This window comes from Pongo pygmaeus, chromosome 23, assembly GCF_028885625.2.
Source record: "Pongo pygmaeus isolate AG05252 chromosome 23, NHGRI_mPonPyg2-v2.0_pri, whole genome shotgun sequence".
Classification (NCBI taxonomy): domain Eukaryota; kingdom Metazoa; phylum Chordata; class Mammalia; order Primates; family Hominidae; genus Pongo; species Pongo pygmaeus.
Window position 1 is genome coordinate 49357908 of NC_085931.1, and position 62148 is coordinate 49420055.

General features: G+C 54.6%; 1 protein-coding gene across 1 annotated transcript; it reads right to left on the bottom strand.

Annotated features, from left to right (window-relative positions):
* Positions 1-23397: 23397 nt before the first annotated feature.
* On the bottom strand, positions 23398-52264 carry KCNJ4 (potassium inwardly rectifying channel subfamily J member 4). Its single transcript, XM_054469541.2, has 2 exons — positions 52044-52264; positions 23398-25240 (listed from the first exon to the last, which is right to left on the bottom strand). Exon 2 carries the CDS (start codon positions 25199-25201, stop codon positions 23864-23866), a length of 1338 nt encoding a protein of 445 aa, XP_054325516.1. The 5' UTR covers positions 25202-25240; positions 52044-52264; the 3' UTR covers positions 23398-23863.
* Between the last annotated feature and the right edge of the window lie 9884 nt (positions 52265-62148).

Genomic DNA, 62148 nt, shown 5'->3' on the forward strand with positions numbered 1-62148 from the left:
TGGGTGTGAAATGCCTCCTTCCATAAGGGTCGGAAGGATTAAATTAGAGTTTTATTTAATTATTTATTTATTTATTTATTTATTTATTTATTTATTTTAATGTCATAGCACTGGACCCAGCAGCAGGTACTTAGTAAGCCTGGCGGGCGGTGAGAATGTCCTCCCCTTCCCCTTCTGGCTGAAGCAGTTAGGAAGGCTGCCTGGAGGAGGCAGGCCTTGAAGGTAAGGGCTGATTCAGAGAGACTCAGAATGAGCACGGGAGAGACTGCCGGGCTCCCCCACCCCCTGGGGCCCCTGAACACAGGCCAAGGGCTGTGGACCTTCTGCTGTTGTCACAGGTGCCCACCCAGGCCCCACAGCACTGGAACCATAGCCAGAGAGAGAGAGCTCTGCCTGAGAGTGGGACAAGAAAACAAGCCCAGCCTGGCGCAGTGGCTCACGCCTGTAATCCCAGCACTTTGGGAGGTCAAGGCGGGCGGATTACGAGGTCAAGAGATCAAGACCATCCTGGCCAACATGGTGAAACCCCGTCTCTACTAAAAATACAAAAATTAGCTGGGCGTGGTGGTGCCTGCCTATAGTCCCAGCTACTCGGGAGGCTGAGGCAGGAGAATTGCTTGAACCTGGGAGGCGGAGGTTGCAGTGAGCTGAGATCACACCACTGCACTCCAGCCTGGGTGAAAAAAAAAAGAAAAGAAAGAAGGAAGGAAGGAAAGAAAGAGAGAGAGAGAGAAAGAAAGAGAGAGAGAGAGAAATAGAGAGAGAGAAATAGAGAGAGAGAGAGAAATAGAGAAAGAAAGAAAGAAGAAAGAAAGAAAAGAAAAGAAAAGAGAGAGAGAAGAAGCCCTGATTGCCACCAGCAGCTCATACCAATTGGCCCCAAGCCTGGCCAGCGAATGTTCAGAAAGCCTCCCTGACCCCGTTGCATCTGCTCTAGGCAAAGTCTTATTTTCTGGGAGGAAACCAGCATTTATTAAAGACACTGCTCTGCTCTCACGCTTGCATGAAACTCTTGCCCATGACGTTGCTGCCCTGAGATGCAAGTACCATTACTATCCTCGGGGAAAGAGAGGTCTTGCCGAACCCAGCATCTTGACCGCAGAGCTGGGGCTCTAACCACTGGGCTACTGCCTTTTGTAAATGAATGGCTCCCCATCTCCTGCGAGCTCCTGAGGGCAGAGCGGAGTCTCCCCTGTGCCTGGCATGGGCCCTGCATTCAGCAGCCTCCTCAGGAATTTTGAGTAAGTGAATAAAGACATGTAACGGTGACAGTTCAGTTTCAGAGTGACCCAGAGGCATCGCCCTAAGATGCAAAGAGGCAGTAGATCTGAACAGTCGGCGGCTGAATCACCTGGGAATGTATAGAGTAGCTTCCAGAAGGACACACAAAGGGCCAGGCACGGGGGCTCACACCTGTAATCCCAGCACTTTGGGAGGCCAAGGCGGGCAGATCACCTGAAGTCAGGAGTTGGAGACCAGCCTGGCCAACATGGTGAAACCTGTCTCTACTAAAAATACAAAAAATAGCTGGGCGTGGTGGTGCGCGCCTGTTAGCCCATTTACTCAGGAGGCTGAGGCAGGAGAATTGTTTGAACCTGGGAGGCGGAGGCTGCAGAGAGCCAAGATCATGCCACTGCACTCCAGCCTGAGCAACAGAGTGAGACTCTGTCTCAAAAAAAAAAAAAGGACACACAAGGAATTGGCACCGGGGGTTGTGTCTGGGAATGGGGGTGGGAGGGAGACATACTTTTCTGCTTGAATGTCTGTGTTATATATTATAATGTGGTATCATTATAATGCGTCACCACGCGCAGGTCCATGAATGAATGCGGAAGTCAGTCGTCATCCGGGAGCTCCCTGGGCATGTGGACTCCTGGGCTGCGGCCCCAAAGAGAGGAAGCAGCAGGGCTGTGGGTGGCAGGGGCCAGGATGAGCTCCTGGGTGATTTTGTCACAGGTGGCCCTGGACCACACTTAGGAACAAAATCGCCAGCTGGGTCCTCTTCCCACCGGCCACCCAGCCAGGCTCATTTGCATGATCTTTTGCATATATTTGCATGACTTCCCTGGTTCCAAATAAAGCTTGTTAGTCCTTATCCTCACTTCTGCTGGGTGCTGAGCAAAGCTTCTTCCCTCCCGCCCTCCCCTAGCACTGCCCCCGCCCAGACCTGGCTGGCCTGGACTAACCCCATCCTCCTCACCTCTTAGCCCCAGTCAAATATGTCATCCTTTGACCCCATCTCCACTTTCTCCTAGTCCACCAAGGCCTGGCACACACACGTCACCTCCCCCACCCCAGAGCCGAAAGCCTGTTCTCAGTCCCACGCTCGTTTTTTTTTTGTTTGTTTTGCTTTGTTTTTGAGACAGGGTCTCACTCTGTTGCACAGGCTGCAGTGTAGTGGTGTGATCTCAGTTCACTGTAACCTCCGCCTCCAGGGCTCAAGCGATCCTCCCACCTCAGCCTCCCGGGTAGCTGGGACCACAGGCCCTCGCCACCACACCTGGCTAATTTTTGTATTTTTTGTAGAAACAAGGTTTCGCTATGTTGCTGAGGCTGGTCTCAAACTCCTGGACTCAAGTGATCTGCCTGCCTTGGCCTCCCAAAGTGCTGGATTACAGGAGTGAGATACCATGCCCAGCCCAGTCTCACAATCTTTAGCCCCCTCCTCTGAACTCCCAAAACACTGGTCCCCTCTTTTTTTTTTTTTTTTTTTTGAGATGGAGTTTCACTCTTGTTGCCCAGGCTGGAGTGCAGTAGTGCAGTCTCAGCTCACTGCAACCTCCACCTCCCGGGTTCAAAGGATCCTCCTGCCTCAGCCTCCAGAGTATCTGGGATTACAAGCACGCGCCACCACGCCTGGCTAATTCGTATTTTTAGTAGCCACGGGGTTTCACCATGTTGACCAGGCTGGTCTCGAACTCCTGAACTCAGGTGATCCACCTGCCTTGGCCTCCCAAAGTGTTGGGATTACAGGCATGAGCCACTGCATCTGGCCCGGTTCCCCTCTTTTCAGTGCTTCTGTGTCCTCCTAAACATCCACTGAGCACCCAGGGCTAAGGCATGCCCCTTGCCCATCTCATTCTCCCTAGTCCTCCAGGGACTCTGTGAGACAGGACTCCACTGGGCCCATTTTACAGGTGAAGAAACTGAGCCTCAGGAAGCTCCCATCACTTGCCAGAAAGTGGCGGCGCTTTCCATCCCACCAGCCTGCCTCTGAAAATGTCCCCGTGGCATTTTCGCTCATCTCAAGTGAATATTATTTGGGTTTTGTTTTGCTTCACTTGCTGTAATTAGGTCTTTGAAATTATGCAAGTCATACGCACTTACTGTAAAAACATTAAAACCGCTGGGTGCGGTGGCTCACGCCTGTAATCCCAGCACTCTGGGAGGCCGAGGCGGGTGGATCACGAGGTCAGGAGATCGAGACCATACTGGCTAACACGGTGAAACCCCGTCTCTACTAAAAATACAAAAAATTAGCCGGGCGTGGTGGCAGTCACCTGTAGTCCCAGCTACTCGGGAGGCTGAGGCAGGAGAATGGCGTGAACCCAGGAGGTGGAGCTTGCAGTGAGCCGAGATCCCGCTACTGCACTCCAGCCTGGGTGACAAAGCTAGATTCTGTCTATTAAAAAAACAAACAAACAAACAAAAACACATACACACACACACACACACATTAAAACCATCCAGGAATATTTGGGTAAAATATAAGTCTCCTCCTTGAATGCACCTGTCCCCCAATAACACTTTCTTTTTTTTTTTTTTTTTTGAGACAGAGTCTTGTTCTGTGGCCCAGGCTGGAGTGCAATGGCACGACGATCTCAGCTCTCTGCAACCTCCGCCTCCTGGGTTCAAACAATTCTCCTGTCTCAGCCTCCTGAGTAGCTGGGATTACAGGCGCCCGCCACCACGCCTGGCTAATTTTTGTATTTTAGTAGAGATGGGGTTTCACCATGTTGCTCAGGCTGGTCTCGAACTCCTGATCTCATGATCCGCCCACCTTGGCCTTCCTAAGTGCTGGGATTACAGGCATGAACCACCGTGCCCGGCCTCCCAATAACACTTTCTAGGAAGAGCCACTGTGAACAGTCTGGGGTCTCCTTCCAGACCTATTGACCTACAGACATGATATATACAAATATATAAACAGAATTTTTATTGTAAGATATACATGCAAAAGAGATACAATTAAAAAAAAATAGAGATACCATGTACTCACCACCCATAAAAACTGCTAACACCTGAATTATACCCCTGTACGTCTCTATGCCTGCACCTCCTCCTTTCTCTATTTATTTTTGAGACAGAATTTCACTCTTGTTGCCCAGACTGGAGTGCAATGGCGTGATCTCAGCTCACTGCAACCTCCGCCTGCCGGGTTCAAGCGATTCTCCTGCCTCAGCCTCCCAAGTAGCTGGGAATACAGGTGCCTGCCACCACGCTTGGCTAATTTTTTGTATTTTTAGTAGAGATAGGGTTTCACCATGTTGGTCAGGCTGGTCTCCAACTCCTGATCTCAGGTGATCCACCCGCCTCAGCCTCCCAAAGTGCTGGGATTACAGGTGTGAGCCACCACGCCCAGCTGTATTTCACTTTTTTCTTACTATTGGCCACATATATGTTCCTTAAATAATAAGTGTAAGATGAGAATTGCTCAATTATTGTGTGTGCAACATGTTCAACTTTATTAGGCAAGGCTAAAACTATTTTGCAGGAGATTGAACCAGTTCATACTCCCGCCCAAAGCAGATGAGAGTCCTCACTGATTCATTTCCTTGCCAAATCTGAAACCGTTCAATTTCCTAATATCTGCCAAGCCAGTGAGAGTAAAATCCCAACCCACTGTGGCTTTAATTTACATTTCCCTTATTACTAATGATATTGAATATCCGTCTTGTTTATATCTTCTTTTTTTTCTTTTTTTGATGGAGTTTCGCTCTTGTTGCCCAGGCTGGAGTGCAATGGTGTGATCTCAGCTCACCACAACCTCCACAACCTCCGCCTCCCGGGTTCAAACTATTCTCCTACCTCAGCCTCCCAAGTAGCTGGGATTATAGGCATGCACCACCATGCTGGTTAATTTTGTATTTTTAGTAGAGACAGGGTTTCTCCATGTTGGCCAGGCTGGTCTTGAACTCCCCACCTCACGTGATCCGCATGCCTCAGCCTCCCAAAGTGTTAGGATTACAGGCGTGAGTCACCACACCTGGACCCTGTTTATATCTTCTATATCCTTAGTGATTCTTTCATCTTTTTGATGTGTCAGACACTGAATGTTTGTCATAAAATCTCTAATTATATTGGCACCAGCATTATCAAAAGAAAGGAAAAAAAACTCTGTTTAGAATAATGGATTTGTTAGCTTCTCCTTGATTTGCTTTATATAATTTGAGGTTGTGTTATCAGGTGCATAAGAGTTCAGAATTGTTTTATCTTCCTGGAGTTATATACTCCTTCTTTGTTTCTAGTAATACTTTTGCCTTGAAGCCTAGTTTGTCTGTTATTAATACAATGTAAAATCTTTTGATTTTAATCTTTTTTTTTTTTTTTTTTTTTTTTTTCTGAGACGGAGTTTCGCTCTTGTTGCCTGGGCTGGAGTGCAGTGGTGCGATCTCAGCTCACCACAACCTCCACCTCCCGGGTTCAAGCGATTCTCCTGCCTCAGCCTCCCAAGTAGCTGGGATTACAGGCATGTGCCACCACACCCAGCTAATTTTGTATTATTTTAGTAGAGATGGGGTTTCTCTGTGTTGGTCATGCTGGTCTCAAACTCCTGACTTCAGGTGATCTGCCTGCCTCAGCCTCCCAAAGTGCTGGGATTACAGGCGTGAGCCACTATGCCTGGCCCTCGCCTCGGCCTTTCAAAGGGCTGGGATTACAAACGTGAGCCACCGTGCCCGGCCTCAATGTCTCTTAAATTTCATTCAATCTATAGGTTCCTACTCTATCTCTTTTATTTTCCTTGCAATTTGTTAGTTGGGGAAACCAGGTCATTTGTCCTTTACATAAAAATATTTTGTTTAATGAAATTATATAGATAATGATCTTTAGAAATACATCTTGGATGTAACAAGTGTTGGAGAGGACGTGAAGAAAAGGGAATCCTTGCATATGGTTGGTGGGAATGTAAATTAGTATAGCCATTATGGAAAACAGTATGGAGGTTCCTCAAAAACAAAATAAAAATAGAACTACCATATGATCCAGCAATCCCACTACTGGGTGTGTATCCAAAGGAAATGAAATCAGTATGTCAAAAAGACATCTGCACCCCATGCTCATTGCAGTTTTATTCACAATAGCCAAGCTGTGGAAACAACTGAAAATGTCCATCGGTGGATGAATGGATCAAGGAAATGTGGTATATATACACCATGGAATACTATTCAGCCTAAAAAAAGAGACAGTCCTGTCACTGTCAGTGCCGTGAACGAACCTGGAGGACATTATGTTAAGTGCAATAACACAGGCACAGAAAGACAAGTACGCGTGATTTCACTTAAACTATGGAATCTAAAGAAGTTGAACTCAGCTGGGCGCGGTGGCTCTCTCCTGTAATCCCAGCACTTTGGGAGGCCGAGGCAGGCAGATCACCTGAGGTCGGGAGTTTGAGACCAGCCTGACCAACATGGAGAAACCCCGTCTCTACTAAAAATACAAAAAATTAGCTGGGTGTGGTGGTGCACGCCTGTAATCCCAGCTACTTGGGAGGCTGAGGCAGGAGAATCACTTGAACCCGGGAGGCAGAGGTTGCAGTGAGCCGAGATGGCGCCATTGCACTCCAGCCTGGGTAACAAGAGCGAAACTCCGTCTCAAAAAAAAAAAGTTGAACTCACAGAAGCAGAGAGGAGAATGGTGGTTGTGCGGAGGCTGGCAGAGGGAGTGGGGGTGTTGGGAGATGTTGATCAAAGGATACAAAATTTCAGTTAGATGGGAGGAATAAGTACAAGAGATCTATTTTACATGGTGACCACAGTTAATAACAATGTATTGTATTCTTGAAAATTGCTGAGAGTACATTTTAAGTGTTCTCACCATAAAACAATAAGTATGTGGTGACACCTACATTACTTAGCTCGATTTAGCCATTCCACAATGCATACATAATTCAAAACAACATGTTGTGTACAATAACTACAATTTTTATGTCAATTTTTAAAATAAAAATTTTTAATGATTTTAAAAATAAGTATATAAAATATATTTTATTATTATACAATATATATTAATTTCCTTGTATATATATAGCTCTCAAACTCTGGAGCTCAAGCAGTCCTCCTCCTCAATCTCCTAAAGTACTGGGATTACAGGCCTGAGCCACTGCACCTGGCCTACAGTTATTATTTTTTAAAATGTCTTCTCGGCCAAGCACAGTGACTCAAGTCTGTAATCCCAGCACTTTGGGAGGCCGAGACAAGTGGATTGCTTGAGCCTCAGGAGTTTGAGACCAGCCTGGGCAACATAGCAAGACTCTGTCTCTACAAAAAAATACAAAAATTAACTGTGTGTGGTGGTGTGTGCCAGCAGTCCCAGCTATTCTGGAGGCTGAGGTGGGAGAATCATCTGAGCCCAGGGAGGTTGAGGCTGCAGTGAGCCATGATTGGACAACTGCACTCTGGTCTGGGTGACAGAGTGAGACCCTGCCTCAGAAAAAAAAAAAAAAAAAAAAAAGTCTTCTCTCCCTTACTTACCTACTATGAGTATTAGATGAGACAATTCACTTGACAAATATTTAATGAGCACCCCACTATGTGCCGGGCCCCATGCCAGATCCTGAGAAATATAATGGTGAACAGGCCCGACATATTCCTGGAGCTTCCATCTGAGATTTGGTAGTTTGCAGAATCCTTGAAGAGAACTTATTAAAATGCAGGTCCCAGGACCCATCTCACACAGGATGTCAGGGGTGTGAGGTGGGGACCAGGAGTGGGCGCCTTTTGCCAATTGAGTCTAGCCCTGTCCTACAATATGTAAGCCACAAAGTGATCCACATCACATCAATTTAAATTTTCCAGCAACTACATTAAAAAGTAAAAAGAAGGCCGGGCACGCCTGTAATCCCAGCACTTTGGGAGGCCGAGGCGGGCGGATCACCTGAGGTCGGGAGTTCGAGACCAGCCTGATCAACATGGAGAAACCCCGTCCCTACTAAAAATACAAAAATTAGCCGGGTGTGGTGGCGCATGCCTGTAATCCCAGCTACTCGGGAGGCTGAGGCAGGAGACTCGCTTGAACCCGGGAGGCAGATGTTGCAGTGAGCGCTATTGCACTCCAGCCTGGGCAATAAGAGAGAAACTCCGTCTCAAAAAAAAAAAAAAAAAAAAAAAGTAAAAAGAAGGCCAGACACGGAGGCTCACGCCTGTAATCCCAGCACTTCAGGAGGTCAAGGCAGGAGGATCGCTTGAGGCCAGGAGTTGGAGACTAGCCTGGCCAACATGGTGAAACTCGTCTCTACTAAAAATACAAAAAATTAGCCGGGCGTGGTGGTGCGTGCCTGTAATCCCAGCTACTCGGGAGGCTGAGGGAGGAGGATGTCTTGAATCTGGGAGGCCAAGGTTGCAGTGAGCAGAGATCGCGCCATTGCACTCCAGCCTGGGTTAGACTGAGACTTCATCTCAAAAAAAAAAAAAAAAAAAAAAGTAACCAATAATTTAAAGATAGTTTGCAATCTTTCTTACTACTAAGTCTTTGAAATCCGGTGTGTATCTTACATTCACAGCACACCTCAGTTACACCAGCCACATTTCAAGTGCGCAGTGTGAGTCGGGGCTACTGTGTTGGACAGCGCAGCCGGGAGGCTGATCCGGGTAGCCTGGGGGCCACGCTGGGAGCAGCGCAGGGCTGGATCGTGTCTGTGAAACTCACTTTGCAGACTTCGGTGCTCCAAACAAAACGAGGGAACAAAGGCATACCTGGACTCCAATTCCGCCTCCCACTCCTCGCTGTCTGCCCCAAGGCCCTTCCGCCCCGTCCTGGCCACGTGACCTTGGGAGTCTCTTCGCCTCCGGAGCCTTGACCTGTACACCTGAGAAATGGGCGTGTTGAGTCCTGCTGGCGGCAGCGGTGGTCCGCGTGGGGAGACGCGTGCGGGGAGTCAGGCGCCCCCGGGTGCTCGCGGCAGGTAGGCGTGAAGCCTGCGGGCGGGTGTGGGGGCAAGAACTGAAGCCGGGGGAACCAGACAGGCTCCGGGTGCTGGGGCTCCGCTGGGGCCACGCCAGTCCGCCTGCAGCAGCCGGCAGCTCCGGAGGAGGCCACCGGGCGGCGCTGTGGAGCAGGGACCCCCGGGGCCCGCAGGGGCCCGCGGAGAAGCGAGAATAATTAGTAACCGCCCCTGTCTGGGGTGCACTTCCCGGGGGAGGGGAGAATGAGGTCACTCTGGTCCCTCTGTGACAGGAGGGAAAACAGGCGAAGAAGCCCATCCCCCCACCCAAGCCCCCTAATTCAAGTCGGCCAACACTGCGGCCATGCGAGGATCCGGGTTTGGAGTCGGGGGTTCTGGGTGAGGTCCTGATTCTGACCTCTGAGGGACCTCGGGCTGCTCGGCCTGGCCTCCCACCTGTAGACGGGGACACCTGTGCCTCCCTGCAGATGCCGGCTGCAAAGGGGCGTTGCCAACTGTCTGGTGCCGAGCCAGAGTCAGTGCGTGCCTGGGATTGAGAGGCGAACTTTGAGAGATGAGGATAAAAATAACAGCTGCCAGTGCTGAGCTAAATGCCTACTGTTCTTTGCACTCTCTTAACAGCCGGTGAGGTTGGTATGACTGTTGCCCCCATCTGACAGATGGGGTAGCTGGGCCTCCAAGGTCTGATGCGGCCTTACCTGGCCCAGCAGAGTGGAACCCTGATTCCAGGGTTCTGTGCTGCCTCCTGACCAGACCTTGGCTTAGACGGGTTCGGATGAACCTTCTCCTGCACACCCCCCCACCCGTGGCTTTTTCCTCCCTCCGCTCCTGGGCTCTCAGACCCTCTGGGCTTCCCTCCCCTCCCCAGAGGCTGCCAGGGCCCACAGCCAGGACCCCCAGTCTCCCCATTAAAGATCAGAAGCCTTTCCATGCCCACAGCTCAGGCCTAGCCAGTCAGAGTAGTCCTCTGGCCGTAACAGTGGTTTCGAGACAGGCATGGGACTCAAGCCTGGCCAGTGTGGCTGGATGCTGGGACTCTGGCGCCTAGAGCAGTTGGGAAACCTGCCTGGAGGCCTAGGGGCTGGGAGCCTGGAGCCCGGAGGCCTTGGGAGATTTGCTTGAGTCTTGTCTTCACCTTCTATTTTGTATTTTTCTAGAGAGTCAGGGTCTCACTATGTTGTCCAGGTTGGCGGGCAGTGGCTACTCACAGGGGCAATCAGACTCGAACTCCTGGTTCAAGCCATCCTTCCACCTCAGCCTCCTGAGGATCTGGGACTACAGGTGTGCACCACTGTGCCCCACTTGGCTTCCCCTTTAATGGAGGAGCTGCTGACTGTGGTCTTGTGCTCTGGAATGCAGCCAAAGCACCTCCAGCCTTCCACCTGCCCGCAACCCCAGTTCTGTGCGCACAGTCTGCCTCCCGCCCTCCCGTCCATCTGCACCCCTTCCCCACATTGACTCACCAAATCTAGAATCTGACCATTGAAGGGTCCCTCACAACCCCTTGCCTCCTCCAGAAAGGAAGGCTTGGCTCCACTCTCTTTTTTTTTGAGACGGAGTCTCACTCTGTCTCCCAGGCTGGAGTGCAGTGGCGCGATCTCAGCTCACTGCAGGCTCCGCCTCCCAGGTTCACGCCATTCTCCTGCCTCAGCCTCCCGAGTAGCTGGGACTACAGGCACCTGCCACCACGCCCGGCTAATTTTTTGTATTTTTAGTAGAGACGGGGTTTCACCGTGTTAGCCAGGATGGTCTCGATCTCCTGACCTTGTGATCTGCCTGCCTCGGCCTCCCAAAGTGCTGGGATTACAGGCCTGAGCCACCGTGCCCGGCCTGCCTTTGTTTTTTATCTGTAAAATGTGGCAAAGGGCTGAAAGCCCCCTAGCTCCTCTGGAAGCCAGAAACACCCTGCCCGATGATGGCAGCCCCCTTTTTAATTTATTTATTTTGAGATGGTGTCTCATTCTGTCGCCCAGGCTGGAGTGCAATGGCGTAATCTCAGCTCACTTCAACCTCCGCCTGTTGGATTCAAGCGATTCTTGTGCCTCAGCCTTCTGAGTAACTGGGATTACGGGTGCCTGCCACCATGCCCGGCTAAGTTTTGTATTTTTAGTAGAGACAGTGTTTGAGGCCAGGCTGGTCTCCAACACCTGACGTTAGGTAATCCGCTTGCCTTGGCCTTCCAAAGTGCTATGGGATTACAGGCGTGAGCCACCTTGCCCGGCCCAGCCCCCTCTTTTATAAGGGGACTTTGTATATGCCATCCCTCTGCTTGGCTGTCCTTCCTTAGTGTCCCTAGAGGGGGTAAGAGCATGACTGGACCCAGGCAGTCTGCAATCCAGTCCCAGCTGGAGATGATGAAGGGCGCTCTGGGCTAGGAGAACTGCAGGTGCGAGGCCTCTGGTGTGGGAAGGCATGGGTAGCTCAGGGGGAAGGTTCTGTGGGGCTGGACGAATACATTTTATGGCTCAAGTTGTAATTCAGCAGTCCTGTCTCCCTCCTTCTGCCCCTGGGAGAACTTCTGCTTTCCCTGGAATGGGGCTGTGGAAGGATGGACTGGCCCATGGGTCCGGGTGACCTAATTTGAATAACACGAAGGGGGATGCTGAGATTCTGATATGCTCGATGGTCTTGGGGCCTATGGGTCGGGGGGAATGAAGACCCTGGATTGGAATTGGAATTGGAACCCAACCAGGAGGAACAGGCAGCTCAGGGTTTGGTGGAGGGTTTTGGGTGACAGGGACGTTACCAGGAGGCAGGAGAGGCCCAAGCACACCACTTGGCAGTGCCTGGTGGAGTGGGGCAGGGCGTGGGAGGGCGGGTGACGGTGGCTGGTGCAGGTTTCAGCAGTGAACACCCTCCCGCTGCACTCTGGGCCTCCCCATGGAGGAGATGGAAGCTAAAATAGGACTCTATTTTGGGGGCCTGAGGCAAACTAGAGTCACTTCCCTGCCAGAAGTGAGAAGTTGCTTCAGCCTCTACAAGGGCAGGCCCTCCCCTATGCCAGAGTGGCGGGGGGTGGGCCCTGTGAGTGCGGCCTGAGGCAGAGGGTGCGGGCCAAGGAGTGGGAGAGGACCGTGGCTGCTGAGGGGCTGGGGGCCTGGCCCACCGACATCATCCCCCTCCGTCCTCAGGGCAGCTGTGTGAGGTGGGAGCTGGGGCTTCCCCATCTTACAGATGAGGCTCAGAGAGGCCAAGTCACCTCTCCAAGGTCAGTCAGTAGCAAGGGGCAGAGCCAGGATTCGGCCAGGTCTGGATGACGCCTGAGATGTGCCCCTAACCCCAGCAGTGGGCATGAGTGGGACCTCAACAGGCAGAAGGAGCAGCTGTTTCCTGACCACCTGCTGGGTGCCTGGCCCTCTGCACGCACGACAGCTCAGTGAGGCCCTGCGTCCCACCCCACAGGAGGCTGCAGCCTCCCCCTTCTCACAGACAGGCCTGAAGCCAAGAAGGCAGGCCTGGGAAGCTCCAGCCTCAGGTGGGCGTCTGAGTTACTGCCCAAACGCAGGCAAACCCCTTTCTTCTCTGGGCCTCAGTGTCCCCATCCATACTTCCAGGAGATCGGGCCACAGTCCCAAAAGGCCCATCCAACTCTTTTTTTTTTTTTTTTTTTTTTTTGAGATGGGGCCGCTCGCTGTGTCGCCCAGGCTGGAGCACAGTGGCGCGATCTTGGCTCACTGCAACCTCTGCCTCCCAGGCTCAAGTGATTCTCTTGCCTCAGTCTCCCAAGTGGCTGGGATTACAGGCGCCCACCACCATGCTCAGCTAATTTTTGTATTTTTAGTAGAGACAGGATTTCACCATGTTGGCCAGGCTGGTCTCAAACTCCTGACCTAAGGTGATTCACCCGCCTCGGCGGCCCAAAGTGCTGGGATTACAGGCATGAGTGAGCCACCGTGCCTGGCCAAGGCCCATCCAACTCTGATGTTTATAACATGTCCCACGGGGAGGCTGGCGGAGAGCTGGGCTGGGAGGCAGCTGCAATGACCCGGGGCTTTCGAAGCCTGTCTTCCCCAGGAAACCCATTCTCCAGGTCTCTCAGTGAGGCCCACCTGCGGCCAGGGGAAGAGGAGGAGTGTCTTTCCTGATGCAGACCCCGCTCCATGCTGCGGTGGATCCATGTGCACGATGCCAGGTAGTTGCAGGTTATCACCTCTGTGAGAGAGGGACTGTTGTTATCACCCTGTTTTTATAGTTGAAGCCCAGGGCCAGGAAGTCACTGAGCCCAGGACCACCAGAGAAGGAGGTCATGGTTGGGCCCCTCACCCAGGCTGTGGGCTCCAGGCCCTGCCCTTCTGCCGCCACCTTCGTGACACAACAAAGCCGAAGTCTGACTTCATTATCCCTGACCCCCAAGCTGGTCTTCGGCTGCCAGGAGGTGGCAAGGCCATTTGCGGCCCCCTCTGCACGCAGTCCTTCCCTGCAGTGACTGGGCTGTGAATAGCCTGGCCCATCCTCTCCGCGGCCCCACCTTTGCCGTCCCCATGCTCAATTGCCCATATCCTCCCTCCTCTCACCTGCCATTTCCCAGTCATTCATCTGTCTCGTGCTTTCCTGCCCACTGAGGTGCCTCCGGCAGCTTCCCAGGTCCTCCCTGACTGGTTTCGGAACCCCAAATTGGCCCCTCTTATTCCTGCTGCCCCATTCAATGTCCCACAGCAGCCCCAGACACCTGGAGACTGGCAGAGGCTGCGAGAAGGCTGGCCCTGTCCAGGCTGCCACTCTGCCTACCCAGGCCTGCTGGCTTCCCGTCCCTGCCCAGCCCCTGCTCCAGGCCACTCAGCTGCCACGTGCAGCTCCTGAATGCCACCTCCGTCACCCACTCCTCTGCTCCCAGGCTGCCCAGAGCTCCCCACCGCCTACAGGAAAAGGTCCCAGGTCATTAGTGTGTCGTCCTCAACTGCTCACCTGGCGCAGCCCCCAGTGCGGCCCCACCCATGCCATGCATTCCCCTTCAGCCTCACTCGCCTTCCAGCCAACCTCTGCCAGGGTGCAGAGGCTGAAGAGTCGTCAACCTTAAGGACAGAAAGCCTTGGGCAAGATGTGTCACCCCTCAGAGCCTCCTCATCTGTACAATGGTGGAATCACAGAACCCCCTTCATAGGGCAGATGGGGGGTGTCAAATGAGAAATCAGAGAGTAAGGGGCTCCGTCACCTGGAAAGTGCACCATTCACTGTGACCCTTACCATAGGGGATTGCTCAGATTCCCCTCCAGTGGTGATGAGAGACTGGGGGTGGGCCTGACAGGGTAGGAGTCAGGGGCAGTGGAGGAGATCTCACAGCAGGGACAGAGTCGCCGCCTGCTCCAGCCCACAGGGCAGACATCAGGGTCCCTATCTGCAGAGAAGAAGAGAGGAGGCTCGGGGCACACAGCTGCCAAGCGGAACAGGCATTGGCGACAGGCCTGTCCTTTGCCCCCAACATGCACGCAGCGGGGCTTCTTTGTCCCCCCTCCAGCCTCTGGATTTTCTTCATCTCCTTTTTTTTTTTTTTTTTTTTTGAGATGGAGTCTCACTCTGTTGCCCAGGCTGGAGTGTGATGGCACCATCTCGGCTCACTGCCACTGCCACCTCCGCCTCCCAAGTTCAAGCAATTCTCCTGCCTTAGCCTCCCAAGCAGCTGGAATTAGAGCCACCACACCTGGCTATTTTTTTGTATTTTTAGTACAGACGGGGTTTCACCATGTTGGCCAGGCTGGTTTCAAACTCCTGACCTCAGGTGATCCACCCACCTCGGCCTCCCAAAGTGCTGGCTGGGATTACAGGCGTGAGCCACCATGACTGGCCTTCATCTCCCTGATTTGGGTTCCAGCTGCTGCTGTAGTTGCTGGGCTGTCTTGGTCTCTGCATCTCCTTAGCCTCCTCTGGCTTTTCCGTGCAGCTCCCCCACCACTCAGCGCTCCCCGGAATTCTCCCGGGACCATCCCTTCTTCGGCGCCAGCTCCTTTTCTCTAATGCCCACGTTCCTCTCTGCCTGGCTGCATGCGGGCCTAGGGTTTTGCCATCCTGGGGTCCCTGAGCACCCAGCCGCTTCCCCACAGACGTGACAGGCCTTGTAGTGGGTGGGAGGCCGTCATTTCCCCTCCGTCTGTGCCCCGGCACCTGTTGCTGTCCACCTGTGACTCAGTGTGGTGTCTCCAGACCCACAAGCCGGTGCCTCCTCTGCTGGAGCTCCGCTTGATCTGTTTTGCGTTCTCTTCTGCCTCCCTCGGGCTCACTCTTGGCCCCTGGGCCTCAGTAGGCCTCCCTCTCTCAGCCCTTGTCTCTCTGTCATTCTTTGTCTCTGACTCTCTCAGTGTCTCTTTCTGTGTTTCTCCTCTCTCTCCCCATCTCTGTCACAACCTATCTCTGTCACCTCCTCCCACATCAGTGTATAATATCCCTTCCATCCTCACAGCTCTGTCGCTTCTCCCTGAACCCTTCCCGCCTGTGCGCACTCACCCTTAGGCCCTGCACCAGGTGTAGACAAAGGCCCCAGGGGAAGGTGAGGCAGGAGGGGCTCAGACAGGCCTCGGGGAGGTTCCAGGGATGGCAAGGGGAGGACAGTGAGCTGAGCCTCTGCCCTGCTTAGCAGGAGCCCCAGGAGGCCGGAGGGGCAGGTGCTGGCCTCCAGACCCTCCTCCCAAGGGGCCACATCCCAGAAGATAACCCTGGTGACAGGCGGAGGGTCAGGAGCCTGGCTCTGGATAGGGCTCTGTGGCTGTTCCTCTGTGTGATGTCTCTAATTCCCCCACCCTCCCCTCTCTTCCTCTGAACTGGGGACAACCAAGGGTCTCTTTTTGGCCTCCTTCTCACGGTGGGCACTGTGAGAGCTGAAAGCAACCTTCACCCAGCAGGGGCTCTGGCTTACTTGCCCCATTATCAAAGCCCCTGCAACCACAGTGGACGGTTCCAGCCACCATGACCAAGGAGCCCTGGCTGCTGTCCCAAGCCTGAGCAGGTAGTGGCAGGGGTTTGCCCATGGTCCCACCTGGTGTCGGTGGCAGGGCCCAGGCCAGAGGCCGGCTTCAGGACTCTCAGCCCAGGGCTAAAGGGTGGGGTCCCAGCTACATCTTTGTCGGTTTGGTTCAGTGCTAAATGCTTTCTGCTAAAACAGGCCTTCCTTACTCACAGAAGGCTCAAAAGGTTTTCATTGCGTCACCCTGAGACGCCCTTTAGAATCTGTAGTGGGTGGGGCCGGCGTGTGAGCTGAGGGCCAGGATCCAGGCACTTGCTTCTGGCTGTGGGATTCCCATAAGGCTGTGTGGGAAGGTCCTGCCAGCTTCTGAAGGCCACAGGAACAAAATTCTAGGTGGTCAGGCACATCAGGACCCTGGAGGTCATCAGGTTCCAGCTCCTTTTTTTTTTTTTTTTTTTTTTTTTTTTGAGACCGAGTCTCACTCTGTTGCCCAGGCTGGAGTGCAGTGGCGTGATCTCAGCTCACTGCAACCTCTGCCTCCCGGGTTCAAGTGATTCTCGTGTCTCAGCCTCCCGAGTAGCTGGGACTACAGGCGTTCACCACCACACCTGGCTAATTTTTGTATTTTTAGTAGAGACGGGGTTTCACCATGTTGGTCAGGCTGGTCTCGAACTCCTGACCTCAGGTGATCCACCCACCTTGAGATCAAAGTGCTGGGATTACAGGTGTGAGCCACTGCACCCGGCCTAGCTCCTAACTTTGAAGATGGGGAAAATGCGGCCCAGGAAAGAGAAGAGAACACCCAAGATCACACAGTGGTCAAACCCAAGCTCTCTCTCTAGCCTTCCAGTTTTCATAGACTGAGAGCGAATTAACCGTCAGGTGTCCTTTTTCCATGGCTGCCAGGTAGCTCAGAGGTCCATTTTCAAATTGTGTGTCTTATATTGTAAGCCAATCCAAATCCCTTCCAGAGGGCAATTCGTATTTATTTAGGTCCAGTAATGTACCTGACACCATGCCATGCCTGGTCACATATGGGATCTCATTTAACGCACACAGCAAGCACGTAAGATAGATATGAATGGCTCTTTTTTACAGATAAGGAAACAGGCCCAGAGACATCAATTAACTTGCCCAAAGTTGCACAGCTAGTAAGTGGCAAAGGCAGGATTCAAATCTAGGACCCTCTGACTCTGATGCCCGTGATCTTTCTTCTCTGTGAATAGGCACATAGAGGCCAGTGCTCTCAGCCCCGTGCCCTGGTCCCATTATTGTGCCCATTGCCTGCCATTCTTCCTCATCTGCACTCACTCTCTTGACTAGGAGCCCCTTGCGTGGCTGTGAAGGGGAATATTGGTTATTTATTTATGTATTTATTTTTGAGACAGAATCTCACTCTATCACACAGGCTGGAGTGCAGTGGCGTGATCTCAGCTCATTGCAACCTCTGCCTCCCAGGTTCAAGCAATTCTCTGCCTCAGCCTCCCGAGTAGCTGGGATTACAGGCCCACGCCACCACGCCCGGCTAATTTTTGTATTTTCAGTAGAGAAAGGATTTCGCTATGTTGGCCAGGCTGGTCTTGAACTCCTGACCTCGTGATTCACACACCTCGGCCTCCCAAAGTGCTGGGATTACAGGCATGAGCCACTGTGCCTGGCGAGGATATTGGATTGAAACCTCTTTCACTTTCCAATTCCTGGGACCCAGGTCTACATCGTCCTTGTAGGAAGATTCAAAGGCTGAAGGGTGCATTTCTACAGCCTGCCAAACAGAGCCCAGAATTCTGTTAGCTTTTGAACCTTGTACTCAGCTTATGCAAACAAGCACAAGAAGAAAAAATAGTGAACAAAGATGTTCATCACTGCGTTGCTCCAGGTCTCAGTTTCTCTATCTGTAAATGAGGGGTTGCCTTGATGATCCATAATGGTGTATAATTTTTGATCCTCTATAATTTGATGAACATTCTATAGTCTTTAAAAATTGAAGGCCAGGCGCAGTGGCTCACGTCTGTAATCCCAGCACTTTGGGAGGCCGAGGGCAGATCACAAGGTCAGGAGTTCCATACTGGCCTGGCCAACATAACCCCGTCTCTACTAAAAATACAAAAAATTATCCAGGCATGGTGGTACGTGCCTGTAATCCCAACTACTCGGGAGGCTGAGGCAGGAGAATCTCTCTTTTTTTTTTTTTTGAGACGGTGTTTCACTCTTGTTGCCCAGGCTGGAGTACAATGGCGCGATCTCGGCTCACTTCAACTTCCGCCACCCCGGGTTCAAGCGATTCTCCTGCCTCAGCCTCCCAAGTAGCTGAGATTACAGGCATGTGCCACCACGCCCGGCTAATTTTATATTTTTAGTAGAGACAGGGTTTTTCCATGTTGGTCAGGCTGGTCTCGAACTCCCGACCTCAGGTGATCTGCTCGCCTCGGCCTCCCAAAGTGCTGGGATTACAGGTGTGAGCCACCGTGCCCGGCCAGGAGAATCTCTTGAACCCAGGAGGCAGAGGTTGTGGTGAGCCGAGATTGCGCCATTGCACTCCAGCCTGGGCAACACAGTGAGACTCCATCTCAAAAAAAAAAAAAAAAAAATTGAAAAGCTGTAGAATCCATCAATACCCAGAAAAGTCAATACCTGGAAAAAACTGCAATGAGAAAAGCTAGACGCAGGAAGCAGTCCTCTGATCGCAGCCATGGGATCTAACAAAGACGGGTGAACGCAATGAGGTGAAATAGCTGAGTCGGATGCCTCCTAAGTTCTTTTCTATTCTTCTGTGAGCTATTTGAGTTCATAAGGAAGATAAATCTTCCAGAAGCTGGTGGGAAGGAAGCCATGGTGAATCTACAAGGATTAGGCCTGAACTGTGGAACTCCAGGCAGGCAGGCAGGTGTGGCCAGGTGAGGGCGGGGTTTTCTGCTCCCATTAGATCCGCCCTCTTCCCCCCTCCCCGTCTTCCTCCCTTTTTTCCTCTTCCTCCCTCCCTGTCTTCCTCCCTTTTTTCTCTTCCTCCCTCCCTGTCTTCCTCCGTCTTCCTCCCTTTTTTCCTCTTCCTCCCTCTCTGTCTTCCTCCGTCTTCCTCCCTTTTTTCCTCTTCCTCCCTCTCTGTCTTCCTCCGTCTTCCTCCCTTTTTTCCTCTTCCCCCCCGTCTTCCTCCCTTTCTTCCTCTTCGTCCCTCCTTGTCTTCCTCCGTCTTCCTCCCTTTCTTCCTCTTCCTCCCTCTCTGTCTTCCTCCTTTTCTTCCGCATGCATGATACCCTCTTCATTCTCTCCATCCCACCCACCACTCCTGCTCCCCCAGAGGCTGTGACCGAAATGAGGAAGAGAGGGCAGGGCAGGGCAGAGGGGGTCTCCCTACCCTGGCTCTGCAGGGAAGCTGGTGTGGCATGAGGAGGGCTTGGCAACACTTTAAGTCCCCTTCAGCCTGCCCGTTGGCACAATTCCAAGCTCCGTGACATCTAAGGTTCTTACACCCCCAGACGCAGCAATCCCCCCACCCCGTCAGCGCCGCAGGAGCCGGAGTGGAGTGAGGGATCAGAGGAGCGGCACGAGGAGGGAGGCAGGTGGGAGGGCTGTGAAAGGGGAACAGGTGGGAGAGGGAAGGTGAGTCAGCCCCGAGCAGAGCTGAGCCAGCAGGAGTTTGCAGCGCAGCCAGGCCTGGGAGCCTCCCTGCAGCTGCGGGCTCTCAGCACCGCGTGGCCCCCTCCCCCACTGCCCACACTGGCACTGCCCTTTGGCACTCCATAAGTCCTGGCTTTTGGCTTTCTCTTGCCTCTTCTGTGTGACTCTGCCACAGGTCACCTTACATGTGACCAGAGAGACCAGGCCTCTCCCAAAAGAGCAAGTACCACAAGCATATGAGTAAGCCGCAAGCTGGTGAAGGGCCTGGAGGGACCTTAGAACGCCCCATGTTGCTCTGGATGGTGGATGATGGGCCCTCTTGGGGGTAACCCCACATGTACCCCTTCCCCAGTCTGCATCCAGGCCTCTCGCACATCTTAGAGGAGGGTAGACATCCTCTAAGACGTGCTCTAGGTGGAGGCTTCTGAGTCTGGGAGCGCCTGAGCCTGAGTCCTCTTCAGTTACTGCTCGTAGCCCAGGAAGCCGTGGCATCCTGGGGATGTGGTGGGAGGAGTGGGGAGACCTGGCGAGACCCACCCAGGGCCTGCAGGGCTGGATAGAGGGACATCTCTCATGAGCCTCCAGGGTCAGGATTGAGACCCTGGGTTACTCACCTGACAGAAGGGGACCAGGGGTCCTTCCAGAATGTGGGCAGATGCGCCACTGAATTTCTTTCTTGCTGAGCGGCCCCCACAGGCTCCTCGGGGGGGGGGGGGCACAGGCCACAGGTGCACTCTGGGAAATCTGGGAGGGCGCAGAGGAGGAAAGGAAGCAGCCCCTCCTCCTCGTTGAGCCCCCACCTGGGAGAGGATGGAGTGAAGGAGAAGCAGGCTCCCGGGCCTCTGACCGTCCTCACTTTGTTTCCAGCCAGCCCCCTGGTTCTCTGGGCCTCTATTTATTTCCTCATCAGTAAAAGGAGGCCATAATCCTTGTCCTGGCTTCCTCTTGGAGTTTTGTAAGAGTTCAGTGAACCCAAGGACGTGAAAGGTGTTATGCAAATGAGAGACATTATGAGTTTTCTATTGGGAGGCTTGGATCCCGAGCTTGGCTCTGTCTCCAGGAAAGATGCCTCAAGTTTCCTTCTGCAGCAGCGCAGCATACGGGGTGCACAGTGATCCACCCAAACAGCAGCTATGCTGCCGGGGCTGGTGAGACGTGGTCATTCACCAGGCAGCTCGCTGTGCTTCACAGCAGGTAAGCTTGCCTGCTGGTTCCCTGTTTCTCGAGGCAGCTGGCACCTTTGTGTGGAAGATCCCTGGGACCCAGAAGGGTGCCTTCTGCTTCCTTATAGCCCGGGGCACACAGTCGGCCTGTAGAGTAGAAGTCGGGTGGGAGGAACCCTCAAACTCCAAGGCTCTGGGATAGATGACCAACTATGGCCACAGCTCCCTCCTGCTCGGCAGGTCCTTGGCAATGTGACTTCGCCTCTTTCCCAAAAGGTGGAGTCTAATTTCCCACCCTTTGAATCTGGGCTGGCCTCGTGACCTGGACTCTGGCAGATAGACTGCAGTGGAAGTGATGTTTTCCAAGTTCAAGGGGCTAGGCCTCCAGAGACCTTGCAGCTTCTACCTTCGCCCTCTTAGGTTGCTGCCCGGAGTCGCCATGAAGGAATGTGATGCAGCCTATTGGAGGAGAACCAAACCCTCCCCCAGAAAGCCATACCAGATGCCGATATGTGCATGGGCTCATCGGAGGTTTTCCAGGCCCACTGACATTCCAGCTGAGCACAGCTGCCGGGTGAACCTGGGAGAAATCAGCTAGGAACCCCAGCCCACCCACAAGACCCTAAGAGAGGATGCATCATTGGTCTCTGTTTTGCGCTGGCTGGTTATATAGCATAGGCTAACTGAAGCCAGAGAAGGGAAGGGACTTACCCAAGGTCCCACAGAGAGCAGAGACCAAGCCCGTCTTGGTCAAGTCTGTGACCAGGTTTCCCGGCCCCTGTGCCCTTCCCATCAGTGTCCTGCCGCCAACTCTACCAGCGGGGTGCGGATCTGCATGTATGTAGGGAGGTGCGGATTGGGTGGGCCCTTCCCACTTTCACCTGAGTTAGGAAGGGTTGGCTGATGTCCACACAGGGCTCTCCTGCCCATCATTGCAGGCGGGAGGGATGGTTAATCCCATTCTGCAGAGGATGAAACTGAGGCCAACAGCTGACAGTCACACAGCTACTAGGTAACAAAGCTCTGACATCAAAGCTTTTGATTCTTTGATGCCAACTCCAGATCCTTCTATTGACTCACAGGAAGGAGAATGGCAGGAGATAAAGTTCCCTCCAAGGGTCAGTCACTCAGAAAGGGCCACATACACAGGCACACACAGGCACACACATAACACACAGGCACACACATGACACACAGGCACACACGACACACAGGCACACACATGACACACAAGGCACAATTACATGTGTGCTTGCTCACTCCCTTTCTCTCCTTCTCACCCCTCCATCTTCAACCAGCCTACCCCTAATGGACCATATACTTTATTAAAAATACATAGTTACGGCTGGGCGCGGTGACTCACACTTGTAATCCCAGCGCTTTGGGAGGCCAACGCGGGTGGATCACCTGAGGTCAGGAGTTCGAGACCAGCCTGGCCAACATGGTGAAACCCCATCTTTACTAAAAATACAAAAATTACCTGAGTATGGTGGCTCATGCCTGTAATCTCAGCTACTCAGGAGGCTGAGGCAGGAGAATCGCTTGAACCCGGGAAGCGGAGATTGCAGTGAGCCGAGATTGCTCCATTGCACTCCAGCCTGGGCAACAAGAGCAAAACTCCATCTCAAGAAAAAATAAATAAATAAATAAATAAAATATATATTTATATATATATTTATATATGTATTTATATATATTTATATATGTATTTATATATTTATATATGTATTTATATATTTATATATGTATTTATATATGTATTTATATATTATATATGTATTTATATATTATATATTTATATATATATTTATATATGTATTTATATATTTATATATTTATATATATTTTTATATATGTATTTATATATTTATATATATTTATATATATTTTTGTATATGTATTTATATATTTATATATATTTATATATATATTTTTATATATGTATTTATATATTTATATATTTATATGTATTTATATATATTTATATATATTTATATATATATTTATATATATATTTATATATATTTTTATATATATTTATATATTTATATATATTTATATATTTACATATATTTATATATTTATATATATTTATATATTTATATATATATTTATATATTTATATATTTTATATATATTTATATATTTTTATATATTTATATATATTTATATATTTATATATATTTATATATTTATATATTTATATATATTTATATATATTTATATATATTTATATATTATATATATTTATATATATTTATATATATAATATATATTTTTATATATTTATATATATTTTTATATATTTTTATATATATTTATATATATATATACAGTTACAAACTCTATTGTCAATCTGGGCTGGGCCTGGGGCCAGAGGGACTACAGGGAGGGAGGGATGGTCCCTCATTCCACCCCTCAGAGTCCCTCCTCTGCACCCAAACCCAACACCATCCAAGGGCCAAGGTGGCTGGCGTTGAGGGCCTCAAGGGGCCAGCCAGCTGGGCAGGGGAAGGCACTAGTCTTGATGGGCCGGGTGGGGAGGGGTGCACAGAGAGGGATTGCATCTCCTTGTCCGGCAGGTAAAAACGGCAGAAAGTGAATTTGGTGTCTCCATCTGTCTCCATTTATAGATATTTACAAAAGAAAATCATGAGCAACAGGCCACAGTCATGCAAAAGAAACGCACCCCCCCTCCCCAAACTAACCCCCTGCCCACCCTGAAACCCCGAGATGTCTCCCGCCCAGCAGTCCAGCCACCTTCCCCAAGGTTCTGAGAGCAAAGAGGGCACGTCCTTGAAGAGTCAGTGGGGGAAGGGTGGTGGATCCGGGGACCCAGAGCCACCAGGAGTAGGCGCTGGGGGAACTCAGGCTGATCGGGCCGAGCTCTTCCCAGGCCTGGGTGCTGCAGTCAGGAGGAAGGGGTCCCCCAGTCTTTGAAACCCCCACCTTCCTCCAGAAGGTCCACGGAGCCAGGGTTGGCTCTGTCCTGAGTGTGGGAGGGGGTGTCCTGGCATCCCACCCCCGGCAGAGGCTCTTGTGGGCAGTGGTGAGGGCCGGGCCTGGAGGTCAGATGGCAGACTCCCTGCGGTAGGAGATGTTGTCCAGCGGGAGGGAAGCCTGCATGCGCTCCAGGTCCAGGTGGCTGCCGAACTCCAGCATCCGGATGATGCCCGCCTCCTCCTTGGAACCCGCCTCCAGGCCCAGGCCTGCGGCCACCGCGGCCGCCGCAGCTGCCTCCTCCTCCATCTCCTCTTCCTCCTGGCTCATAAGGGCCAGCTCGTTCTCGTAGCAGAAGGCACTGGGAGGGGGCGGCGGGGCGGGCAGCACGGTGATCTTACTCTCCTGCAGCTCCCGAGCGGAGCAGCAGGGCGTGCCGGCCACCTCGTAGGTCTTGTGAAAACGCGAGTAGTCCACCTTGTAGTGGCTCTTCTCCTCGAAGACCACAGGCTCAAAGCGGTGGCCCCACAGGATCTCGCTGGCCAGGTAGGAGCTGCGGGCCTGGGTGGTCATGGCCGTGGCCTCCACCATGCCCTCCAGGATGACCACGATCTCAAAGTCCTCCGACTCCAGCTCCTCCTTGCCCATGCCATAAAGCGGGCTGTCCTCGTCGATCTCGTGGACAATGATGATGGGCGACACCAGGAAGATGCGGTCCAGGCCGATGTCATAGCCCACGTTGAGGTCCCGCTGGTCCAGGGGCAGGTACTCGCCCTCCTGGGTCATGTAGGGCTTGATGAGCTGGGCCCGCACGTGGGCCTCCACAATGTGGCTCTTGCGCAGGTTGCCCACGCGCCACATGAGGCAGAGCTTGCCGTCGCGCACTGAAATGACCGCGTGGTGGCTGAACAGCAGCGTCTGCGCCCGCTTCTTGGGCCGCGCCATCTTGGCCATGATGGTGCCAATCATGAAGGAGTCGATGACACAGCCCACGATGGACTGGACCACCACAGCGATGACCGCCAGCGGGCACTCCTCCGTCACGCACCGGAACCCGTAGCCGATGGTCGTCTGCGTCTCCACCGAGAACAGGAAGGCACCCAGGAAGCCGTTCACATGCATGATGCAGGGCTTGGGGGCCACTGGGGCTGCCCCGCCGCCACCCGCCGCCGGGCCCCCCGCCGCAGGCACCCCTGGGCTGGCCTCCAGGTCACCGTGGAAGAAGGCGATACACCAGAAGAGGAGGCCGAAAAAGAGCCAGGAGACAAGGAAGGCCGCGGAGAATATCATGAGCATGTAGCGCCAGCGCGTGTCCACGCAGGTGGTGAAGATGTCCGCCATGTAGCGCTGCGACTTGTTGCTCAGGTTGGCGAAGTACACGTTGCATTGGCCGTTCTTCTTGACGAAGCGGTTGCGGCGTTTCCGCCGGGGCACGTGGGCCTGGCCGTTGCGGCTGTGTCCGTGCATGTCCTGAAGCCGGCGTGGTCACCTGGGAAGACGCAGGGCCTGCGGAGGAGAAGCCAGACAGGTGAGATGCTGGGGAGCGAGGGGCTCCCTCGGGGCCACGCAGACCCAGCCCCAAGACTCTCAGAAGCAGGTGAGCCTGGACCAGGACCTAAGACTTCCTCTGCCCCGGCAGGCGGAGGGTGACAGCAGAGGTGGTTCTGATGACAGGGTCTGAGCCAGTGCCACCCAGTCCGGCCCAGCTTAGAGATTGGGGTTCACAGACCAGGAAGCTAAAGCCACAAGGATCCAGGTCCTAGTCTCTGCCCCTCAACACTGCCCCTCCGGCCCTCCTATGCTCACTGTTCTGGAAGCTTCATGATGCCCATCTTGGTTCCTCCCTGTCCCTCTGTCCTGCTTGTCCTGAACATAGGGAGCCACGGAGGCTCTGAGCCCGCTCCCCTCCCTGGATTCCATCTCTGCACTTTTTGGGCTTCTCGGGGGCTGGACATCCTCCTGTACGATAGCCACTGGCCACCTGTGGCTCTTTACATTTAATTAAAACTAAATAAAATATTAACTGCAGCTCCTTCCTTGCATGAGCCACATTTCAAGTGATCAGGAGCCACATGTGGTCAACGGCCCCACACTGGACAGAGAAGACACAGAAGAGTTCTATCACTGAGAAATTTCTGGCTGGACACAGGGGCACATGCCTGTGATCTCAGCATTTTAGGAGGCCGAGATACAAGGATCATTTGTGCCAGGAGTTTGAGACCAGCCTGGGCAACAGAGTGAGACCCCATCTCTACAAAAAATAAGAAAATTAGCCAGGCATGGTGGTGCATGCCTGTGGTACCAGCTACTCGGGAGGCTAAGGCAGGAGGATCTATTGAGCCCAGGAGGTCAAGGCTGCAGTGAGCTGTGATCATGCCACTGAACTCCAGCCTGGGCCACAGAGCAAGACCCCATGTCAAAAAAAAAAAAAAAAAGAAAGAAAGAGAAAGTTCTACTAGGACCCGCAGCCCCACCTGGGTCTGAGCTCCTTTCTTAGACTCTTCCCTCCCGGTGTTGCTTTGAGTCCTTGAACCCAAATTCCTGCCCAGTGCCCACACTTGTTAGGAGCAGTGGTGAGGGGAGAATCCAATGTGACAGTCAGGGTGGAGGAAGGGGGAGCCCCCAGCTCTGACTCCTCTGTAGACATCGCTATTCCCATGTCCCAGGTGGCTCAGAGATGGAAAGCCACCTTTCAGCCACAAAGCTGGCAATGGATACAAACTTGCGTGGCACCAACATGAATGAGTTGATGGCGGGGAGACAGGGAGTGGGAGGGGAGGACACACCTCGGGCAACTCAGTTCACCTCTCTGAGCCTCCATGTCTTCATCTGTAACATGGGCACCAAAACTCCCTACCTCATAGGACCTACGGGGACAGCAGGCGCTGGGATAAAGCCATCACCCTCCTGCCTTCCTTCCCACACTTCCCAGGAGCTGGTGACAGGCAGGATTTGCCTGTCAAGCATCCCCAGCTGTTGCAGCAGAAGAGGCCCCTCACCCCACTGGGTGGCGGGATGCGCCTCGGGCCCGTAGAGGACAGACCTTCTCTCCACCCCTCTCTGCCATTGCGTCCCCAGGGAAGACATGGTGCTGCCCCGGGCCCCAGCGGCTGGCAGGGCCAGGACTGGGCCTGGGTTCCCAATAACATTTTGGCCCAGAATTACATAAGGCTGGAAGTTTCTATTTTCTGTTCTATTCTTCTTCCTGATCTAATTGTGCATCTGTGGCAATGTTTATACACTTCCCCGGTTCAGGACAACTCGGTTGCCGCAGCAACCGGTACGCGCCAACGCTATAATTTAGAGATCAACAGCCTCAGAGCCTGCCTCTTCCCAAGAGAAACTCCCTCTCCGGGCCCAGGGAGAGTGAGCCCTGCCCCCACCTCCTCCCCCGCGGTCACCCACCCTGACTCCGAGTTCTTCTCCCTATTCCCCTGGTTCTCAAAGAGCTCCCTGGCTCCTACAGTCTTGGGTTGAAGTCCTAGATCCACTGTGTGACTTGGGCGAGCTATTGACTACTCTGAACCTCAGTTTCCTCATTTTGAAAATGGGGCTGACTGGGTGCGGTGACTCACGCCTGTAATCCCAGCACTTTGGGAGGCTGAGGTGGGTGGATCACCTGAGGTTGGGAGTTTGAGAGCAGCCTGACCAACATGGAGAAACCCCGTCTCTACTGAAAATACAAAAATTAGGCCGGGCGTAGTGGCGTGTGCCTGTAATCCCAGCTACTAGGGGGGCTGAGGCAGGAGGATCGCTTGAACCTGGGAGGTGGAGGTTGCAGTGAGCCGAGATCGTGCCACTGCACTCCAGCCTGGGCAACAAAGTGAGACTTCGTCTCAAAAAAAAAAAAAAAAAAAAAAAAAGAAAATGAGAAAATTGGGCCAATGAGATATCATGCTGGAGATCTGACAGGCCATGCAGGTGTGGCCCCTCACGCGATGCTGGCCCTTCAGAGCTGGGAGGCCCAGACCCTCTTTGCCCCCTCCCGCAGCATCCCAGCAGCCAGGGCTCCAGGAGGAAGCCTTAGGGTTCTGGGGCCAGGCACACCTTCTGCTCTATAAATAGAATTTTCAGGGAGGCCTTTCTTTGCTAAACGTATTCCCCCTGTTCTGTCCCACTGCCTGAAATGGCTCCAGGGTCACCGCGGACTGTCAGGACAGGAGGAGCATAGGGTCACCGAGTTCAGGACCCTCATTTTATGTCTGATACCAAGGACATCCAGAGACAGGAAGGGCTTGCTAAGAGTCCCAGAGTGGAGCCAGGTGAGCCAGCCCTGAACAAGGCCTCACCCCCACCCCAGAGCTCCTCATCCACTTCCTCCCTGCAGGGGGCTGGAGTGGGTTTTGGGGCAAGGGAAGAGAAGAAACCAGCCAGTCCAAACTGGACCACCATCCACAGGTGTGCAGGATAGAGGCAGAGGGGACAGGGTGTGGCGGCCCAGGCCTTCAACGGGTGAGGTCACTGAGCTCCAGAGAGGGTGGGGGGCCCTGCCCAAGGCCAAACACAAGCCCAGGGTTCCAGGGGATCCCTGGTTCTCTGCCCGGTGGGATTGGCTTCTGACCTGGCGAGTTCACCTGGTGCTGCAGAGATTTCTTCATGGACTTCCCCACCTCTGGAGGGGCCGTGGGGGTAAGGGAGCCGATCCCCTGACGGCTACAGAGATTGGGCGTCCCCTTGCCAGCAGTGCCCACTCCTCCCCATTAGCGAGTGCCCAGGGTCAACCCTGAGCTTCCACAATCCCCAGCCCCAGCAGCAACACTCACTCCCCAGCCCCACCAGCCCACTGGCCTCCACAGTGCAGCCCGATGGGGACATAGTTTACCCCTCACCCTGGCGCCTCCCCGACAGCCCACAGCAGGTGTCCTGAGCCCTTGCTATGTGCTAGGCCCTGTCTTGGGTTCCCAGTGCCCCCAGCACATCCTGGAGCTTAGCAGGAAAGCTGCTTCCCTGGCACTCCTCAGACCTGGCACCCTTCCCCATGGAGCATGGAGCAGCCTCTGTGACATCCCATCCCCCTGAAAACCCTTGGTCTGCAGTGACTTGCTCAAATAAGAGCTCGCTGCTGCCACCACACACCATTTTAGCAGGAGAGAGAGGTTCAGCTGCTAATTCGAGGCTGACCTGTGCAAGGCCTGGCCAAAAAGTGAAGGGTATGAGCTTGGCATTGTGTTCTCATGTGACAACCACCAGGAGATGGCCAGGTTTTCTCTTCCTTGTCACATGGGGCTTCCTGGGGAAGGCTGACGATGGCAGGAGAGGGTCAAGAGGCCTTGACAATTCAGTACCATCCTCCTCTGACTAGAGATTTTTTTTTTTAAAAAACAGCCCTGCTGGGCAATGTGACTCACGCCTGTAATCCCAACACTTTTGGAGGCTGAGGTGGGCGGATCACAAGGTCAGGAGTTCAAGACCAGCCTGGCCAACTTGGTGAAAGCCTGTCTCTACTAAAAATTCAAAAAAATTAGCTGGGCGTGGTGGCGGGCGCCTGTAATCCCAGCTACTAGGGAGGCTGAGGCAGGAGAATTGCTTGAACCTGGGAGGCAGAGGTTGCAGTGAGCCAAGATTGAGCCACCGCGCTCTAGGCTGGGTGATACAGACAGACTCCATCTCAAAATAAATAAATAAATAAATAAATAAATTAAATTAAATTAAAAAGAGCCCTGGTTGTTTAGGTGTCTGCTTTATCCCTATGATTAAACCACTTTTGTGGATGCAGGGATGCAGGGATGCAGGGATGCAGGGCCTAATTTGCTTGCATGGAACATGCACTGGAAGAATGCAGTTTGAGGCATGTTGTCTGTGATGGAGGCCCCGGGAGGTGGAGAGGCCCTCTGTCACAGCCCTGGTATGTGACCTTGAACAAGTTCTTCCTCTCCCTGGCGTCAGGTCCTCCTTCAATTAAGGGACTACTGATCCTCCCCAGCTTTTCTGAAGGTCACAGAGCTTGACATAGAACTAGAGGGATTGGTGAAGTGGGGCCTGAGGTTTCCGAAACCCCCAGCGCAGGCCACTAGCCCATGGCAAAATGAGCCTAAGAAGGATCAATGGGCCGGGCGCGGTGGCTCACGCCTGTAACCCCAGCACTTTGGAAGGCAGAGGCAGGCGGATCTCTTGAGGCCAGGGGTCCAAGACCAGCCTGAGCAACATGGCAAAACCCCATCTCTACAAAAAATACAAAAAAATTAGCCGGGCATGGTGGCGCACGCCTGTAATCCCAGCTTCTCGGGAGGCTGAGGCATGAGAATCGCTTGAACCCAGCAGGCAGAGGTTGCAGTCAGCCGAGATCACACCACTGCACTCCAGCCTGGGCAACAGAGCAAGACTCCATCTCAAAAACAAGATCAATGGTACTGCTGTCCTTTATATCCTGGGACTCTTTCAGTGGCAAACATTTTTTTAGAAAGTGATGGACATAGGAGATGCTGACTGCTTTTTAAATGTTAACGTCTTTTCTTGGCAAAATGAAGAAGTGACAATGATACACCAGTTACCAGACTTTTCTTTTAATTTAAAAAAATTTATTATTGGCCAGGTGCGGTGGCTCAACACCTGTAATCCCAGCACTTTGGGAGGCCAGGGCAGGCGGATCACCTGAGGTCAGGAGTTTGAGACCAGCCTGACCAACATGGAGAAACCTGTTTCTACTAAAAATACAAAACTAGCCGGGCGTGGTGGCGCATGCCTGTAATCCCAGCTACTCGGGAGGCTGAGGCAGGAGAATCACTTGAACCTGGGAGGCGGAGGTTGCAGTGAGCCGAGATGGTGTCATTGCCCTCCAGCTTGGGCAACAAGAGTGAAACTCCGTCTCAAAAAATAAATAAATAAAAATAAACATAAGAATTGATTATTACTATTTTTTATAGAGATGGGGTCTTACTATGTTTCCTAGGCTGGTCTCAAACTCCTGGTCTGAAGCTATCCTCCTGCCTCGGCCTCCCAAAATGCTAGGATCACAGCCACGAGCCACTGTATCTGGCTTTCTCTTAATTTTACTGTGCTGTAAACATCCAAAATCTGCAAGTCTCTAGTCCAGACTTCATTAGCCAGCTGGGGAAACCGAGGCCAAGAACAGGGCACGGCACCGTGTCCGAGGTGGCACAGTAAGTCAACAGCTGTCGAAGGAAGCTCAGGCCTCACCACTGACACCAGCCATCCTGCCCCATCCTGAGGAATTAGGGAGGGGCTGGAGACTCTGCCTCCTGGGGGTCCAGAGGAGGCAGAAAGACCACCCAAACCATGTCAACTTTTAGGTTTTCCTGACAATTTTAGGACACTAACTTACCTGTCCTTGCCCACAACCCCCTTTGCAAAAGAAAAACTGATCAGCTTGCAGCAGCCTCGGCAGGTCCCAGCTACCTGGAAGGCTTCGAGGGCAAATCTCCTCCTGAGACCCATGCTGCTGACCAGAGACACCGTGGCCGTTGCAGGGGCACCTCCGCCAGGCCCTGCCAGAGCCAGGCAGCAGCTCCAGCCCTGCCTGAAACTCTGCTCCTTTAGACAGGAGTGGGGAGCTCACGCCTAGGGAGCAGTGGCCAGTGCCAGCCTGCCGGGTTGTCATGCATCTCATGTCATCCACCACCAGACTTCGAGGTGACTGTTATTGGGTGAGACAACCAGGGAGGCGATGTGACTTGCCCGAGGTCACAGAGCTCAGCCTTGGGGATCTGAGGAACCAGTCATCCTCTCTCTCCAGCCCCTCTCAGGGAATTTCTGCCAACTCCATGCCAGGCGCTGCCTCCTCTCTCTCACTGAAGCATCACTGTGTCCTTTGTGTATTTAACAAGTATTTATTAAGCACCTACCACAGTAACAAGAAGGGTTGTTATTTCTCCTCCCCAGCTGAAGAATTGCAGGCTACAGAGATGCCGGGGGGTTGAGGGGTGATGCTGAGCTTGGGGGCCACACAGCAGCAGTGACAAAGCTGGAAATCTAACTTGAGTCTGACTGGCTCCAGGTCCTTGGCTCACCCTGATCCCCAGCCTCTGGCTTCGGGACCCCTTCTCCCGCCATATCGTCCTGCGCAACCTGGGACCCCCAGGCTCTCCCCATCCCTCCAGACCTACCCTGAGCCCCTGAGGCTCTCTGACCCTGCTACTCTGAGCCCTCAGGCCTCACTGTCTATCTGCAGCACATGGCCTCTGTTCAATATGAGAAAATGTGCTGGTTAAACCCATATGTTTTGGGTGACAAGACCTGGCTCTCAGTCTCAGCTCTGTCACCTCCCAGCATATCTTCTTTGAACCTCAGTTTTCTCATCTGCAAACTGGAGATGACGATACTGGTACCCTCCTCACCAGGCCGCTGCTGACTGAACATGACAACCACCATGCATTATTACATTGCAAGTAAAGTGCAAAAACTGATGTTGATAATGGTGATGACAAAGACGCAGATGCTGATGACTAAGAATGCTGGACTGGGAGCTGGGGAACCCCTTCCACTCCTGACTCCACCACTGACATGCTCTGGTCAGAAGTTCCTTCCCTCTGTCTACAAGATGGGGAGACCATCATGGCTCCCCGGCAGGAGAGGTGGGAAGATGTACAAAACGAGGCACCCAGACAGAGCTTGGAGTCAGGTGACAGATGGGGGGTGCTCCTGAGTCTCCTTAGCCCCAGCCATCCCTGAGCCCTCCTGGGCCTAGATGGGGAGGCTGACTCTCCAGCAAATGTCCTACCAGAAGGAGCCAGCACAAGGCAGTGGAGGTCAGGGGATGCAGCCCAGGGCACAACTCAGCGCACCCAGGACGGGTCCTGAAGGGTGGAGGATTTCCCTGGAAGAAATAGACAGAATTGGCTGGGCGCGGTGGCTCATACCTGTAATCCTAGCACTTTGGGAGGCCGAGGTGGGTGGATCACCTGAGGTCAGGAGTTCGAGACCAGCCTGGCCAACATGGTGAAACCCTGTCTCTACTGAAAATACAAAAATTAGCCAGGCGTGGTGGCAGGTACCTGTAATCCCAGCTACCTGGGAGGCTGAGGCAGGAGAATCGCTTGAACCCAGGAGGCAGGGGCTACAGTGAGCCGAGATCGTGCCACTGCACTCTAGTCTGGGCAACAGAGCGAGACTCTGTCTCGGGAAAAAAAAAAAAAAGAAATAGACAGAATTAACACCACTGTCCCATTTCCCAGCTCTTGCGGAGCACAGAGTCTGTCCCCACTCCAGCTGAGGCCCTCAGGTCTGATTTGATTGGAGTGGAGGGGCTTTCCACTCCAACAAGTGTAGCTTTGCAGGGAGGAAGAGAACTCAAGAGCCCAGGCCCACGGCTCTTTGAGCTGTACCCCTCAAAGAGTAAGGGGAGCCAAAGACAGACTGAGCCACAGGGGAAACTGTGGCAGGGTCCCCACCTGCCACTGCCCTCTGCAGACCCTGTAGTCCCCTGTCCCTGGGAGGCCTGACTCCCTCCTCTTCATGAGTCTCAGGAACCCCCCGCCTGGTACACCAGCTTCAGCTCTGGAGCCTCTAAACAACTTTGTGCCCATGTGACCTTATGAGAGGCACTTAACCTCTCTAGTCCCTGCATGCCCCATCTTTAGGAGAAGCTAATAATAGAGCAGACTTCCTAGGACTGTAATGAGGACAAATGGGATCATGCACACCACGTGCCCAGCCCAGAGTAAGTGATCGATAAGGTGCATTTTACTCAAGGCTGAACATTGCTCCCTCTTGATTTCCTCCCCGGAATTTCAGATGCAGCATCCCAGAGCCCGCCTGGGCCCCATCCACAGGGCCCTGCCCAGTTTGTCTTCATTCACTGCACTAGGGAGCAAGTGGGCAAGAACAGCAGCCTCGGATCACACAGAACTGGGCTGGAACCAAGCTGAGTCCCACTTGGCTCTAGCAGATCACTGGATTCTCTGAGCCTCGGTATCTCCATTGGTGAAAGGAACATCACAGTGCCTACCTGCAGGGCCTGATGTGGATTGTCCCAAAAGCACATGCCACATGGTGGGTGCTCAAGAAAGCTGTCCCCCTCCCCACCTTCTTCTGGACCATGAAATCCTGTGGCACACCTAGCCCCTCCCTCACCAGGCAACCCTCTGACATCGCAAAAATCCAGGCTGAGCATCTGAGCATTGAGCACGCATTTACTCAGTACTTTACACTGATCGATTCCTATCATCCTCACAATGATCTCAGAGGAAATTATCATTACTCCTGTTTTAGAAGTAAGAAAACCAAGGCACAGAGAGGTTCAGCAACTTGCCCAAGGTCACACAGCTTGTACGTGGTAAAGCCAGGATGCTGGCCTGGGCAATGGGCATCAAAGCACGCTAACAAGGCATGCTACTGTCCTGCCTCGAAGAAATACTGTCACATGCTTGCTTCCACCCGGTACACATCCAGTCCTACTACGTGCCAGGTTCCGTGAAGTCAATCCTATGGGGAAGGAGAAACTGGATCACAGGGAAAGCTGGAGCCGGGACCCAGATTCCTGATTTCAGGTCCAGCCAAACCCTGGAGACCAAGCTTTGGGCTCCACAGGGGCTTGGAGCAGCAGCGGGTGAACCGGCTCATTCCTCCCACCCTGCACCCCGCCAGGCCCTCCCGACCACTTGGCCGGTGAATGCGGGGCGGGTGGAGCAGAGGCTGACAAGCAAGTTCCCCACAATGTCCAGAGGGGCCTTTGGTCGGGGCCAAATCACAGATGCTGGGGGCTGGAGGACCCAGAGGCCACCTGTTTCATTCCACAGGTGTGCCCTTGGCTGAATTGCTGACGCCAGGCCTCTGCCCTCCCTGGAGAGCGTCCCACCCTCCACAAACACCTGTACCCATCTTCCTCACAGGGGTGTGAAGGCCAGTGGATCCCTGAAGCTTCTCTTTTCCAGAACAACCGCAGCTCCCTCAGTGGCGGCCGGTGGGGCTTCAACACCCCGCTGCCTCGCTGGGGCTTCCGCTCGTTACTATGGACTGCACGCTAGCTGTGGGCCAGACACAGGCCTTGGACTCGGCCGGCTTATGGAAGAGCTGGAGAGACACGCTCTGGATGGTAGGCATTTGCCATCACAGGCGGCCGGATGTGTGTGGCGTTAAGCAGTTTGAAGGAAAAGTACAACATGGAGTGAGACAGACGGCGGGGCTCTGGTTTGATGGGCATCTCCAAAGGCCTCTGTGAGAAAATGGCAGAGCCAAGACTTGGGTAGTACGTGGGAGTCTGTCAGGAGAACTGTATATCTTTGTGGAAGTGGGGTATAGAATACTCCAGGAGGTTGGGCGCAGTGGCTCACGCCTGTAATCCTAGCACTTTGGGAGGCCGAAGTGGGCAGATAACTTGAGGTCAGGAGTTCCAGACCAGCCTGGCCAACATGGTGAAACCCTGTCTCTACTAAAAATACAAAAATTAGGCCAGGCATGGTGGCTCACGCCTGTAATCCCAGCACTTTGGGAGGTCGAGGCGGGTGGATCACCTGAGGTCAGGAGTTTGAGACCAGCCTGGCCAACTTGGTGAAACCCTGTCTCTACCAAAAATACAAAAATTAGCTAGGCGTGGTGTCAGGCGCCTGTAGTCCCAGCTACTAGGGAGGCTGAGGCAGGAGAATTGCTTGAACCTGGAAGGGGGAGGCTGCAGTGAGCCGAGATCATGCCATTGCATTCCAGCCCAGGCAACACAGCGATACTCTGTCTCAAAAAAAAAAAAAAAAAAAAAAAAAACTTAGCCAGGTGTGGTGGCTGTAATCCCAGCTACTTGGGAGGCTGAGGCAGGAGAACTGCTTGAACCTGGGAGGCGGAGGTTGAGGTCGTGCCACTGCACTCCAGCCTGCGTGACACAGCAAGACTCTGTCTCAAAAAAAGAAAGAAAGAAAAAGGGCCGGGTGCGATGGCTCACGCCTGTAATTCTAGCACTTTGGGAGGCCGAGGTGGGTGGATCATGAAGTCAGGAGATCGAGACCATCCTGGCTAACATGGTGAAACCCTGTCTCTACTAAAAATACAAAAAATTAGCTGGGCGTGGTGGCAGGCGCCTGTACTCCCAGCTACCCAGGAGGCTGAGGCATGAGAATCGCTTGAACCCGGGAGGCAGAGGTTGCAATGAGCTGAGATTGCGCCACTGCACTCCAGCCTGGCAACAGAGCAAGACTCCGTCTGAAAAAAAAAAAAGAAAGAAAGAAAGAAAGAAAGAATACTCCAAAAGTCTGAGTCTGGTGTTGAGAAGCTGCAAGAAGGCCAGGTTGTGGCCGTGAAGTGAGCCTGGGAGTGAACGGACCAGGATGAGGCCACAGAGGCGGGAGGTGGCAAGGGCTGCAGATGTCACCCTCAGGGCCGGCGGGCTGTCAGGCTTTGCCTGGTCTGGTTTTAAATTTCCATGTGAAATATTTAAGACAAATAGGAATAAGGACTAATACAATAAAGCCTTTAGGCCAGACATGGTGGCTCACACCCATAGTCCCAGCACTTTGGGAGGCAGAGGCAGAAGGATCACGTGAGACCATGAATCCAAGACCATGCTGGGAAACATGGTAAAACCCCATCTCTACAAAAAATTTAAGTTAGCTGAGTGTGGTGGTGCATGCCTATAGTCCCAGCTACTCAGGAAGCTGAGGTGGGAGGATTGCTTGGACCTGTGAGGTGCAATCCCAGCACTTTTGGGAGGCCGAGGCGGATGGATCACGAGGTCAGGAGATCAAGACCAGCCGGGCCAACATGGTGAAATCCCATCTCTACTAAAAATACAAAAACTAGCCAGGCGCGGTGGTGGGCATCTGTAATCTCAGCTACTCAGGAGGCTGAGGCCGGAGAATCACTTAAACCCGGGAGGCGGAGGTTACAGTGAGCCGAGGTCGCACCATTGCACTCTAGCCTGGGCGACAGAGTGAGACTCCGTCTCAAATAAATAAAATAAAATAAAAACTTGTGTATCTACCACCAGGCTTAAGAAATACAACATTCCGGCCGGGCGCAGTGGCTCATGCCTGTAATCCCAGCACTTTGGGAGGCCGAGGCGGGCAGATCACGAGGTCAAGAGATCGAGACCAACCTGGCTAACACGGTGAAACCCCGTCTCTACTAAAAATACAAAAATTAGCGGGGTGTGGTGGCGGACGCCTGTAGTCCCACCTACTCAGGAGGCTGAGGCAGGAGAATGGCGTGAACCCAGGAGACGGAGCTTGCAGTGAGCCGAGACTGTGCCACTGCCCTCCAGCCTGGGCGACAGAGCGAGACTCCGTCTCAAAAAAAAAAAAAAAAGAAATACAACATTCCTAGCCAGGTGTATTGGCTCACGCCTGTAATCCCAGCACTTTGGGAGGCCGAGGCGGGCGGATCACGAGGTCAGGAGATTGAGACCATCTTGGCTAACACGGTGAAACCCCATCTCTACTAAAAAGTACAAAAAATTAGCCGAGCGTGGAGGCAGGCGCCTGTAGTCCCAGCTACTCAGGAGGCTGAGGCAGGAGAATGGCGTGAACCTGGGAGACGGAGCTTGCAGTGAGCCGAGATTGCGCCACTGCACACTGTACTCCAGCCTGGGTGACAGAGCGAGACTCCATCTCAAAAAAAAAAAAAAAAAAAGAAATACAACATTCCCAGCCAGGTGTATTGGCTCATGCCTGTAATTCCAACACTTTGGGAGGCTGAGGCGGGTGGATTGCCTGAGCCCAGGAGTTTCAGATCAGCCTCGGCAACATAGTGAAACTCTTTCCCTAAAACATAAAAAGTAGGCTGGGCATGGTGGCTCACGCCTGTAATCCCAGCACCTTGACAGGCCAACGCGGGCAAATCACCTGAGGTCGGGAGTTTGAGACCAGCCTGGTCAACATGGTAAAACACCGTCTCTACTGAAAATGCAAAAATTAGCCAGGCATGGTTGCGCGGGCCTGTAATCCCAGCTACTCGGGAGGCTAAAGCAGGAGAATCGCTTGAACCCGGGAGGCAGAGGTTGCAGTGAGCCAAGATCTTGCCACTGCACTCCAGCCTGGGCAACAGAATGAGACTCTGTCTCAAAAGATAATAATAAAAAATAAAAATAAAAGATAAACATTCCCAATATAATCCCAGTGGCACCCTGGCCCTTGCCTCAGCTGGCCTTTGAAGCCTGCACTGTCCAGAGCGCAGCGCCAGTCGCTGTGATGAGGTATATTAGGCTGGGGAGAAGACCATAATGGTAGCTTGGAGCTACCAGGATGGTGGCCATGGAGCTCAAAAGGAGACGGATTTGGGACACATGCATTCTGGGTGAAGAGTCTGCAGGGTTTGGGGGTGGAAGGGGGTTGTCGAGAGTGGCCGGTAGTGGTGGGAGACTGAAACGGGGCCAGGTTTCGGGAGCGACGGTTTCTAGTGTGCAGTGGCTTTGAACGTCCAAATGCAGATGTCTACCTGACGTCAGATCCCGAGCCTCCAGAGGGAGAGCGGGCAGAGCTGGGTGCATGAGATGGTGAACGCTGGTGACAGGCTGAGTTGTGAGGGTGGGCGAGACCGGCTGGGCCAAGGGCATGGAAAAGGAGAGGGGGTCTCAGACCTGGCCCCAGCAGCCCCACAGATGGGAGAGAAGCTGCGGAGCAGATGAGGAGGACCAGCCAGAGAGCAGGAGCAGCAGGGGAGGGAGGCGAGCTCACAGCCAGGAGAGGGAGCTCTCAGCAGAGTTGCCCGGTAGGCCCTGCCCAGCCTGGAGCACCTGAAGACTGACCATGGCAGACACAAGTCCCTCCTCCACTTGGCTTTCCTCCCTCCCCAGCCAGAAAAGGGGGAAATCTCCTCATGGGCTGGGCAGAAGGGGAGGTGCTGGGGAGGGGCCGGGAGTTGTGCTGGGAGGGGGTCAGGGAAGTTGCAGCAGAGGTGACCTCGGCACAGCCCATGTCTGATCATCATGTGACCCTCATGCCCGCACTCCAGCATGGGTGGGGCTGGGGGTGGGGGTGAGGTGGTGTTTGCTGCTCCCCCATCCCATTGCCTCATCCTTAGCTGTCGGCAAACAAGACTGCAGGAGTTGGGGCTGCCGGCTGGTGGGGGGTGTCTCCCAGAACCTTGGGGGATGGGCGCTAATGTGCCCGTCTCACACACACACACACAGGATTTCTCTGGGATGCTCGGCTGGGCCCAGCAGGTGCCCCCTAAAGAAGTGGTGTGGGAGCAGGGAGGAGTGAGAACAGTCAGGGCTGAGTTCGAGCCCCACTCCCTCACTTATCCAGTGGAGGCCATTGGGTGGTATCGCCTGTGACGCCTCCTGGGCCCTCCTGGGACTCCAGCCCGAGACTCACACGTGGGGAACGAGCAGCCTTGCCTTCAGCAGCGCCGCTTGGAAGCGACCCAAATGCCCATCCACGAATGGTACAGCACACAGACAGAAAAAGCCAGGAGGGAGCTCTGTGAGGAGCAATGTAGGTCTTCAAGATGTATTTTTAAGCAAAAGAAGGCAACAGTGATGAGCGGTGAGTATAGTAGCTACCATTTGTGTAAAAAAGGAGAGAGAAGAAATTTATAGATACACATATTTGCTTGTCTCTGCTTGTCTGTGGATGGAGACCCAGGAAGCTGGTGACATTGGCTGCTCCAGGGAGGGAAAGCAGGTGGCTGGGGACAGGGTGGGCGGAAGAACTGTCACTGTATTCCCGTTTGTGTCTTTTTAAATTTTAGAACTGTATGAATGTATTACCTGTGGGAAAATGCACATGAAAAGTTTTAAAATTAATGTGTACACATGCATATTTTCCAGAGAAGGCATTCATAAGGTTGTGTGGCCGGGCGTGGTGGCTCACGCCTGTAATCCCAGCACTTTGGGAGGCGGAGGCGGGTGGATCATGAGGTCAGGAGATCGAGACCATCCTGGCTAACACGGTGAAACCCCGTCTCTATTAAAATTCAAAAAATTAGCCAGGCGTGGTGGCGGGCGCCTGTAGTCCCAGCTACTCGGGAGGCTGAGGCAGGAGAATGGTGTGAACCCGGGAGACGGAGCTTGCAGTGAGCTGAGGTTGCACCACTGCACTCCAGCCTGGGCGACAGAGCAAGACTCCGTCAAAAAAAAAAAAAAAAAAAGCACTGTGACCCCGAAAGTCTGAGAACACTTCACCTATGGGCTGCGTGGCTTTGGGAAAATTTCTTAACCTCTCTGAGTCACATCCGTAAGATGGGAAGGAATAAGACCCAGTGTACAGGCATGCTGCCAAGGCGAACAGCGTGGGCAGGGGTTTGTAAACTGTTAAGTACAGAAGCCTTTCTTTCTTTTTTTATTTTTTGAGGCAGGGTCTCGCTCTGTCACCCATGCTGGAGTGCAATGGCACTATCACGGCTCACTGTAGCCTTGACTTCCCAGGCTCAAGCGATCCTCCCACCCCAGCCTCTCAAATAGCTGGGACTTCAGGCGTGTGCCGCCATCCCTGGCTAATTTTTTAATTTTTTGTAGAGACAGGGCCTCCTTATGTTACCCAGGCTGATCTTAAACTCCTGGGCTCAAGTGATCCTCCTGCCTCAGCCTCTCACAGTGTTGGCATGAGCCACCATGCCCGGCCTGCAGCCCTTCTTGAAGGGCATGACTTACTCTCCACTCTTCCTCACCTCTTAAGTCTCCCCTCAGCCCCCTCCAGGGCTCCTCTGTGCCCCCTTCCCTCTCAGCAGCTCTGATGGAGGCTCTGGACTGGCCCTCGTTTTCCTCCTTGAGTCTTCCAGGCCTGAGGGTCCCTCTCCAGGTCGCCCCTCGCTCTCCTGCCTCTGGCCTTTCCATGACCCACACCGTGCAGTGCCCAGCTCCGCCATCCCACCTCCCTTCTCTTCTCCCCAGTCCTCCCTGTGATGTCATCCAGTCCTGTGGCTTAAAATACCACCTAGCCTGCGCCTCCCTCCCAGGCAGCTACAAGCCCACTTGGCTCCTGCTCCCTGTGTCTGCTGGACAGCGAAGAGGCATCGCGAACCCGGCACTGCCAAGCCCAAGCCGTGCCCCCGTCCTCCCCTCTCCTGCCTTCCCCATCTCAGTCTGTGACTCCTCCCAGGAGGTCGCTCAGGCCTGACACCTAGGCATCATCCTCCAGCCCTCCCTAAGCCCAACCGCAATAACAATGGGATAATAACTAACACGCACTTAGTGTTCACTGAGGGCCATGCACTGACTGGTCCACACTTGCAAGGCAGGTGCTGTTACCATCATCCCACAGCGGGCTTGGGAGCTTGCCCAAAGCGGGTGAACCTCAGGGCTCCGGACACGTCCCCTCACCCAGTCATCCACCCCAAAGAGCCATATCACTATTGCAGCCCACAGTCTCCACCCACCTCCCACAGTCCATCTCCACATCACTCCCTGCTCAGAGCTCTCGGTCTCCCCAGGGCACTTGGGATGAACGCCTGGCCTCAGGGAGGTCCTGCCCTCTCTGACCGCACCCACTCCACTCTCCAACCACGGGAAGAGACCTTCCTTCCCGTCCCTTTAATGCACCAAGTTTATTCCTATCTCTGGGCCTTTGCACTGGCTGTTCTTTCTGGTTGAAATTCTCTTCTCCAAGACTCCACCACTTGTGCCTTCCTACCATTCAGGTCTTGATTCAAAGGCTGCCTGTTCCAAGAGGCCCGGAGGCCCCCTCCCTATCCAGCTCTCAGATCTTCCTGGCAGCCCTTAGCAGTCAAACCAGTCTCATTTGCAACATCATTAAGGGCAGGAATCTTGCCTCCCTACTTCACCCCGACTCCCAGAGCCTGGCACAGAGTAGCTGCTTCATAAATATCTAATGACTGACAAACAAGATAACCCAGCCCGTCACAATTCCCGGGAAGGGTCTAACTGGGCCATGTGACACATTGTGACCAAGGAGAAGCTATTTTTGACACGGTAGTCAGGGAGAACTTCCCAGCGGAGGTGGCCTCTGAGCAGTGACCGGGAGACCCTCTATGTCACTGTACACGAGCACAATGGCCATGAGCAGAGGGGAGAGAGGACAGGATGTCAGAGGGCTCAAGCCTCTGCCTCACCCTCCACGGAGCATCGGCTTCTCTTCCCAGGTGTCCCCCAGGTGTCAGGGGCTCGGGGGAGGTGCCACCCAGGGATGGGTGGCAGGGACATGTGTACAGGACCTAGTGGGACAGGGCATGGGAGACAGAGGCCTCAGAAGGACCAGAGACAGTAGGAGGAACAGTCAGCCCCTGCCCATGACTCAATGCTGGGCCACTGCCCCAAGGGACTGTCACTGAGAGAATGCCTGCCATGCGGGGGGCCACGGGCTGCGTACCCCTCTTTACTTCTGACCACCTCCCCACTGGCTCCTCAGGCCAGAGAATCTCCAACTCCTCAGGCCAGAGAATCTCCAACTCCAGCCGACCCCCATCCATCCATTCATTCATTCATCACCCTAAATGTCCCCTGAGCTGGAACAGGATCTGCCTTCCTGCCAGGTGCCAGATGTGTCTCAATACAGCACAGTGCCTTGCCTTGGAGGGCGCTCTGTAAATAATTGAGTGAACATTTATTGAGCACCTACTGTATGCGGAAGGGAAGCAGGTAAGTCACAAACCGGCTTTGCTGAGCTCCGTGCACGCATGTGTGCATGCATGCGTGTGTGTGCGTGTGTGAAAGGGCATAAAGAGAAGATCCTAGGAAGATGAGGGCAAGCAGGAGAGCACAAGGACAGAGCAGGGCTGGGCCTGGGCTGAGCGGAAAGCAGGGAATTTGGCCCGGCCTGGGATCTAGGCCCCGGGGAGAGGTGGTGTCTCTGGAGGATCGTGGGCCCCTGGACCTGGGTGGTCCACGGAGCAAGGGACAGGAGGCTACTTCTGAGGGCAGGACAGCAGCATCCTGGAAGTTGTGGCACTTATGTCTTTAGGAACCAAACATCCAGGGAAATCGGAACCTGTGCGTCAGAGCCTCTATGAGGGCGCCTCCTGGATTTCTATACAGGACAGTAGCTTTCAAGTTTTTTGACCAAAATCCGTAGTAAAAGCAAACATCCTGTTTGTTATTTTAACTTACTTTATATTTATTTTTTAGAGATAGAGTCTTGCTCCAATGCCCAGGTGGAGTGCAGTGATGCGATCACAGCTCAATTGCAACCTCCTGGGCTCCTGCCATCCTCCCGCCTCGGCCTCCCAACGTGCTGGGATTACAGGCGTGAGCCACTGCACCCGGCTATATATTTAAAGCTGAAGTAAGAACATCACAAAATAATATTTACCCTCACTACATGCATAGTATTTTGAAATTTTCTTTTTAATTTCATTTTCGGAAAACAAGTAGTGCAACTCACTAAATCAATTTCCCAACCCACTAACAGGGCAGGACCTGTGTGCAATTTTAAAGCACTGGCCTGAGTGGGGGTTAGGAGCTGTGAAACGGGATCCAGCGTGTGTCCTGAAGCTGTGATGGGCGGTGCTTGGACTCCGGGCTTTGTGACACACAACCATGGGGGGAATTGTTGGATGTTATGGGGGAATACTGGGAAAAGTCTGGTAGACCCCCCCAGCTCACAGGACCGCCACTCTGCGGCCCAAATAACAGGGACTCTTTGGGTTCTGGGTCCAATTTCTTCCCCTGGTCTTGTATTAGAGCCCCCTCCTGCCCTGCTAACAGATGCCATTCAGCAGTTGCTTATACATCTCCCAGGACAGGGTGCTCACCCCCTTCTCAGGTAGCCCACTTGACTGTGAGGAGTAAGCTCTGCTGGGCTGCTGATGCAGCTGCTAAGTGGGGCCCCTCCCGTGGCTGGCTGGCCATTCTCCTCTGTCCTCTAGCCTGTTGTCTCAGGGAGCTGGGACAGCTCTGGCAAGTGGTCCTCTCTGTGCCCCACCCAGTTCTCTCTCTTTGCTGCCCAGCCACTGCCCAGTGTCTGTTGGGGGCAGCCCTGGAGCCCAGCCAGAGAGAGGCCCTTTCCAAGGTCAGGTGGGCTCAGGATCTGCAGCCTTATGGCGGGGCTGGCACTCAGCCAGCCCTGCCCCACCAAAGCAGTTCTGGGGGCCTGGGTGGGGGAGGGCCGGGGGAGGCTCAGCTGTCCAGAGAAGTGGTACCCCAAGGCAGTGGCTGGTGATGGGGGTCTGGAAATCAGGCCCAGCAGTGCCCTTGAGTGGTTGGGCCACAAAGTAGTTCATATCAATGAGCTATGATACATTCATTCACTCACAGGCTCACAGGATCTTCCCAGTCACCCTCAGAAACAGACGCAAAAGGCCAGGTACGGTGGCTCATACCTATAATCCCAGCACTTTGGGAGGCCGAGGTGGATGGATCACATGAGGTCAGGAGTTCGAGACCAGCCTGGCCAACATAGTGAAACCCCGTCTCTACTAAAAATACAAAAATTAACTAGGCGTGGTGGTGCGCACCTGTAGTCCTAGCTACTTGGGAGGCTGAGGCCAGAGAATTGCTTGAACTGGGAGGCGGAGGTTGCAGTAAGCTGAGATCACGCCACTGCTCTCCAGCTTGGGCAACAGAGCGAGACTCCCATCTCAAAAAAAAAAAAAAAGAAAGAAACAGAGGCAAAAGCCCACCCTTACGGGGCAGGGGGTGAAGGCTCAGAGAGGTGAAAAAGCTGCCCCAGATCCCACAGCTGCTCAGGGGTGGAGCTGGACATGAACCCAGATCTTGTGTTTCCCAGTCATGGGCCTCACCTGGGACAACTGAGGCTGGAGGAGCCTTGGGGTAGGGGAGGGGGAGGTGGGCCACTCCTTCTGTCTTGCTGAGGGCAGGCTGGGTCTCTCTGCCCCAGAGGGCAGGGCGAAGGAAAGAGGGAGGCAGGGATCAATTAGCAGAACCTTGCAGACGCGAGTGGGCTTCCCCGGAGATGGGGAGCTCCCCGTGAGGAACAGTGAGGAGGGACTTGGGGCCCATTTGTCAGGATAATTGCAGAAGGGTATCCATGGGCACGAGGTTTGAAGGATGCCCAATGCCCCTCTGCCTGCTCCATTTCACCCCCAGCCAGGGCCCCTCCAGCCTGTACCCACCATCTTCCCTGTATGGCCCCAAGGAGCCCCTAATTGCGGACCCCATCCCATTTGTCTCCCAGGCTGAGTGGTACCTTCACACTCACAGGGCAGAGGGTCCTGGGCTTCTCAGGCCTGTGAGAAGAGGGGAGGCTCCTGGGGGAGTCTAGGGTGGGGGCTGGGAAAGGAGCTGCAGCGGGGTAGGGAAGCTTCACTGAGTTGTCCCAGGGGCCAACTCTGCCACCAACTTGAAGATCGGCACACCCCTCCCCTAGGCCTGAATCTCCCTATCAGTAAAATGGGGTCAGCTCCCCACAGCACATGCACCCTCTGCTGTGGCCCAGCTAAAGAACCCTCCTGTCCGGGTGCAGTGGCTCACCCCTGTAATCCCAGCACTTTGGGAGGCCAAGGCGGGTGGATCACAAGGTCAGGAGTTCAAGACCAGCCTGACCAACATGGTGAAACTTCGTCTCTACTAAAAATACAAAAATTAGCTGGACGTGGTGGCACACGCCTGTAGTCCCAGACTCGGGAGGCTGAGGCAGAAGAATCACTTGAATCTGGGAGGGTGAGGTTGCAGTGAGCCAAGATTGCACCACTGCACTCCAGCCTGAGAGACACAGTGAGACTCCGTCTCAAAAAAAAAAAAAAAAGAAAAAAGAAAAGAAAAGAAAAAAATAGCCGGGCATGGTGGCGCATGCCTATAGTCCCAGCTACTTGGGAGGCTGAGGCAGGAGAATCACTTGAACCCGGGAGGCGGAGGTTGCAGTGAGCCGAGATTGTGCCATTGCACTCCAGCCTGGGCGACAAGAGCAAAACTCTGTCTTAAAAAAAAAAAAAAAAAAAAAAAGAACCCTCCCATCCCTGCAGCCCAGGTCGCTGGCGTGTGAGCTTCTCCCAGGACAGGCAAAACAGGAAAAGGCTGAGCACGCCCCACCATCCCCATGGATGGCCCCCGATACACAGAGGGGCAAAGAGAGGCCCCCAGATGGACAGTGGCCTAGTCAAGGTCATGTGGAGCCAGTGAGGGGCTGAGCTGGGATTCGATCCCAGGCCCCTGACTCAGGCCACCCTTCCTGCTGCTGTGACCAGGGACTGCTGCCCTTCCCCTCGCTCTGATCCAGGGATTTTCTGGGGAGAGGGAGCTTAAAGAGACCCAGACCCTGCTCCCCTCCCACAAACCCCACAGCTCTGGGGAGTGTCAGCGAGAGAGGAGGGGCTGGCAGCCCTGGGGGTCATCAGGACACAGAGGAGTCAGGAGCAGCTCCGGGTTGAGAGGCTCTGCCACCATTGCTGTGTGACCCTGGGCAAACCTTGGTGGTCTCCGGACTCGGTTTCTCCATCTCCCAGGAGAGATAATGGAGAGAAGGCCAATGCAGGGGCAGACAGGAGCTGCTGGGCCGAGCTTGGTGGGGGCTTCTCCTCCATCCCAGTTCCAGGGAGCTCCTCTGCCCAACTGCACCTCCCATGCCCCAGCTCCCCTCTGCCCTGCTGGGGGCCCCCCACTGGGCCTGCCCAGGCCTAGACCAAAGCTACCAGCTGACAGGTCACCATGACAACGCTGACTTCTCCCTCCACAGCTCCTGCTGGGGTCAGGAACACCAAGGACCCCCTTTCCTGGTAGCCCCTAAGGACCTCTTGACCTGCCAGTGTCTCTCTGGGGCACCTCACCCTCCCCTGCCTGCCAAGGCCAGAGGTCCCAGCTGTTGGCACCAGGGCTGGTCAGGGACTGGCCAGCAGCCACAGGGAGGAGTGGCTGAGCTGTTGCAGGGAAGGAAAGGGGAGGCCTAGGCTGGCAGACATGTACCCACCTCCCTTCAGGTGGCCAATGAGGGTCCTGGAGGGGCTGGCACTGGGTGCACAGTAGGACAAAGCATCTGTGGCTGCTTCTACCCAGGAGCCTGGAACCAATCCTTGCCTCTCTCTGAGCCTCAGTATTCTCATCTGAGAAGTGGGGGTGATGGTTCTCCCAGGGTGGTGGAGGATTAAGTGAAATCATGAATATGAAGCCCAGCGCAGAGCCTGGCACTCAGCTTCCCTCCTGCAGCAATACCCTGAGAACACTGCTCTCACCCCAGCCACCCAGCAACGGCACCAGCCATCTGAGCAGCCCTCATGCGTGCGCGTGCGCGTGTGCCTGTGTCTGTGCCTGAGATGCACGCGCAGGCTGAGAGGGGGCTGCGAGCAGGTGGTGCAAAGGGTGCAGCGGGAGGGACAGGGGCTACACCCCCGCACTCCTCCCCACCAGTTTCCCACCCTGTGTGTCCCAACAGAGAACAGTGGTCTTAGAATCAGGCAAAACCCATCCATTCAAATCCAGCCTGTTTCCAGCCAGCCACTTCCCCTTGCTGAGCCTCAGTTTCCCCTTCTGTAAATGAGAATCATCTATGTCCAAAGTCTTCCAGGTTCACGACAGGGACCCCGTGTTGGGCCGCGGGGCCAGGATTGGTCAAGACCTTTGGGAGTGGGGGGCCAAGACCAGAGCAAGCCAGAGCGTGAGCCCACCCCTGCTCCCCATGCTGCACCCCACCCACCACCCCGTGAGCGCCCGTGTGCGCGCCTGCAGGAGCGCGCGTGTGTGACTCAAGGTCTATTCATAGCCGAGCTCCACCAGCTGCAGCGTCACAAGCAGAGGGGCCTCAGCCCATATTATTATTTCAATTACCATCTGAATTAAAAGTTTGAGCAGCGATCAGCCCACGTAGCAAGGGGAAGAGGGAACAGGAGAAAAATAAAGATGAAAAGGAGAAGAAGGGCTGTGCCTGGCGATCCCCCACACCCCAAGGAGGGCTGAGTCCGCAGAGGAGGCTTAAAGGTTACGCCAACCCCCAGGATTCCCGCCTGCCCCTCGCCAGGACCCAGAGTCCTCCCATCGTTGGGAGGAGCGCTTTTCGACAGCAGCCCAACCACAGCTACTCTGTGGAAATAGATCGTTCAGCCCAGGTTCACATGGATGGGTGGACATCACTCGGAGAGGGTGAGGGACTGACCTAAGGTCACACAGAGAGCCACCCAAGGAAGCTGTCTCCAAGACCCTCTCCTGCCAGCCAGGTCCCACTGACCTCACCAGGCTCTGTAGCACGTGTGCCATTTCCCTTCCGCTCCCCTCTCTCTGCGCCCTGAGCTGATAACTTTCCTCCTGCAGCCCTAGCTTGGAGCTAGCCCTCTCTCAGCCCTCTGCATTCCCGACCTCACACCTCATGCCACCACCGTCAGCCCAAAGGCCCCTCCTCACTCACTGGCACAGGGGACAGAGCCCTGGGCCAGGAGACAGGCAGCCTGGCCCTAATCTAACTCTCTGGGCACCTTCGGGCAGGTCATTCCTTGTCTCTGAGCCTCAGTCTTCCCATCTATGAAATGAGTTCTCCCCTAAGATGCATAGTGGTATCTGTCTTCAGAATGGAGCCCCCAGAGGAGCCAGAGGATCCCTGAGGGGGTGTCACGCTGTGGGGGCGTCTAGACCATCTCCTGCCAAGCCCCAGCCCAGGGGAGGAACGTTTTCCACTCTTTCCCCAGGGAAGCCCCAGAGACAGCCCCCGAGAATCAGACTAGTCTGAACTCACACCCAGGCTCCTCTGCTGTCTTACTGTGTGACCTTGGACAAATCACATAGATTCTCTGAGCCGTGGCTCTTCCATCTGTAACACGGGGACATCAAATCAACATTGCCATGGAGAATTAAATGGGAATTTGCAAAAGCTCCTAGCCCAGTGCCTGGCGAGCAAATGTGTTTCCTTGCTGGGAAGCGGGGAAGCGATGGGCACTGCTTCCCAGCTCCTCTTTGGGAAACACCAAAGACTCCTAGGATTTTGGATGTGGGGATGTTATTTGGCCTCACCTGTAAGGCGAGAGTCACCTGGCAGGTGCTCATCTGGCTCTGCTTGAATACCTCTAGGATTGATGAGCTCACTATCTCACAAAACATCCACAGCTGCTCCCTATCTTGCTCCACCTCCAGCTCTGGGAATTTTCTAGAATGAAGCATAAGCTTCCAGCTTAACCCCAAATCCAACCTGTCCTTGCCTGGAACTGCCTGAAACTGGCTTTAAAATGAGACTGAAAGGAGTTCTTCAAAGACACCAATAGAGGGAGGGGGTTAGTGCCCAAGGACAGTGGGGTGAGGGGATCTGGAGAGAAGGGAGGGAGAAAGGAGGTGGCCGAATTCAGAGCTGGGCCCTCAAAGCTCCTGGGTCCTGTCTGGGCTTGCCACAGTGTTACACAGGGACATCTGTCTGTCTGCTTCCAGGTAGGGCTGGGAGCCAGGAGCCCTGGATTCAGGCCCTGGCCCTGCTTCCTCCACCCTCAAACCATCACTGTGACCCTCATGGGTCCACTTCCCCCTCAGGCTTCAGTTTCCACTTTTGTAAAACGAAGGCATCAGACCAGTGATTTAAGCTCCAAACCTTCTGTCTGAATCCAGGCACCCTCCCACTCTACCCTGTCCACCTCCTGCCCAGCATGCTGGATCCACGGGCCCCTGAGTGTCTATGGTTTCAGAGTTAGAGGCCCTATCTCTACCCCTGTCTCCTGCTTTCATAGCTGTTGCCTTTGAGGATTCTGTCATCCCCATTTTACAGGTGGGGAGATGGAGGCATGAGGCATTGAAGCCAATTGCTCAAGGTCACAGAGGGTGATTTGAAATCCAGGGCTCCCTCCTCTGGGCCCAGGAGAGCCGCAGAACTTAAGGGCACCTTCTTTCAGGAGAATCGCCAAGATCTTAAGTGGCCAGCCGTTCTCTATACAGATGTGGACTCCGCATGAGGCAAGGGGCTGCCCAAGGTCACAGAGCAAGGCACTGACAGACCAGGGTCCTGAACCAAGCCTCCCTGCCCCCAGGCTCCACCCAGACAGGGGGCTGGCAACATGACCCGACTTTCTGCCCTGGTCCTGGGATCTCCCCAAGACTGGAGCCCATGTCCTGCCTCTAGCTGCTGCCCCCAGAAGCCCCCCAGCATCTAGGACTGAGATGGGAAGGATGAGCAGGAAGGCAGGGAAGAAAGTTGAGGGCTGGCCACTTGCCCCCGGCCCTCTGGCCCTCCCCTCCTGCTCTCCTCGTGCAGGGGGAGCGGCGGCGGTGGTGATGTAATGCACTCGGCTTTCGTCCCGGTGCCAATCTCAGAAGAGAGACGACAGATTGCGTGAGCCAAATTTGGCATCCTAGGGGGAGAGGCATGAAAAGTGGAGATGTGGAGGAGCAGAGAGGAGCCTGGGGTGGTGCAGGAGGAGCCCCCTGCCCTACAGCCCCGAGGTGCCTCCCCTCCCTCCCCTCAGGGCCCCTATCTCTTCCCCAGCTAGCCTGGCCCTGGGGCCTCCCCTCCTCACTCTGAGGGGCCAGCCTGGCTGCTCCCCGGACCTCTTGAGCCCGGCGCTGCCAGGCCTATCCGCCACCCCCACCCAACACTGCTCCAGCTCTGTTTCCCACCGCCGCTAGTTTCCTGGTTACCATGTTGCTGGTTGTCATGTCGCTTACATGTCCTCGTGACTCAGTGGTCCCCGCAGAGGGGCCCCCTCCTCCTCACACCCCCCTTAGCACTCGCCCCCGCCTCCCCCAGATCCACATTAAGAACCAGCCCGCCCTGTAAGCCTACACTGTTCCTCCTCCCCTTCCTTCTTATCCTAAGCTAAGACATCTTCTCACAGCATCTCCCAGAGCTACTTCATTCTCTCTTTCGCAAATGTCTACGAACCTACTATGCTCCAGGCTGGCGCACGCGGCTTTCACAGACCTGACACAGTCTGGAAACTGCTCAACACCCTGATGAAGTCAGTATCATCATCCCTATTCTCCAGTTGAAGAAACTGAGGTTCAGAGAGGTCAAGCCACCCACCCAAGGTCACCCAGCAGAAACTCAACCAGCTCTGCCTGGTCACAGCCACTCCAGAGGATTTTCTGAGAGAAGAGCTTTCTTTTCAAGGATAACCCAAAGGGCCATGAGAAATAGTACCCCAGATTCCCCCTCTAATCCTGGACACTCCTCCTTGGTCAGCTATTTCCGCTATATTCCCACTGCCCCACGCCCCCCTCCACCCACTAGCTGTTCATCTCTCTTAAGGTAAAGTGAGTCTTTACTCCCATCTCCCCAGCGCTTTCCCCAGCCTGTGAACAGCCCTCTGCTCATTGAGCCCAGGGCCCGCCTTGGAGGTCACTGGGGCAGGGAGTGACGTCCCCATGCCACAGACGTGGAAGCTGACGGTTGGGAGGAGAGTGACCAGCCCAGGGGGCTGCTCTCCCAGCCAGCTGAGCTCATTTCTGGGAGGCTGAATGGAGGACATATGAGACCCACTGCCCAGTGTGGAAAACCCCAGAAAGAGTCCCTCCTCCCAATGAGAATGGAGTGGAATGTTCTAGGCTCAGCCCTTCCAACTCCAGTTGGGATATGGGTCAGCTCAGTGGCCAACAGTCTCTGTTCCCACCATGCTGCACCCTTCTCTTACCCCAGCTGCCCTGCTCCACCTTTTGCTCCCCTCAGCACAGGCCAAGCCAGGGCCACAGTGAGGCTCTTGGGCCCCTAAAGTCCTGCTAACTGCCCCCAAAAGGCCTGAAGCCATGGAGGTCACGGGACTGGATGTGGCGGAGAACACACACACACACATACACTCGGCTCCAGCCCTTCTCTGGGCCTCCCTCCCTGAGTTCTCCACCTCCCCCAAACCTGCTGCTGAACACTCTACTGCTCTTGAGGCCCTGCTCTGTCAGCTGGCCAGGCTGCCCTGCCTCTAGCCCTCCGCTCCACCCCACCCAGCTTGCCACCTCCCAACTCCCTGCACCCTGTCCATCCTGAAGCGGGGACACTGGGGGCAGAAGTGTGGGTAGGGGGCAGGGAGGCTGGCACTGGTGGGGGGACATTCGGCAGGTTGCAGGGGAAGTTCTCCTTGCGGGAGGCTCATTGAGACCTCTCTTGCCTTGGGGTGCTCCCTACACGCGGAAGAAAAAGCAGCCTCTGCCTCCCTCCCCAGCCTCAGTTTCTATCACTGTGAAAGTGCAGTGCCTCCTCCACCAATCCCTGCCCCTGCGCCCTGGGGTCGTGTGGCGCAAAGTAGGTGCTCAAAACATGAGAAGTGGGATTTCGTTCTTCAGATCACAGGGCCATTTGCAACGAGGATGCAGCTGGGGAGGCGGAAAGGCGGCATCCCCCACCTTGCCACAAGTCACCTGCCTTGAAGCTCCCCGGCATGACAACTGGGGTGGGTGGAGGCAGGGAAAGGTCATGGCCGGGGCAGGAGGTCAAGACCCCTTCCACCCACTTCTCTCCCCCTTTCCAGGCCACAACCCAGACCGCGACGCTCCCAGACGGACAGACGGACAGAGCCCGCCCGCTCCCGGGGAGTCACGGGACCGCGCGCGCGGCGCCGGGCAGCCGGGACCCGGCTCCGGATCAGGTGCGGAGCGGGCGGGGCCGGAGCGGCGGGCCCGGGACACACAGACACGCACGCGGCGGGACAAACTGACGGACAGCGCCCGGGGTGGGCGAGCGCGGCTTACCGCTGGGCGGAGGGTCCGACGAGAGTCCGGGAGGCGGCGAGCGGGCGCTACATCCCACGGCGCGATCCGGCGGGCGGCGTCCCGGGCGCGGAGAGGGGAGTCCCGGGGCCCCCTGCCCGCGAACTCGGCCGGCCGGCCCGCGCTCCCCTCCCCTGCTGCCGCTCGGTCCGCGCGTGGGTCTTGGGGTCTCCGCGCGTCCCGGCCGTCCCGCGCCGCTCCCCGCGGGCCGCCCAACTTTCAGCGCTGCCCCGCGCCGCGCCCTCGGCGCCGCCTCGGCGTCAGCATCGTCGGGCCCGGCCGGGCTCAGAGCGCGGGGGTCCGGGGGCCCGGGGCGCCCCGCCGCCCGCGCCCCCCACCCCCGCTGCAGGCGCCCTCCCCGCCGCCGTCCCCCGCTGCGCCCGGCTCCCTCGCTGTCACCCGCTCCTGCTCGCGCGCTCTGCCCCCGGCCCTGCGCTCCGCTCCCGGCCCCGCTGCGCTCGGCCCCGGCCCCGCGACCCCTCGGCCTCCCGGCCTGGGGTCGCCCTCCCCGCCCCCGCCGGCCGGGCTCTGCCGCCACCTCCCCGAACGCTCTCGCGTCTCTCGCCCGCCGCCGGAGTCTCCGCCGCGCTCGCGTCCCCGTCCCTCTCCCGGCCTCCCTGCCTCCTGCGGCCCCGCTCGCCCTCTGCCCGTGGGGTCTCCGTCTCCGTCGCGGTCGCCCGCCGGCCTCCCCCCGCCTCCCTCTGCCCGCGCTGCCTCTCTCCCCTGCGCGTCTCTGTCCGTCTCCCTCGCGGCCTCTGTCCTTCTCTGCCTCTCCCCCTCCCACTCTCCGTGCGGCCCCCTCTGTCTCGGACCCCGGCCCCCGCCTCGGCCGCGTCCCCGGCTCGCCCGGGAGCCCGAGCTCCCGCCGCCCGCGGCGCGCCGAGAACTCCCAACTCGCGGCACGCCGCCCCGCTTTGCGAGACTTTCGCCCCTCCTCACACGTGACCCGCGCCCCACTGCGGAGGCCGCGCGCCCCCCAGCCCGGGAGCCCCGGCTGCCCGCGGGACCCCGCCCTGCCCGCCCCGCGGCCTAACCCGGCCTCAAGCTCCCTCCCGCGGGGCCCGCGGCGTGGAGCAGGGGCTGGGGAGGGGGGCTGCTGGCCCCGCTCCTGCCCTGGATCCTGCCCGGGTTTTCCTCCTCGCCCCAGGAGCGCTCCTCCCAGAACCCGTTCCTGGATCCGCTCCCGGGTTTTGTGCCCCCCCCCAGGGGGCAGGTGGAGAGGGTTCCTCCAAGCCGGGAAGCGGGTGGGTGGGAGCTGGTGCCTCTGGGGTCCCACGGAGTCCGACCCCTCTCCTTGGCGGTCCTCGTACTCTCCCAAAGTACCGCCGGTTAAGGACCCGAAGTACCTCACTCCGGGAGTCCGAGGGGGCCCTATTGGAGGGACCCTCACGATCACTAAGTCACCATTGCCCCATTTTACAGATGGCGAGACTGGGTACCAGAGAGGGTCAGAAACTCGGCCAAGGTCACCCAGAGATGACAAAGCCAGGCCAAACCCTAGTCTCTTGTTCTCTGTCGTTCTCCATTACCCCAAGCTGTCAGGCCTGGGCCCCACACTCTGGGGTGTCAGGGAACCCCCAGCACCCACAGCACTTGTCTAGCCAGCTACTTGCTGACCATCCTGCCACGTCACTCCGAGGAGACAGGAGGGAAAGTGCTCCTCCTTCCAGGGTGGTAGGACGACCGAACACCTGCAGTTAGACAGCCAGCAGAACTTCCCTGGGAGTCTGGCCATCACCGACTAGCCCCATTACAGAGAGGGAGAGACCGAGGCACCCCAAAGCCAGGTGGAGAACTGATGAAATCTGAAATCCCCTCTGGCTTTCCTGAGCCTCGAGGATGTCAGCATAAGAACAGCAACACACAAACCACCACAACTGTTTCCCTTCCTCGTGGGCTCTCCCTACTCAAAAGGGTCCAGTCCCAACTCCTCAGTGTGGTATAGTCAGGCCTCACCTTATCTGGCATCCCACATCCCATAAATCCACAGGTACACCCTGATTCCACAGATTCCAGAACATGCCACAGGCCTCCACACCTCTCTGCCTGCACGCACTGTTCCTCCTCACTAAAATGCCCTTCCACCTTTTTTGCCCAGAGAATTGCTGCTGTTCCCCAAGCCCAGCCTCAGTGCCACTTCCTTGAGAAGGCCTCCTGATGACCCCAGCAGAAGTCATTTATCACCTACTCATTCATTCAACCAGCACTAGGCACCCACCACGTACCAGCCCCTGGGCTGGGCACAAGTATGGTTCTTGCTTAGTGGGATGAGGAGTCAGGCTAACCTAGGCTCAAAAGCAACTAGGAGCTACTTGACCTTGAAAAAGTTTTTATTTAATCTGTCTGCAAATTGAGGACCCTAACATCCTCCATTCCCAAGGGGTAGATTAAGTAAGGTGGATGCACAAGAAATACACAGATCATGGTAGGCGCTCAATAAATGTAGCCATCCTTTCTCACGGCTCTCTCCGACTGTGCAGACCTCCAGAACGCACGTCCTGTTCCACGCCTCTCCCTGGTTACCCTGCTGTGTCCTCACAGGCAGACAGCCAGGACTGATGTTCCATCACATGAACGCTCAGTGCGTGGATGCAGGGGAGACTCAAGCAGCCTGAGTGCCCTGTGGGCAAGAGATGTGTGCCTGGTCTTTTTCACCTTTTCCGTGGATTGAAAGTGGGAGGATGAGGGTGAGACAAATGATCTGCCTGGCCACAGGCCTGACCTGGTCGCCATCCTGGGAGTGTGGGGTGCAGGGAGAGGAGGAAGGGGAAGGAAGGAGGGGAAAATGGAGACAGGGATGTCTGTAGATCCAAAGCTTCTACTGTCACAGAATCAGTCTCCCGATGCCAAGTCCCCGGGCACAAACTTGAAGATGGGATGGGGGCTCTGGGACAAGGAGGGTTACCTTGCCGGGCCTGGGCCGCACCCTGGGGCAGCTGCTCATCCTGCAAGGAGACTGGACTGGGAGGAGGTAGGGAGAGGCAAGCAGAGGAGCTCCAGGCAGGGAGAGGTTCGGAGGCCCCAGGAAAGAGCCCTTTCTCTCCTCTCCAGCCATGTGTGACCCCAGGCAGCTCAACTCTCCTCTCTGGGCCTTTGTTTCCTCATATGTAAAGTGAGAAATATAATACCCACTTTGAGCATCAGGGTGTGTGTGTGTGTGTGTGTGTGTTGTTGTTTTTAGATAGGGTCTGGCTCTGTTGCCCAGGCTGGAGTGCAGTGGCGCCATCTCAGCTCACTGCAACCTCCGCCTCCTGGGCTTAAGCCATCCTCTCACCTCAGCCTCCTGAGTAGCTGGGACCACAGGCATGTGCCACCATGCCAGGCTAATTTTTGTATTTTTTGTAGAGACAGGGTTCTGTCATGTTGTCCAGGCTGGTCTCAAACTCTTGAGCTCAAGCGACCCACCTGCCTTGGCCTCCCAAAGTGCTAGGATTACAGGTGTGAACCACCGCACGTGGTCGAGCAGCTGTTTTGAGGATAATCAAAGACGAAAGGAAGACTTCACATTGTTCACCTTATATGTGAGTAGCTTCTAGCCCTGTGTGAGGTGGGGGGCGGAGATGGAAATGGGCATGCAGAGGCCTGGGGGCAGTGTGAGGGAGTTGAGGAAAGGCTTGGGTGTCAGAACCTGTGTGACCCTGGGCAAGATGCGTGTCCTCTCTGGACCTCAGAGGCCTCGTCTGTCCTAGTGGGACAGTGTGGACTAGGTCTCCCAAGGGTAAGTGGGCTTTGTCATGATCCACCACAGATGCACCCCCCCAGATGGAATGAGGACAACCCGCTTCCCCTGCGCTCGTACCCCTAGCTCAGCACTATCCATACCTTCACAGGGATTGTCTCCTTTGATTCTTGCAAGAATTCTCCAGGCACCTGTTACCAATGGGGAAACTGAGGCACGGGCAGTAATGCCATGAGTGGCAGGGCCGGGGTGGCCAGGAACAAAGGTCTGGAGGAAGGAGTTTTGCTCTGAAGTTTGGAGGAGAATGCTGATAAAACCTCTGTCCACCATACACTTTGGTAAAACGTCCTGGCCATCTCCATTCTCCATTCTCTCCTTTGATCCTCACAAGATCTCCGTGGGGTACGGGCTATGCCTGTCTTTACCTCACAGGTGAGGACTCTGAACTGACACACAGAGAGGGGAAGTGGTTTGTCTGGAGTCAGGCAGTAAGCAACTGTCTGGGCCAGGATTTGAACCAGGCTCAACTTCCATTTTCTGGGGAAAGGTCATTCCAGGCTAGCAGAACACTCACTAACCGATTTACTCTGGGGTCCTGCTCATACCTCCTGGGTCCTACAGGGGCCCTGAGAGCCTGTGTAGAGGGCTGAGAGGAGTGGAAGGGAGGGCAACTTGGGCCAGGCAGGTGGACAGCTGGGGAGGAGAGGGAAAAGGCCACTTCAAAATGCTAGAGCCACACAGTCCAGAGGTTTTTGTCCTAGAGAGTGTCTTAAAGTTCAGCCAGGGCCAGACGTGGTGGCTCACACCTGTAATCCCAGCACTTTGGGAGGCCGAGGCGGGCAGATCACTTGAGGTCAGGTGTTCGAGGCCAGCCTGGCTAACATGGTGAAACCCCGACTCTACTGAAAATACAAAAATTAGCCAGGCATTGTGGTGCGCACCTGTAATCCAAGCTACTCGGGAGGCTGAGGCAGGAGAATCACTTGAACCCGGGAGGCAGAGGTTGCAGTGAGCTGACATCGTGCCATTGTACTCCAGCCTGGGCTACAGAGCAAGACTCCATCTCAAAAAAAAAAAAAAAAAAAAAAAAAAAGGTCCAGCCAGCCCATTCTGCAGATGAGGCAAATTGAGGTAGCCCAGATACTTAGATTAGAAATCAGATCAGGACACAGCTGGCCTGCCTTGGAGCTCTAAAGTCCCAGGAGCTCCCGGGGGGTGAGGTCCAGAGGTGATTAAAGGGACACTGGGGGGCCAGAGGCCCAGAACCCATCCCAGCAGGCTGTGCCCTGGGGACAGAGGACTGTAGGGGTCTCTCCTGCCCTCCACCTCCACCCTCGCCCACCCCCCAGCACTCAGTAGTCACCAGGGTGGAATATTTTAGCACCTATAGAAAAACCGCCACAGACGGCCGTGGCAGCTGTTGCTAAGGAGACGCTCCCAAAATAGCCCCCCTCCGCCAACCTTTCCCGCTGCTGCTCCTGCTGTGGGGAGGGGAGGAGACCAGGCAGGGAGGGGGTGGCACATGAGTGTTCGCCCTAGGCTCACCCACCCACCCTGGCCCCTGGTGCCCACCCTGGCCCAAGACCTGGGCTGCCACAGGTCTGTGGAAGGGCAGGAGCTGTCCCATGCATGCCTGTGATCTCAGTCACAGTCCTCAGCTAGGGAAGAAGGTCATTCAGGTGATAGGAGAGGGGGGAGCAGAACCCCCGCACCCAAGACCCCCCAGCATACTCCCACACATACACCATTACAGGTTATCACAGTTCTCCACATCCACTGTACACACCACAAATACAGTCCCACGCATGCCCACTGAGGGGTACACACACGCCAGCAAAGATGCATTAGATGCACGGGTAAACGTATGCCACAACTACACAACATCCACCTGCACACACACACCATGGAGCCGCAAAGACCTGCTTTTATATCCACATATTCACACACCCATCCCAAATACACACGTACACCAATATATGTACGCCAGGCACACGGACACACACACCAATGTACATATACCCTCACAGCACATGGACACACATATTCACAGATACACACAACTGTCCAAACACATGCCCAGCCTGTGGCATCTAAAGGGCAATCAGTGGTGTTACCCAGTAGGCTCTGTCTGGGGTGCTGTGTCTTAGGGTTTCCAGAAATTCTCACTTAGTGGGGAACTTCTACAATCCAACCACAGGGCAGAGGGTAAGGAGGAGGTGGCAGGCAGGTGGATGAAGGGTTGTGTCTCAGTGAACTCCTTTAAGTCTGGGGACCAGATGATGACTGGTGCTCAGGAGAGCTGCCCTGGACCCACTTCTCCAAGGGGAAAGTGGAGTAGACTCTCACCCGCAGACTTGAAACTTCTGGGCACAGAGATTTCTGAGCCCCAGGGGCTGGGGCGATAAAGAGGACAAGATGGCAATTGGGTGGCAACTGTGATGGTCTGTGGCATGCGCAAGGCACTTTCCAGTTGGTGAGCCGCTTTTACACTCCATTATTTCACACTCTTGGTAACAGCTACTCTGAGATACTGGTGGAGGTGTCCCCATGTCTGAGTCTCAGAGAGGAGAGAGAACTCCACGACCACACAGTAAGTTACTAGCAGAGCTGGACCGAGAACCCAAGGGGGTGCCAGCACCCAGCCCCAGTGCCTTGCACTTGGCTGCACTGCACGAACTTGGAAGGAGGCCACCAGGTGCAGGGCCTAGCTCTGCCCCTGATGAGCCCCGAGTTACTGGGGGGCAGCCAGGCCCTCCATCTTCCCACCTGGAAAGCTGAGAATGAATCCCCAGGGGTGTTTTCAAGCAGCGGCTTGTGGCCACCGTCAGGGCTGGGGAGTGGTGTTTGCCGGAAGTCCTCGGAATGCCAGCGCAAGGACGAAGGGTGGCCCAGCCGCTCCCCTCCTCGTTTGGCCAGCCGCGGTCTCTCTCCAGCCTCGCTCTGTGACTCCTGAATCCGGGCTCCAGGTCTTCGTTCGCGCCTCGTCACTCTGGAGACGCTGCGAGCGGCTTGCGGTTGCCGTAGGAACCTCGCCAGGGCCTCCGCGCGGCGCACGACTCCGCGCGCTGAGAGCCGCGTTTTGGTCACCGAGAGACACCTGTCGCCAGCGGCGAGGGGTGGGGGCGTCGCGGCCCGGGTTATTATGCTTTTCTTTTTAATTGAGGTGTAACTTACAAATAGTACAGCGAACATCTTAAAAGTACAGCTCTGCGGGGCGCGGTGGCGCACGCCTGTAATCCAGCACTTTGGGAGACCGAGGCGGGAGGCTCCCTTGAGCCCAGGAGTTCGAGACCAGCCTGGGCAACATAGCAAGACCCTGTCTTTTAGAAAAAAATAACAGTGTAATGGCGTGCACCTGTAGTCCCAGCTACTCGGGAGGCCGAGCCGGGAGAATGGCTTGAGCCCAGGAGTTCGAGGCTGCAGTGAGCTATCATTCCTGTCACTGCACTCCTACTCCAGCCTGAGCAACAAAGCGAGACCCTGTCTCTTAAAAAGAAAAAAAAAAAGGTACAGCTCGATTAATTTTTCAGACATACTCATAAAACTCGTGTTACCCCCACCGTGATCAAGACACAGAAGACTTCCAGACCCTAGAAGTCTCACATCTTCAGGAATAAACCTGTGAGGGAGAGGGAGAGGTCACCATCTGAAACCCTGGAGTTGTCTGTTTTTGCCCCTCTCTGCTCTGGCAGACCCTCTTTGGGCCTCAGTTGCCTGTGAAGGGAAGCAAGGAGCTGAGGTGACGTGCATTGCATGGTTTATATCTTGCAAATCGCTTTAGATATTTAGCTAACTTTAGCCCGGATAACTATTGTATGAGGTCAGTACTTGGTTTATACCCAGGTTAACGATGTGAACACTATAACTTGGAGAGATTAGCTAGTCTAAATTCAGATAGCTCTTAGGTGGTGGAGTTTGAGGGCCTAACTCATCTGTCTAACCTTGATGCTCATCTTTTCTTTCTTCCCTTCCTTGGCCTCTACAGGCCGGGCGTGGTGGCTCACGCCTGTAATCCCAGCACTTTGGGAGGCCAAGGCAGGTGGATCACCTGATGTAAGGAGTTAAGAGACCCGCCTGACCAACATGGCAAAACCCTGTCTCTACTAAAAATCCAAAAATTAGCCGGGCGTGGTGGCAGGCGCCTGTAATCCCAGCTACTCCGGAGGCTGAGGCAGGAGAATCGCTTGAACCCGGGAGATGGAGGTTGCAGTGAACTGAGATCGCACCACTGCACTCCAGCCTGGGTGACAGAGTGAGACTCCATCTGAAAATAATAATAATAATAAAAATAAATAAAGAATGGTACAAGTAAAAGGCACTGGCGGGGGGTGGGGGCAGGCCACGTCTTATCTCCCCGCCTTTGTGCAATTAGTACCTTCTACTGGGGACTCTCTTCTCTTCCCCAAGGTTTTGTCTCCGAGGCAAGCTCCTACTCACCCTCCAAAGCCCACTAGAGCATCATTTGCCCTAAAGGCTTCCTTAAGAGCAGTCCTCCCAGGGACTCCCTCCAACCGACAGTGATTGCCGTTTTTCCTCTGTGCGGCCCAGTCCGTGCACAGGCACCCACCTCCCACAGCACCAGAAAGGCCCCTGGAGGCTGCACCTAAGTTCAACCCGCAAGGCGCCTGGTGCCCAGCTGGTCTTCAGTAAATGTGTTTGTAACTAAAACGGGAAGAGAGGTTTTGAGCCTTGGTGTTTATAACCTTGGTGTCTCAGTAAAATGCGGCCCGCGCTGCCCCTGCCTCCTGTCACTCAAAAGATATTGAGCTGGGGAAAGAGCTTCCCGAACACCTGGGGTGGAACCGCAGGGAGAGGAAGGCTGGGCCCACCCCGCGCTCGGTTAGGAAATGGACTCGTCCGCGCCTCCGGGCGGGCGGGACCTCAGGGGCTGCCTGGGAAGAGGTCATTCCTTCCACGGGGGAGCGTCCACTCGCCTAGGCCAGAGGAAGACTTGGCGGCCTAGAGGAAGCTCTAGGGAGCCCCGGAAGCCCGGGACATAGCTTTCCTTCCAGGCCCCTGCCCGGTGAGAGACAGCCAATTAAGTGGAGTGATTTTCACTTTACACCCCTATTTCCTTCCACACAGAATTGGAGGCAGTTTGCAGGATATTCCAAACAGTGGTGAAATGTAAGAAAGGGCTAGGACCAGAAAAAGAGAGCGAGCGAGAGAGATTATATATACCTATTTTTAAAAAATAATTGAGCAAGTCCCCCATTCTCTCTTCCATAAATCTGAATTTGAACGTAGAATTTGCTTTGTTAGTGAGAAGAAAACACTCCTTGCCCTTTGAGCTAAAGGAAATTTCCCTCTTTGCTTTCCCCTGCAGCCGACACATTTTTGAGTGTTGGGAAATTGAGGCTCAGAGACGTAAGGGACTTGCTGGGATCCACCCAGCAGCAGGGACAGATCGTGAATGACCATGCAGGTGGCCAGAGTGCTGGCAGGGGCTAGAGCCAAATGTTTTCCGTGAGTAAAGGGTTTCCCCTTTTCTCCATGGGAGCTTTGAAAGTCTCCACCTGGGAGCCTAGTGGGCACAAAAGAGGTGGGGCTAATTACTGAGGACAGAGCCTTAGGACTTTGGGGAGAGGAGAGCCATGTGACCTTGGGGAGCAAGAGACAAATTTGAGCCCCGATTTCCTCGTCTGTAAAATAAGGACATAGTATCCATTTCGTAGGGACATCAGGAAAACTGGATGCAAAGAGCAATGACTAAGCATCTGCAATACTTAGTTTCTTTTTGAGACAGGGTCTCACTGTCACCCACGCCCAAGTTCGAGGAGAGTAGCGCAATCTCAGTTCACTGCAACTTTGACCTCCCAGGCTCAGGTGATCCTCCCAACTCAGCCTCTCAAGAAGCTGGAACTATAGGCACGTGCTACCACGCCTGGCTAATTTGTGTGTGGGTGTGTGTGTGTGTTTTTTGAGACAGAGTCTCACTCTGTCACCCAGGCTGGAGTGCATTGGCCTGGTGTTGGCTCACTGCAACCTCTGCCTCCTAGGTTCAAGCGATTTTCCTGCCTCAGCCTCCCAAGTAGCTTGGATTACAGGCGCACGCCACTAAATCTGGCTAATCTTTGTATTTTTAGTAGAGACGGGGTTTCACCACGTTGGTCAGGCTGGTCTCGAACTCCTGACCTCAGGTGATCTGCCCACCTCAGCCTCCCAAAGTGCTGAGATTACAGGCGTGAGCCACTGTGCCTGGCCATAATTTTTGTCTTTTTTTTTTTTTTTTTTTTGAGGCAATAGAGTTTCACCAGGTTACCCAGGTTTGTCTCAAACTCCTGGGCTCAAGAGATTTGCCCGCCTGGCTTCCCAAAGTGCTGAGGTTACAGGCATGAGCCACTGCGCCTGGCCTGTTTTTATTTTTTTCTTTTTGAGACAAGGTCTCTGTCACTTAGTTTGGAATAC

Excerpts from the sequence above, each read along its gene's own strand:
- KCNJ4 (XM_054469541.2), bottom strand. The coding sequence starts at position 25,201 with ATGCACGGACACAGCCGCAACGGCCAGGCCCACGTGCCCCGGCGGAAA.